This window comes from Triturus cristatus, chromosome 4_2 (genome assembly GCF_964204655.1).
Source record: "Triturus cristatus chromosome 4_2, aTriCri1.1, whole genome shotgun sequence".
Lineage (NCBI taxonomy): Eukaryota > Metazoa > Chordata > Amphibia > Caudata > Salamandridae > Triturus > Triturus cristatus.
The window spans coordinates 431,031,383-431,103,471 of NC_140586.1; positions in this window are offsets into that span (position 1 = coordinate 431,031,383).

Genomic DNA, 72,089 nt, shown 5'->3' on the forward strand with positions numbered 1-72,089 from the left:
TGGAACCTACGGGAGGATGAGCCCCCGACACATCCGGTGCTGCACACCCTGTTGCGCATGGGGTCTGACAGTCACCTAATCACGTGGCACTACAAGGCGATCCGAGAACTGACAGATGTTTCCTTGGACGGGCTCCGGGGCGCGTGGGAGGAGGATGCGGGCCGAGAGTTCCACGACTCAGAGTGGCGCAAAGCGCTGGAATTTCCAAAAAAGGTGTCCAGAAACGCTTGGTTAAAAAATATACAGTTCAACATCCTACACCGCACGTACCTGACGCCAGACAAGCTCCACCGATTCTACCCCGATACGCAATTTCGCTGCCCCCGCTGCCAATTGTTGGACGCAGACTTAAAGCACATATTTTGGGCCGGCCTATCCATACAACGATACTGGGGCACAGTGCACCACATGCTCCAAGCGACGACTGATCTCCCGGTCGCCTCCACGTGGGAGGCATGTGCTCTAGGGTTCTCCCCGAAAAAGAAAACAGCAAAAGTGCAATGGAAATTTGCTTCTCTGGCTCTCCTCCTAGCGAAAAGGAACATAGCTATGCACTGGAGGGCCCCAGCGGGACCCTCGGAAGCGGCATGGAAGGGAGCGTTACAAAAATGGGGCACGGCGGAGGAGGAGTCAATCAGAGAGGAAGAGGCGAGGGGCATCCGCAAGCACCCCATATCGATGGAGTGGGCCCAACTCCTCATACAGTTCAAACAACAATGCACAGAAGGAGAAGCACAGAACGCGACACAGCCTAACCCCTGCACTCCTCCCACTCCTCCTGCCATTCGAGACCCAGGGATGATGGCGGAGGTACACTGGACAAGTAGAGGGCTTTGTTAGGAGAGCCGAGCGGAGGCCCCGTCCCCTCTCGCGCGCCCATGCGGTGACCCCCTTTCTTCCCCACTGGCTCACCCTAGAATGAGTCCGACACACCTACTTTTACTTAGCGCACAGGCTACCGCGACAGCCCGTCCCAACCCGCCCTACCCCCTCCCAACCCGCCCTACCCCCTCCCACCCCCCTTCTGATCCTTTCACTAGTTTCCCCTCTACCCTACCCTTATACGTTTCCTCTTCTTTTCTCTCAGCTTCTTCCCCCCCTCCCCACTGTTAACAGTTGAACCCATCGGCAGTTCAAATACCGATGCCCTAGTTACTGACACAATTAAATACACTCGTTATCAGGGAGGAGCTACACAGATAGTCGGAGGGAAAACCATATAGACGGCGGAGAATCAGGGACACGTTCACGCCCCCGGGATGACATAAGTGACGATCTACTGGGATGTACTGGTGGGAGGCGTGTGGACTTAGTACTAACAGCAAGTCCCAGAGACGCAACAACCAATGTAACTACCCTGGGAAAACGAAGCAATGTTAAGTCACACTGATGCAAAAAAATGGATTCACATGTAATATGGTTGACATGCATTGTGTTAATTTGTACGCAAAACCCTAATAAAAAAATTTAAACAAAAAAAAGTAAAGTATTATTCTACGCATGTTTGTTGAGATGAGGACGAAGGCTTTCTTTTACTTTCTCATGCTCACTGAGTAAAATGAGGGAGTGGCAAAGGGTCACATTGGACACCCCAAAGTTGTGTCTTCCTCTTAGCTGGTCCTAGTATTATTAGCAGCAGTTGGCCGTGCACCATGGCTGGAACTGGAAGGAAGTATGAGGAGAACAGGCATATTACATTTGCCAATCAAGATCATATGTCCATTCAAGTTGTCCACTCTTTCATTTCTTTTCAAAAACTCAGATTCCTCTGTAGCTCTAGCCACTCCTTTACAGTTTTTCCTGAGGCTTTTCAAAAATTGCCATCAATAAAATGCCCAACCTGATATTTTTGTTAGAAGATACTGTCTGTATCCAAATTGTAGTAATGTGTAGTGTATTTTGCTATAAAAGCAATAAATAGGGGAAGGCATATCTGGCATCTACAAAATGTGTAATGTTTTTTCTAGCATAAACAAAATGGAGGAACGAGGACTATTAAGAAACAGGTCCAGCATACATGCCCAGTAACATGTAGAACATAGTGGTATGCAGTTCATAAGGAGGGGAGAAAGGGTTGGGGAAAAAGGGGGGGAGGAAGAAAGGGGATAGGAAAACAGGTAGGAGAAGGACTAAAGGGGGGAGAGCTTCAATAAGGAGCAAGGACCCTCACACACCTCGAGAGATGTCATGTTCATCATAGGGCAGCTCCTTGTTGGGCCGGCGCTGCAATGCCCACTGAGCTCCGCAATGGGGGCTCTTTGCTGGAGGTCTTTAGAGTTGGAAGCCAGGAGCCCCTATGTGTGGAGGTGGAGAGGCAAAGGGTGATGAGTAGAATGGGTGCACAAAGTGTGTTTAAAAATAGCTCTGAGTGCTCCAGGGAATCTTTATTAGCTGGACACTTACGCTATGGTTAAAAAATGAGACTGCAGGAATCTTGGCTAGCAGGGGGAATTCGACCTGCTGCAACTCAGTATGTGTGGTGACGAGTGTTAGTGGTTAAAAGGTCGACATGTTTCGCACCTAAAAACTTCTAGTGGATGTGCAGCATTTCTTCAGGACCAGGGAAGAAAAATCCATATCTACTCTTGGAAAAAAGTCATGTCAAATGTGGTGACGGAGGGTGAGGCCAGGGATAAAAACGGCACTAAGAGGCAGTGCCTTTGATTTTGTGGATGGGATAGTAGATGAACGAGCCAAATAGAATTTATTGTTCCTTAATCCTTTCCCTGTACTGTAGTGCATTGCTTTTCTCATGGGCAGATAAGAGGATGTCTGTCTTTATCATTGTTTTTTTTATAGTACCTCACATGACGCATATCATTCATAGTAAGTTACTATTCTTCATCTGCCTTATAGTAAGGGTGAACTTGAGGCATTTAAAAGAGCATGGTCATGTTAGGAATAAGATAATTGTCTACTACAGCTACCCCACCTGCAGACAGTTGAAAATTAATGCAACACAAGTATGTCTGTCTAGGGTGCCAGCTGAGCTAGCATGCCTACATTATTTTCACTGAACAAGAGAGAGAAGAATACTTGTAAAGTCAGTAGTGCATAATGCCTGACATTCTAATCACATCAAAATCGAATGGACAGAGGATACCAGCAAATGTACTGCTACTGTGCCACTATATAATGTGTTTTGCTAAGAGCATTGTTTGCAATTTGTCTTGTTTCTTTCTTAATATAACTACTCCTGCTGATCCGACAACCAGCAGGAAGGAGATAGCAGCCCGGATCCGGCAGAAGAAGCTGGAGGCCATCAGTACCAGCAGCTGGTGGCCAAGGAGGAGGTGGAAGAGGAGGCGGTAGTAGCTGCAAATGCCCTGGGCCCCAGCCAGGCTCCAGTGCCTCCAGTACACCATTGCCATAGTCCAAAGGCAGCCACATGCTGCCTTTCCACCACTTCTGCCCCTTCCTAATATTTTAGCCTTTCAGCACCGCATCATGCAGAGGCTGGCAGGAGGAATGTCTGGACACATTGGAGAGGCACGTTAGGAAGCTCCTAGCCCGCCATTAGGCCTACTCTTTGGCACCTTTTTATTTTTGTGGGTGGGTGGGACTTTTTAGGGAGAGAGTGGGAATGTGGGAGTTAAGGCATTTTGTAGATTTCTTTTATGGACAATTTTGTTTTTGGACTGGTAGTTGGACACAACTTGGGACATTGGTTGGTGTTAGAAAGAGGGGTTGGCCAGTTGTAGGTTTACAAGTTTATTTATATGTGTTAGGAAAATCATTTTTTATAGTTGTACACTATGATTAAGGCTCCCTGTTTTCCGTTTTTACAGATAAATACAGACAGAAAATATTCATTTTCTTGTCTGTATTTATTTTTAAATGTGGATAAAAACAGAAATTGGATTGCTTTTTGAGTAATTCTAAATACTTTCTGCCATGACTGCCAGGCCGATAGATGTGTGGATTGATAGATAAGGGGTTATAAAAGAAAGTAATTTTAGTAATGATGCTTTAGCATTTGTAGATATGCACAAGGTTGATACTGAAATTTAATATTTTCATATAAGTGCACTGATTTATCTTCTGCTGGTGTTCACAGCACTGAAACCTGGCAGACATTCAAGCATGAGTGCATATTTATTGGTTAAATAAATGTGGAAATATACAAATTTTAGCTCAATATTTCCCCAAAAAACAAAATAAGTATGGATAAATAACAGATTAAATTAGCAGAAAATAAATATGGATAAATACAGACGGAAATGGCAAAAAAATAAATACCATAAAACCGGGAGCCCTAACTATGATTTACATCTTTTTTGGGGGGTTGCTATTTTACTTTGCAATGCTGGCTTTGCCACAGCCAGTTTTTACAATCTGCTGATAGTGTATCAACAAATAGTTATGTGGTACCCCCACTTGTCCTACTACTCTCTCCTCCTAGTCTCTGCATTCTGCAACTATATTAACCCCTTAGGACTCTGAGGGAATGGGTGTGTGAATTTCCATTGTATATAGAATGATTGCAGTTCAACAATGAATCAACCACAGTTCTCTTAAGTCATTAGATGAAGCGAGGGCTGCATGGTTTCCTAAGCTGCCATGTTGGAGGTAGTAGTAGCAGCATGCTAGCGCACTAGTCTAACAGTGAAGGCACCAGAAGTGAGGTCCCACTTCTTCCTAGCTGAACTCAAACTGTATGATAAAGACTATTTATCGCAGGGAACTAAACAAATTGAAATAGAAACAGAGTTAATGCCATTATTATATGTTAGCTTTTAAAAAAATGAGACAGTCACCAGACACTAGACTACTATTACACAAGAAGAGAGACAGTTGAGAAAATATAATAAGCAATGCTAAATTGAATTAAAAATCAGAATGGTGAGCTATTAAAAGTTACAAAATGAAGTTGACTCGAGCTACAGAGGGGAACAAGTGTAACCTTTCACGCAAAACAGTTCCTGAAGGATGATGCTGGCAATGATGTTCCTCTAAGAAATAAATTTGAACACTGTGCGTGGGTGGCTAATATAAATATAATATTGCCAGTGTGGGATATAAATAGAGTAAAAGATGCTCGCCCTGCACCGAGTTGGTGCTGTTTTCAATTATTGGTGTAAATTATTAAGTCACACCTCAATTAATCACACAGCCCAGGGCAAGAGGGTTAGGGGTTCGATAAATGGATGGGAAGGGAGATTTGGGGAAAGGTTTGACAAAGACAAACACTACACAAGGACAACATTCATCTTGGCAAGGGAAAGGAAACGAAGGAATGATGATGAGTACTACAGGTCAACCAAACTAAATTGTCTGTCAGAGAGACCTAAGTTACATTATATATCTAAATGTTCTGTGGTACCGAGCTTTGAAATATAGCAAATATATTACAAATTAAATTATCTATAGGAGTAAAGTAAACAACACACACAGTTCTAATGATTACTAAAAGAAAAAATAATACTGTTTTACCAAATTGGGAGTTGCATCTGCATTCCTCTTGGACTGTTCATCAATCTTGGGTGCATGGCGGATGCCATTCGGTAAAGTAAACATCAGTATGTTATGTTGTTTTTCCAGTATGGTGCAGGGTAAGACGGCCTGTAGATTGATAAACGAAAATTATATTGAAGAATCATGGAGAAAGAAGTTAAACTGCTTAAGGAATGCACAGAGAGAGGCAGCACAAGACAAGAGAGAAGAGAAGAAGAATAGTCCTTTTTGCACTCATTCATTTTTTGCCTGGTGTGTGAATGATTAGGTAAGGGCAATTTTACAACAACGAAAAATCTGAAAAAAAGTGGCTGCATGTAACTATCGGTCTCAGGCTGATCAAACTCGCAACTGTCATGTTCATCAATTCATCAGGAATCATAACAATAATATGTAGGCTAACAGCAACATCAGCATGTGCATAATGTGAATATTATCATTGTTGACTAAATATCTGTTTGCAGTTACCTTCAACAACAGGCCCCCAACCCAAACACAACTTAGCTTCAAATTTGATCCAGACAGCACTGAGCACACACACCCAGCAACATAACACTTTCCCAATCAAGTAACATCAACGCACCATGTCACTACTTGCCACCACTACACAGAGTTGTGTAGGTCTATTGTTTAATTTTAGGCCACTTCAAAGTCATCACTCAATTGCTTGGATTCAGTGAAGTTGAAGACTTCCTTCTCCTGGTGGCAGTTCTAGAAGTAGTCATGCCAACGCCCTGAGTTATTCCATCATCTCTGATCCTCCAGAGTCTGACTCTGAGTAAGGTGTCCATCTCTGTAAAACTTTGTACCGAGTCCCAACTCAAATGCAATAGATCAACCTGTAGCACAATTTTGTTTTTGCACAACAAGAGAAATATTAAGTAGTTTTTTGTGTAGACTTGATTTGTGTTTGCTTTACCTAAGGGACTGGTCGGGTCTGACTCTTTGATCAGTGAAAAACAGAAAACAATAAAACAAAGCAGTGTGGAGCGGACCCGGATTAAGGAATCTCGCTATCTCTCAAAGGGGAAGGAAAAAAAATCACCTTCAGGGGATGATCAGCTATCGGTGGGCCACCAACATTGTTAATCATCAAAAACACAATTTAAGTATAATAGTTACAGAGAAACAGACACCCAGTGTCACACTGCTTGCCACCACATGAATCATCTCTCAACACACAACAGAAGTTCACAACAAACAGCAATCGCTCAGTGTGCAGTGCATACAATTTACCTGGTCTTCCGGCATGCTCACTGTGCTCGATTTGTGTTACATTGCAGAATGCTGAGCCATTGGTTCATGAAGCAGAGATTGGCCAGTGTAAATTAAATAATGTCAAATGTGGGGCAGTCTGGCTAGGGTAATAAACTAGGAAAGGATAGATAGTCATGGCCCAGGGTTAGAGGCAGGCACACATTTGTTTGTATTCTCCATCCAATGCCTTTGAGGGAAATGGATGTGGGGGAGCCAGGACTTCTTCACTGCACACAGTTGCAACTCCAATCAGGCAATAAAATGTGTCTAAGAGTAGGACGGTGGGGATGAATTACTCAACCAGACACAAACAAATAAGAGTAAATAATAATGTTCCTCTAGTTATATCTTTTTTTGGGGTGTCAAAGATAGAAAGCAGATTAGCCATAGACTAGAGAAAGTTATACGGTTGTTGGCCCAGGTCTAGTAGTCTGGTAAGTAGAGCTCATTCTCAAACTCAGTTGGTTTGCCCAGAAGTACGGCAGCTAACATACTACTTCCATGACCTGAGTTTCACTCATCTTCCTCTTGCCGTACTTCAGGTGTGGATTAATCTGGTGGCATAAAGTGCTGATTCATTTTGATAATGGTTAATCTCTCCACATTTTGGGGTGAGAGACTGGTCCTTCTTACTGTGACAACGGCACCAGCTGCACTGAAAATATGCTCAGCGGAAACACTTGCTACTGGGCAAGTAATATAGTTTATTGTCAGCCTTCTGAGCACTGGCCATTGGCGCCTCTTCCCATACCAATACACCAATGGGTTTGATCAAGGTAGACCTTTGTAGCATCATCCAGATAGGCATGGACCATGGTCATCACTGATGCTCCACCTTGCTCAACATCTTTTGCCTCTGCCTCTGCACTGGGCTTAAACCCGTCCAGTAGAAACCACTCAGTTGCAGAATTTGGGGCTGATGCTCCTGTTCTTGCTGTTGTTGGTGTTCTTATTGTTGATTTTGGCTGCTGTGAGCCAACAGCACTGCCCTCAGGCTCCATACTTGAAGGCTGCCCCGCATGACTTGTGTGATGGATGAGTGGACCTCTAATTCCCTGCTGTTCTTTTGCTAGCTCACTGCCTTGCTCAGTTATCCTTGTTTTGTATTTTCCAACATCCCAATCTGAAAAAGGAATGAAAGTGGGCATTAATGGTTTTTACTGTGGATCAAGAATTGTGGTACAGATGTTATGTTTGGATGATACAATGTCTCTTTGCACCCTTGTATTAGCAGACAAGTGAAGGATTAATCTCCCCACCAAGTCATATGCATCTTTTTGATCTCCACACCTGTGTACATTGCAGACACATCCTTTAGCAGATCCTGTAGCATGTGTAACAATGGTATAACTTGGCCCATGGTACTGTCCTCCCTGCTGACTTCCCATGTGAACATCTCAAAAGGAAGCAGCATCTCTGTCATGCATTTGACTAGTCACCATTGGTTCATCTCAATGATAATGCCTTTCACATTTGCATCCCTTCTTTGTATGACATATTCATTGATAGGTCTGTACTGCTCAAACAGGTGTTCAAGCATGTGATAAATAGAGTACCAATGGGTTGCCATCTCCTGTATGAGTGCTTTAACCGGTATTCTATATCACGCTGAATGACCCTCAGCTGTTTCTAAGCTTTAAATGAATGGCTGAAATGAGTCTTCTGCAGGTGGACAGTAAGTTGCTTACTTGGTCTTCGCTTTTAGAAAGTCATGTAGAATTATGTTATTGCAGTGTGCCAAACACAGGACCCTGAAATAGCCACCATTGGCCATGGCCTTAACTATATTACTCCCATTGCCCGTGGCAACAAATCTAATATTAAGCCCTTTTAGGCACAGCCAATCAAAGACCTTTTTTTTTAAAGTCTTCCAAAATGTTTGCAGCTGATGGGATTTCTCCATGGCAAACATAGCTACTGTTGCATGCTTTTGAACAGCATTACAAATCTCAGCAGTGTAAACACCTGCAGATATATTTTCTCTAGCCCCCACAAATCAGATCCAGTGTGCAGTGATACACATGTTATCAGTCACTTGGCAACTAGTTCACATGTCTGTTTTCAGGTTGATACTGTGAACAACACTCTGCAGCAAAGCTTGTCCGAGTAATTCCTGCACATCGGGATGTAGCGCTGGAATGGCAACTCTGGCAAAATAGAACCGTCTGGGAATCTTCCATTTTGGGCAGATGGCTGCCACAAATTCAAGAAAACCCACTCCTTTCCCAAAAGGAAAAGGACGGAGGTCCAGCACTAACATTTTTAGCCAGCTTCGTGTTGAATAAACGTGTCGTTGAGTGGTTGATTTCATACTGCCCCTCAGGCCTAAACATGGCAGGAATAGTAGCCTGGATTTTTTTCTTTCCTGATGCCACTAATCCAGATGGCTTCTTGAGTGCTGGTAGTGTTAGGCCCAATGTGCTTTTCAGCTGGGCAGTCACTTTCCTCTGTTGCCTTGGTGTCTCGACCAGAGTCTTGTGCCATAGCGATGTTGCTGATGTGGGCGACACTATTGCACAGCTGAGGAGAGGGCTGCTTTGCATAATGAAGATGTCTTCCTCTTCTTCACCTTCCACCATGAACGGATCAGATTCCCTGCTGAACAGGCTTTCACCCCCTTAACCAACAACACTTGCAGTTTTCTGGCCGCTAATGTGCGACTCTCAACGTATTATATGGTGCTTCCTCAAATGGTTGTTTGGCCCCCAGTACCATAGTTTGTACCAAGCTTACCCTGACTAACACTTTCTCTGCAAAGTGAGCATATGGCAATGTTCACCTCCTTCTTGCTAACCGTAAAAAAGTCCTAAATTTGGGAGCTCAACTTTCTGACACTGGTACCACTGCTAATGTCGGATGAACTGGCAGTAGGTGGGCATTTTGACATTTGACTCTCTGCAGTACCTACTTCTACTGAGGTGGTTGTGGATGTAGGTCGCTGCTGGGACTTTGCAAATATGGCAGTGGTCGTGGTGGTTGTATCTGTGGTGTAATATCCCTCTCTCCAAGTTGGGATGGGGTAACATCGGTCTCCCCTGAGTCTGGGCTAACTTCCATGATGACCGGCTCGTCGTCATCCTCCTCTTCTACATCTGCCTCTATATCTCTAAGGCTTTCACGAGCCTTCCTTTTCCCTAGCTTTGTCTCATGGCTTGCTCACTCCCATACTGAGGTGGTATCCAATTGGTGTCTAGAACAACAGAAGGGGGTCTTGGAGAAGAAGATGATGCACTGACCCTCCTTTTTCTAGCTCATGATCTGGAAGACAATAGATCTTCTAAACGAGCGGCTTTCTCTGCCTCCTCAGCATGAAGCTTAATCTCCTGAAAAGCCCTTTCTTCGGGGGGAACTACCATTGGTGGTTGCAGCTGTTGTTGTTGTCCACTTTTCTGAGTTGTCTGCAACAATTGGATACTACTTTGCAATAGTGATAAGTCAATATCAAAATCACTGCTTGTTGGTGTAGCCGTGATTAGACTGGCTGCCTCTGTGACAGACTTGGGTTTGGGCCTAGATTGAGGTGGGCCCACTGATGCAGGTGTGCTGCTCCCAGCTTGCTCCTCAGTTTCTTTTTTCCAAAAAAAATCTGGGTCGACATACCAGTGGTCGTGGTCTCACTGGCCACTTTCTTTGTAGCACCTTTCTTTGGGCCATCTTGAAGCTGTCAGCAGTGGCACTTAGCTTAACACGTTTAAGAGATGTCTGTGATGTGTGGGCTACGTATCATGTCATGGACAGGCCTTCTTTCTGGCAGTACTGTGGGTGATGTTGTCTCTTGTGCACCTAAAAGAAAAGAAGCAAGAAGAAGGACAACAGTAAAACGTGGCAATATTGTAGCTCAATTAGTAGTACACACAAACACAATATCATTTAGTGTGGTCACTGGTTACTCTAATTTAAAATACTTAACAATACAGTGCATCTATTCTTAAAACGGAAAACCACATCAATATAAACTTTCATGCTGATAACTTAGTTGAAGGATAAGAGAGAGCAAAAACAAAAAAAGCATATAGATGTAACTGTTTGCTTTATGTGCGTCACGTGACGTCACTCACGTAAGATGTGGCGCTCACGGAGGTGCAGTTGACAAATGACAATGGAGAGAGTAATCCTTAGACAATTAATGCTGTTGTGCTCCTATAGCAGACATGGGGTTGATTGATGCCAGATGTAGCGACAATGGTATGAACGAACAATACTGAAAAAATATATGTATAATTTACCAATGAATTAAAAAAACTTTTGAAAAAGAATTAAAATTAAAACAATTATAAATAAGTGAAGTTATCCTCAAAGATATTATAATAAGTGATTAATTAAACTGCTATCTCATTTCTCAACCATCCATGCAAGCGAATGGCAAAGCATCACACTGGCTGGACGCACAACATGGCTGCCAGCCAGTGCCACATGGTCATCAACAACAACACTGAGCTGGTAGGCATTGGGGACAAAGAGAAGACATGCAGGCCTATAGAGAATACACACTGGCTGCCTGCACAAAATAGCCACCAACCACATGGTCACAAGAGAAAACATGCAGGCCTATGGGGAAGCAAACTGGCTGGCTAGTGGTAACACATAATGGCCGCCAGCCACATGGTTACAACAATAAGAGGCAGGAGGGCGAGGCCTGGAAAACAAAGAACACATGCAGGTCCATGGACACTGACTGGATACAAAATGGCCCCTGGACACATGGCATGTGGAACAAAGGCAAATGGTAGCCTATGCCAAATAGACACACATACTGGCCAGTGGCCAGACAAAGGAGGCATGGTAAAACAGAGAATACAGCATAAATTCAGCAGTGCCAAAAATGAAAATGAACAAGGCAAAAATGTTTACACACATTCTCCAAAAAGGCATTACCCCACCTATACACTGTTTGCAGGAGACAAACGTTAGATACCCTAGGAAAAGCACAATTTCAATTTTAATCCAATACCACCCATGCCCTAAAAAAGCTGTATCATGCAACAGACAACACAGAAACAGCTGTTTGATGCACCGTTGACTACTACTGGGCCTAATAGCTGGAAGGCCCATTGGCAGACTAGGCCACTTAGTAAAGTAAACAAAAAAATATATTGCACATGTATTAGAAAACATGTAAAAAATATACTAACTACATTTTTCCTCTACAAAATAAGAAAAATTACATGCATAACAACAACAGAAAACTAGCAAGGAGGCATGACCACAAACAAAGAACACATGCAGGTCTATGGCAAAAGCACACTGGCTCACTACACAAAATGGCTGCCATCCACCTCTTCACAACAAGAGGCAGAAGGCCCGGAAAACAAAGAACACATACAGGCTTATGGACACTGACTACAGAAAATGGCCCCAGGTCACATGGCTTATGGAACAAAGACAAATGATGGGCTATGGCAAACACACACACACACACACATGTCAGACAAAGGAAGCATGACAAAACAGAGAACACAGCATTAATTCATCAATGCCAAAAACAAGAATTAACAGGGCTAAAAAAAATCAATGTTTACAGCAACACACATCCTTCAAAGGCATTACCCTACCTATACACTGTTTGCAGAAAACAAACCATGAAAAACCACAAAAACCACATTTTGTATTTCAATTCAAATCCATCCATGACCTTAATGATGTTTCAGATTCAAGAGACACCACAGAAACAGTTGTTTCATGCACCCATGACTAGCACTTGGCCTACTGGCTTGAAGGACAATTGGCAGACTAAGCCACATAGTGAATTAAAGCAATATTGCAAATGTATTACAAAAATATGGAGAAAATGTAGTAAACGGTGCAACATTTTTCCTTTACAAAAGAAGAAAAATTAAATGCAAAGAAATAATTAGACCCCTACTGAAACAACAGGCCAGTAAAAATAACTTTTAAAAATTGATTTAAAGTACAAATAAATCCCAGTACATAGCCCCAATCAAACAAACAATACCAGTTGTACAACTTCTTTGTGAAATCTCAAATACAAAGTCTTTAAATCCAAGGGATATGCAGTGAAGTACTGGGTATTTTAGACCCAGCGGTGCAGGGGCACACACCCTATGACTTCTGGGTTCACCCTGTTCCAGACCTACAGAAACACAGAGTCTTCTGGGTGAAGTCAAAGATTCGTTTATTGGCTGCAGACCAATTACAGGTATCCTAGAAGTACAACAGCGTGTATGTTCTCAGGAGACTGCTGAAAATCATTGGAACGGGCTTCTCCTTAAATACAAAATATCATGCTTCAGGCACACATTCCTTGGTTTACGATATGGCCATTATAAGTATACATTACAAACGAAAAAGCAGAGTCATGATGACCATCCCACATTCCAGTTCGGCCAGCCCACAATGATTTACACAGTAAGGTTCAGATCCCACATTTGATGTCAATAGACCCCCCAATAAACATGAGCATCTCCTGTTTTGGGAAACAAGTCATAAAGCAGGAACAAGCAGGTGTGGAAGAGATTAGCCGGGGGATTGTATAGAATGAAAGGGTTTTATGACGGGTCAAGCCCTGATGCTAATCACAGGTGGACGGAGGAAGGGGGGCTCGTGAGACCGGTTTGACCTGGGGCAGCAGAGCCAGCTGCCCAGGTCACAGAGAAGTCAGAGGAGAAGCCCATGTACTGTGAGGCCCGTATTTACTCCATTATAGCCTATGTGAGGGCAATGACAAGATGGCCACTGCTTCCAAAATGGAACCCGCGTAGTGAAGCAGAATAACGTGTACACAGTGCATTCATAGCTAGAACGATATATAAAGCACTCGTACATGCCGCATTTACCATTTGCGGTTTGCTAATACCAAGATAGACAGGGGTAGGGCCCTGTCCCCTACGCGGTCCCGAATATTAAAGTACGACAGACCCTCCTTTTGCCCTTACATAGGCAATCACTATACTCATCTTAATCCGAATCTAGGTCAATGTTCACAAAGTCATGGAGATGTTGCTGTAGCATCATCCTATTACTTAGTTCATCCCTCGATACAGGTTTCCTTACACATAAGGTAGCACAGAGGCCACATATCGCAGGAGCACACTGTATGCACAGACAGAACAGGAAAAGAATGGCTAAGATCATTCCAATGACCATCAGAACTTTCCAACCCCAGGCAGATATCAATTCCCAGAACCACCCCACCAGTGACCAATCTCCCTTATCCACGTGTATGGATTCAGATATTTTATGGAGTTTGGAGATGGCTTGATACACTGTTGGAGCATTATCTGGTATGAAAATGCAGCAACTGGATTGGATGACCTTGCATACCCCACCGCGGTCTGCAAGAATAACGTCTAGAACCATGCGGTTCTGCAGAGTCATAAGGCGATCCGCTTGGAGCTCAGCCGTCAGATTACTAAGGGCACCAGCTGTTACATTGACAGTGGATTCAACCACACGAGTCAGTTGTCTCAGGTTCCTACTATTGACCATAGGTCCCCAAAACGGCAGGAAACCCAAGAAGAAGTCTCCCGCTTCCTGACCGGCAGTATCCTCCTTACTAATCACACCTCTCAAAACTCTGGTCTTGTGATAGTCAGAGGCAGCAGTAAATGTCGGCGGTAGCAAGTTCGTAATATAACATGTGCCCGAGAAATCGGGGGGCAGCCATGTATATGCTCGGTCATTACAGATGAAATATGTGCCCTTGGCAGCCAAAAACGCAGGGGAAAACTGTGACGGGAAGGTGTACGTTTCAGTACAGTCACTTCTTCCCAGTTGAGCTCTAGGATTCTGACCATTACCCTGTAAGCAGAACCGACCCATGTGGGGTACGACCCAGATTGGAGATGAGATTTTTCGCTGTCTTTCACCCAGACTAATACTATACCCCGTCGCGTTCCATCCTACATAAGGTCTCAACTCTTCTTTGGGAATGGATGAGTATGCATCGATATCCCTACTCATATCGGCAACTCCTTTTATCAAAGCCTTATTATTGGTGATAGGTCTGATGGAACGCGGTTGGCGAGGGGAATATGTATCTAGAGCATAGAGAAACATGGTCTGGAATGCCCATGACGATCCATTGTAACTATACGGCAGCACCAGGTAGGGAATACCCTTGTTAATGGTATGTGGCATTAACCCACACACCCAGCAATTGGTCGTATTCATTACCAGTTGGTGCTGGTGCAAGAGTTGGATAAACGAGTTATTTACGAACTCTGATCGTCTGGTCTGTTCGTGCTCAGGCAAAGGGTGAAAAGAGTGAGAGGAGGCAGTAGAAAGAGGTATAGGCTGTTCAGTGGGTTCAATGGGCTTTTGAGCGGAGAAAAACACAAATCCTACAATAAACATTATTATGCTACACAGTGTAAAAAGGCACAAAAAGACAAAACATTTACTTTTTACAATTCTACACATCCTTGCGTTAAAGTTCATTTCCTCAATCGGTCTCTCCATCTTAAAAAACTCCATCCTCTACTCGGGCCGCTCGCGGCGGATGAGTTTCTTCTGCTAAGGAGTACGCCTGTCAGTCCAGGGAAACGCCCTAGACCAACCAGAACCGTTGACCTAGCGTCTTCGGCCTGTACCCCAAAGTCTTGGCACCGCGACCCTGCGGCAGAACCCGGATGGTGGTTCGAAAAACAAAAATCAAGAAAGTCCTTCAGATGGGAGAGCAAAAAATGTTAAAAAGGAAATAGTGAGGAAATCTTTATTTGTCCATGGGCCTAGGTCTCAAATTATAGCGGAGACGGCCAGGTGCTGTTTGGTCTTGAAACAAAAGTTCAGGCTCAGTGGTGTCCAGTCGATTTGATGGTGGCACAGCTTTCTGCAGAATATTGTCACTCTCTTGGTCTGAAACTGTGTCTTTTATGCGTGCGTCACTGAATGGTACAAAACGAGGTACAGTGTCTGTCTCAGAGTCGGCGATACCCTCCTTGACCCACTGGTCATATGGCAGAGGCAAGGGGACTACTTTGCAGTGGGTACCATGGATCCAGTGTTTCTTCCCTTTTACTCGCACTGCTGATCTTGTCGACAGTAGAACAAGATGAGGGCCGATCCAGCGAGGCTCGTCGTTGCTCTTGCGCTGGAAATTTCGGACTAGCACCCACGTACCAGGGTTGATAGGGTGTCCAGGAGTTTCAGAGGCTTGAGGGAGAGTATCATGTACCTGTTGGTGCAAAACACGCAGTTTAACAGTCAAATCATACAGGTAATCAAGCAGTACTGGATGCTCTATCTCACTGAACTTCGTAGGCCTCGGTACACCCCATACGTTGGCCGGACGGCCAAAAACAACCTCGTAAGGGCTAAGTCCCACTCGTGAGTGTATGGTCATTCTGGTGGACAAGAGTGCTAAAGGCAGAGCGTCAGGCCATTTAAGACCGGTGCTCGCCTGGATTTTGGCCAGCTTGAGCTTTAAGGCTCCATTGTAGCGTTCTACTAATCCAGCTGATTGGTGGTGATTTGCAGCATGGAACTTCTGCTTTATCCCTAGCCCTTCACATACATTCTTCATCACTTTACCCACAAACTCACTTCCATTATCACACCACACCATTCTTGGCATCCCAAACCTAGGGAAAAATTCCTTCACAAGGGCTTTGGCTGTGGATAGGGCAGTGTTATCTTTCAGAGAATAAGCCTCTATCCATTTTGAGAAAGCACAAACAACCACCAGTACATATTTCAGGTTGTTGCATCTTTTCATGTGAATAAAGTCCAGCTGCAAAACTTCAAATGGACATGATGGGGGTGCAAAGTGACCAGCTGGAGTTGGGGTTCCCCTACCAGGGTTGTACTTCAAACATACTATGCAATTCTTGACCACATTCTCTGCACACTTGGGAATCCCGGCATTCTGCCATACTGGAGCCAACAACTTGCATATACCTTTCGTACTGATATGTGCCATTCCATGTGCCATAGTAACCACTGGAAGCACATATGCATCAGGCAACAACCATCGCCTATGTTCTGTCAGATCAATCCAACAACCATTCTCATCCAACTTACCCATACTTTCTCTCCACTTGCTTAACTCTTCCTCTGTGGCTTCAGCTTGAAGCGACTTCACACTCTCTATTGTGTTCTCACACATTCCCACATCATTAACCCATCTTGCGGGGCCTGCAACATACATTCTAGTCTTCACATTCTGTGCTGTTTCTTTCGCGGTCTCATCAGCAAACGCATTCCCACGTCCAACATCATCTGTGACTTTCCTGTGCGCACTGCATTTCATGATCGCAACTTGCAACGGTAGGGTCAGTGACTCAAGGAGATCATTCACCAACTTGCCATTCCGAATTTTAGCTCCATGCGACGTCAGGAACCCACGCTCCTTCCACAGTCGCCCAAAATTATGAGCCACGCCAAAGGCGTACTGGCTATCTGTGTATATATTTACTCTCATTCCTTCAGACAACACGCATGCTCTCGTGAGGGCGATTAATTCTGCTGCTTGGGCCGAATTATGTGGCACTCGTGCAGTTTCCACGACCGTGTGCAAAGTCGTGATAGCATATGCAGCAGTCGTGTCACCATTAGGGAGCTTGAAACATGAACCATCTACCCATAAAGTGCCATCACACTCAGTCAGGGGAGTATCTTTTAGATCTACTCTCCCTTTCGTCTCTTCTTCTGTTCTGAACAGACAGTCATGTTGCTCAATCTCATCTGAGTCTGCTGGAATTGGCAACAATGTAGCTGGATTCAGCGTATTGCATCTCTTTATGTGTATGTGATTTGCTAACAGTGTAAGCTCATAACCTGATAATCGCGCACTAGTCAAGTGTTGTGTCTTGGTCCTATTTAATAATGTGTCTACAGCGTGTGGAACCATAACAATCAATGTATTGTCCATTACCAAACCAGCAGATTGTCGGATAGACATCGCTGCAGCAGCTGTCGCTCTCAGACAGCTTGGCAATGCCCTTGCTACAGGGTCCAAGGTTGATGAAAAATATGCGCATGGGCGCGGTCTGTCGCCAAAAGGCTGTGTTAACACTGATAACGCACAACCATCTTTCTCGTGAACATACAATGTAAAAGGCTTACTGTAGTCGGGGGTACCCAACACAGGTGCTGAACATAATGCATTACGCAATTCCACAAAACTTTTCTGGCACTCTTCAGACCATGGGATAGGATTCGGTGTGTCTTTGCATGTTAAGGCTACTAAAGGTTTTGCCAATAAAGAAAAACTAGGGATCCAATGCCTACAGTATGAAGTGATGCCCAAGAAAGCACGCACTTCTCTCTGTGTTCTTGGCACACTCAACTGTGCAATGGCTTGAATTCTTTCTGGGGTCAGTTTCCTTCCCTCCTTCGATAAGAGATGACCTAAGTAGGTCACTTCTTGTCGACAATATTGCAGCTTAGAGAGAGACACTTTGTGATGGAAAGCAGATAAATGACGCAACAGTGACAATGTGGCTTCTTTACAAATCTTTTCAGTATCCGCAGCGATCAGTAAATCGTCCACGTACTGAATCAGGATAGCGCCACTAGGTAAAACAAGTGCATCAAGCTGCGCTTTCAAAGCTTGACTATATATTGATGGACTTTCACAGTAGCCCTGGGGAGCGCGTTTGAAGCGGAAGCTTCGGCCTCCCAGACTGAAACCAAAAATATCTCTGCTCTCTTCTGCAATTGGGATGCTAAAGAAAGCATTCTTTAAATCAATCACTGAAAACCATGCAGCAGAGGCTGGAATCATCGTTAACAAGGCGGTTATATCGGGGACAACCGGAAACTGTGGCACAACAATCTTATTAACCTCTCTGAGATCGATCACAAATCTGTAAACAGCTGGCTGTGAAGGATCCGTTCGTTTTAAGACAGGTAAAATCGGACTATTGCAAACGTTGCCTCTTGTCTCTTCAATCACACCCTTATTAATCAAGTCGCTGACAATGTCTAACAATGCTTTCTGCCCTTCATTAGAGATCTTGTACTGGGGAATACGTGGCAGTCTGACATTAGCCTTTAAAGTCACCACATATGGCGGTATCTCCAAGAGGCCCACATCATTGGGACCAGTAGCCCAAAGGGCATCCGAAAGAGATGACAATTCAGGCGGCATTGTGTTTTTAGACAAGTACATTGGGGAAATCACTTTCTTGCCTAATGTAAGTTGTACTCCTGAAGGAGAACAATACAGTGTAGCGTGCAATCTTTTCAACAAATCTAATCCCAGCAAATTCTCACCACAACCTGTTGTCAGAATCAGGGGTGCTTTCAGCTCGCAAGGTCCAACAGAAAGTGACATGGGACTAGAAATCGGGTTCCTAACTGGGGCGCCAGAAAAACCTACCGAAACATTGATATCGCCAGACAAAGGTGCGCCAGGGAGTTTTGAATGCATGATTGAACTCTTTGCAGCACCAGTGTCTAGCAGAAAAGGCTCCGTTACATTTGCTGTAGTCACCTCAACATACGGTCCACTCTGATCCACTGGCACTGAAACAACTCCCTCTCTCTGTCTATGGCTGTCCTAGTAATCATTATTTTCTGCATCACCGTCCTCTGCATAATAATCATTATTATAATACTGGGCCGTATTACTAATCGCGTTAGCTTGCTGATCAAAGCTATTGATGGTACTTTGAGGCGGCAGAGGACGCGCGTTCTGGGGAACACTTCCACGCCCTCTGCCTCTAGGAGCTTGCTGACCACCCCTTCCTCTGGCGCCATACATATTGCCGTTACGCTGCATCAATTTAGGGCAACTGTATTTAAAATGACCTTCCTCTTTGCAGTATGAACATTGGTTGGGACCTACAGGGACACGTGGTTGGTAATACCCATTCATTTGCTGATTGTTCTGAAACTGTTGGGGTTGGTGATAGACACCTTGGGGTTGCCTATAATTATTCTGACCTCCACGTGGCGGATAGGCCTGCTGTAAAAGGACCTTTGTCTTTAGTTCCTTCGTTTTCTTTTCTGTTCTATCTTTCTCGTCTTTATCTCTATTTTCATAATACTGTGCAGTAGCCAGTATTTGCGCAGAAGAAGAAACAGCCCAAGAACTTTCTGAATCTTTTAACTATTTACACAGGTCAGGAAGTAAATTCTGCACAAACTTATCCACAAACAGCCGTTGGCCACCCTCAGTACTCATATCCTGCCCACTGTGATCAATAAACGTTTCTTCAAACCTAGTAAAGAAGTCTGACACTGTCTCATCTTTCTTCTGCTTGCATGCAGATAACTTGTCCCAATTTACGCGCATCGCAGGCATTATTGTCTTCATATACGTGATGATTCTACCAGGCAGTTCAGCTACTAAAGGTTCTGGTTTCGCACCACCAGTTTGTCTAGCATCAGCAGCAACAATGTTAGCCCATGTATCCCCTAGTTCTGCATTGTGATCTACATTACGAATTGATCCCCATAGAGGCTGTGGAACAACATTACCAAACAACATGTCTATGTCGGCCAGATTCATAATGCATGACCCTGCCGTCTGTGACAACTCTTTATAATAACCTGCTGGGTTTTTACGGGGATCAGGCAAGGACTGCTTAAGCGCTAACACCTCGGAGCGCTTCCATGGAACATGCACCCAAACACGCTGGAAATGCGCTGCCACAGCGGGGTTACCACCGGCAGCTGCAACCGCTTCCTTCCATACCGGGGGAACTTCTCTCATAGGGTATTGTCGCGCTTTTACCTTTTTCCCCACAAGGACATCTTGTTCAAACAATGATTGTTGGCAATCATCATTCCTAAAGGACAATACAACCGCAACTGCTTTATCTACTCCGCGGTCCACAATTATACCAGTTCCAAAATCGAACCTCACTCTACACAATTCCTGCGGGTTCGGATTTTTACCACTATCCTCCAATTTTTCACAGAGAATTTCGCACATTTTCTCAAACACATATCTCTGTTTTGGGGCATCCCATTGATGGAAAACGTTGACAACTGATTCCACATCATACAGTGAAGGAAAAACAATCCATCTACGCGCCATGTTATCTATTACCTTTTTCTCATCGGGGTTAGGCAATTGTCTACGCAATTGCTTACGCTGTAAACCAGGAGTCGCACCAGATGACTCAAAGAGAGGAGACATTAATGTAGTAACCACATTAGCTAAGCGCTGTCGCGCTGAAGGAGAAACTGAGGCGAGAACAGGGGGAAAAACAGAGGGAAGAAAAGAGGATGTAGAGACAGGTACTGGAGTGGTGGAAGGAAGAGTGTCAGGGGAGGCAGCTGCTGTATTAGGCAAAGTCGCAGGAAGTGCGGGGGCAGTTGGAAGCACAACTGGCGGTCCTTGAGAGGGCTGCGCTACATGGATAAGAGCCGGCTGCAAAGCAACTGGCGGTTGTGGCAAGGCTTGCAGTATATTCACTGGAGGTGGCATATTTACAAGCTGGGGAGGCGCCGTGGCATTTTGAGCATACGGGGGTGGCGAACTCAACAAATGTGACATCAGGGGATCTTTCTCCTTTTCTTCTAACTCATTCTGCTTAGAATGTGGTAAAGCTGGGTAACATTTGTCAATCCCTAACTTGCGCTGCCTATGCAATTGCTCACTCATCTGCTCCTCCTCATTGTCTTTAAATCGTACAGCTGCTTGCATTACTGTCATACCTTTCTCTCTCTTATTCTTTTTCGCTAACTTAATTTCCTTTTGTTTGGCTTCCTTTCGCCATAAGCGGAAAGAGTCAAACATCGCCGGCCGGGCTTTCTTCTTAAACAATTTAATTTCCAAATTATCTAAAATATCGGTATCAAAACTACCATTTTGGGGCCATTTTAAAACACCATCTTTCCTGGTGTAGTGGATCCATACTTCGTTATATGCAATGGGGCCTACGCCATGTTTTACATAGAGCTCATAAGTTGGAGTTCCAACCGGAGGAACCGGACATGATTCCTCTAGCTGGAAATCTTTTCCACAACCCAAACAGAATAATCTACCAAATAGTCCAGAACCAGGCATCTTTGCTCACTAGTCTAGATCCAAACGTCAAAGGATTATCGATTACGATAGTCTCGTGAATACACGAGTCCTCTGGCTTTGGCGTTTGCAAACTCCAAATCACTAATTCAAATGATCCCGAAGGATACCAAAACAAATTGGAGACGCTCCACTTATACTTAACTGAATATTGTTGATCGATGGCGTCACCAGAAGACTCTCTCGATTGTTTCGCTCTCTCAGATTCGTCAAGGGTCCAAAACAGGTCGATTAATCAGGGCAGCAGTCCTTCGTAGCCGTCGGGACGCGGAGAACCTCGCAGAAAAGACTTTCGGACCACGTCGACATGCAGGGGTCGATGAAGTGGCGGCCTTCCTCCGGAATTTCCACACGAAGCTCCTCACGAACCTCTGGCTTGGACTGGTACCGCTGAAATCGCCCCACGTTGGGCGCCAAACTGAAGTACTGGGTATTTTAGACCCAGCGGTGCAGGGGCACACACCCTATGACTTCTGGGTTCACCCTGTTCCAGACCTACAGAAACACAGAGTCTTCTGGGTGAAGTCAAAGATTCGTTTATTGGCTGCAGACCAATTACAGGTATCCTAGAAGTACAACAGCGTGTATGTTCTCAGGAGACTGCTGAAAATCATAGGAACGGGCTTCTCCTTAAATACAAAATATCATGCTTCAGGCACACATTCCTTGGTTTACGATATGGCCATTATAAGTATACATTACAAACGAAAAAGCAGAGTCATGATGACCATCCCACATTCCAGTTCGGCCAGCCCACAATGATTTACACAGTAAGGTTCAGATCCCACATTTGATGTCAATAGACCCCCCAATAAACATGAGCATCTCCTGTTTTGGGAAACAAGTCATAAAGCAGGAACAAGCAGGTGTGGAAGAGATTAGCCGGGGGATTGTATAGAATGAAAGGGTTTTATGACGGGTCAAGCCCTGATGCTAATCACAGGTGGACGGAGGAAGGGGAGCTCGTGAGACCGGTTTGAACTGGGGCAGCAGAGCCAGCTGCCCAGGTCACAGAGAAGTCAGAGGAGAAGCCCATGTACTGTGAGGCCCGTATTTACTCCATTATAGCCTATGTGAGGGCAATGACAAGATGGCCACTGCTTCCAAAATGGAACCTGCGTAGTGAAGCAGAATAACATGTACACAGTGCATTCATAGCTAGAACGATATATAAAGCACTCGTACATGCCGCATTTACCATTTGCGGTTTGCTAATACCAAGATAGACAGGGGTAGGGCCCTGTCCCCTACGAGGTCCCGAATATTAAAGTACGACAGCAGCAGACACAAAGAGTGATCCTTCCAGATCCAAATCTAAATGAAAAGTGACCAGGAGAAGGACAGAGCACTGGGAGGAGCCTAGTGGACAGGGAAAGGAAGATGGAGACTCTGGGACACTTCCTTCCAATTGGAAAAAAAGTTTTTTTTAAAACACTCCTTGCAGCAAAAAAGCAACACCAAATGTCCATTCGATACGTTTTATTACCTCCAAATTAACATTTCCGGAAGATTTTGACACTTCTCGACGAGAGAATCTTCCCCAGATTTCACCCATGGTAAATTCTCTGCATTTGGGATCCCGTATGGCTGAAAACATCCCCTGGAAGTCACCGGCACACCCGAAGTACATGTTGGTGACCACTAAATCTCGCGGGAGCATTCGGCTGGCTAGCAAATCTTGTGGTGCTCGTGAACAGCTCTGAAAATTTCATGGGCGATCGCCAGCACCCAGCAAGTTGATCCAGCGCACGCAAAAGGACACTTCGAGTGGGCTACAATAAAAAAAAAATCCACTCCATTGCGGAGTTTATTGCTAAATCCACATTCTCCATGGAACGCGGAGTTGCCGAATTCCGCAAACTTTGCGAGTGGAACTGTCAGGGGAACTTTACGAATCACACAGGAGCAGAATGACGCTAACTCCCAATGCCCTTCTCAGGACCCCCCCCGCTAGGTTTGTTTTAATCCATCGCAGGTAAGTTCTGAGGGGGGAAAGGGGATTGGACAGAGAAGACACAGCTCCAAAACACTGCTGGTCCTGCTTAATCTTCTTCTTCAGGTTGTTAGGCTAGAAACATTAAATAGTCAGATATATTGGTTACCTTGACAGACTGCTTTCCTTAATATAGATACATATACATTTAATAACTAATCTCACCAGTAAGTAGTTTTAGGCTTGCCACTCTTCTTACTTCTCTTGAGCGTTGTGTGTGTTTACCCAGAGAAGCCTTCTCTCTAATCACTTGTTCTTTTCCTTGCATGCCGTTCTATTCTAAGGCTCTCTGTCTTGATAAAGGAAAAATCAAGGTAAGTTATCTTTCTGTTCTGTAAGTATATAATGTAGTTCGATGTTCCCTTCCTACCTATGTACTTACTGGACAAGTGATTGAGATGTTTACAATTTGTTGCCTGAAGTATGAGAACTTCAATTAAATAGAGATATGAGGACAATTGCACCTGTCTAAGATTTTTTCTAAATGGAAGATTTGCTGATTTATGCTTCCCAGCCAATTAGAGAAGGTGCTTATAATCAGTTTGGTATGACTATTTATCACAGCTCTTATGGCGGCTGCCAAGACGTGTGCAATTTAATATTTTCCTTCTCAGGGAAAAAATGTAATGAAGCGCGAACGGAAATCTCTCAGTGTTCGCTCTTGTTCGTTTTTTGAATTACGCAGCTCAAAAGAGAGGCGCGTTTAAATATTGCAGAGGAATTTCTGTAACCTTGCCGGTAGTGCGCATGAACTGAAACGTGCGCACGAGTTTATTTCCTGCAGCCTTTAGGTACCACGAGGCACAAAAGGAACAGTGCCCGCGAGTAAACTTCAAATCCAGAATGAGAAATTCGATCTAGAATAACGCAGCTCAGAGAAACAATGCTCGCGTTTTTCCCTTGTGCGAATTTACAGGACGTTAAGAGTTAACTGAACTTGTCAACATTATCTTCCTTGTCATTCTCTCAGGAAATACAATACTAAATATATTTAATTGGTTAAAGTTGAATTAATCTTCTTCACAGATTTATTTCAATCGTTAGCGCAAGCAAGGCTTCAGTCAGAATTATGTTTCAACAGCTTATTGCCTGAAAACTTGGATGGGAACAGAAATAATACTTTGAAGTTGACACTAACCTTTAATCTTGAATATTGATAGTAACCGACAAAGCTAACCCCGCATATTCCGCCACTACCCTGACTAACTTTCGCGACGCATGAACAACAGGTGCTGCTCCAGAAGATTCTTCAGTGAAGTGCACAGTAGAATGTTGGAGCACACCTCACCAACTGTCATTTGCAGAAAGACTAGACTGCTAAACAGCGTTATGCTGTTGCAATGTCAGGATGTTGGCAGCCATGTTGGAGTTTCTATGGTGCCAACTAGCGCTCCAACTAAAAGGATTAGCTACTCTTTGAGTTTGTGAAGAGAGAATAGTAGCTACGGAGGAAATAGGAGGAGGAAACCTCCTGTGATTCCTGACAGGAGCAGAGTTTTATGCCTAGGCTAAGTCTGGAGTTGGAAGCCTAGCTTCAGATGGCTTTCCCCAGTACTAAACATGCCTCCACCCATATATTGTTCCCCTTTCCCTATTTGAAATTTTTTTTGCTCTTTGTGCTGCATTTTGCCTGCAGGTTCATTCTGGTATACTGAGGCTTGACTTCAGAGATTGTTCCCCTATCTCCTGAAATTGACAAACAGGTTTTCCTTGCCTCCTTCCTCTGTAATCTCATCTATACCTGAATCTTGAAGGTCGTTGCAAGGACTTTGTACTTCTAAGCAAAATTTTACTCTATGCTTGTAGAATCGCTGGGGATACTTGTGATAGCCAGGCATGTTGAAACTTACTGCAGATTTGGTTGACAAGCCATGGGCTCCAGCATCCAGATATGCCTATAAATCTGCCTGGTCTGCTTGGCTTTGCCTGTGTATGGGGTAGGTTTTAACATCCCTATTCAATTCTCCGTCTGTCATGAACTTCCTTTTAAATCTTTTTGCTCAATGTTTGTCTTACTAGAAGATCAACATCTACGGCTGTAGTCTCTTCACATCTGCTTCGTTAGAATTCTTTTTCGATTGATAGCGATTCTTTGCAATGTCTTTTCATAAAAGGTATTCAACTCAGAAAGCTTCCACTTCCCACATACTCTTTCACCAGGGAGTTGTCGCTGATCCTTTGCTTTCAATCCAGGGTTCTCCTAATTTTTCTCTTTGTTTTGAGGATCTGTCTCCTAAGTTCCTTTACCTCCTGTGTCTCTTGAGAAATATTCTCAGATGTCAGGGCAGTTTTTTGTCCTGCATTTTTTCTCTGGATGGAGCGATTTATTACATCTTGGACTGGACCAAGATACCCTCCCAATTTGAATCCGTACCTCTATTTTCCTTCTTCTCCTTCCTTGTGAGCTGTCACTTTTCTGTAGAACTACCTGTGTAGGACCAATATTGTTAGGATTCATTCCTCTAATCAGCTGCTGAAGGCTTCGTATTTCATAGGATGCTTAGGGAAGCATGCCCTAAAGGAAGCAATATCAATACCAGCAGATGTTATCACCTCCCAACCACAGTGAGATAGGCTTGGACAAGAGACTGTCCTGCATGGCAGCTTCTGCAGTGGTTCGAGATTGGAGGATATTCTCTGGGCTGCTGATTGGACCCACACAGCCGGCTTCAGGATCTTACACCTGAAGCCAGGGAATCACATGATTGCGAGAATGCTGGAACAACTTTAACTTTGCACATTCTCCATTTAGGCAAGTATGATATTTCTCCCAGCTTTCCAGGCTGGAAACTAAATAACATTTCTGCAATGGCTAATAACTGTTTTATCACATATGCCTGTTTGACTTCATGTTCTTTATCGCAATATGTTATCCTCTGCACATCTACCATTTTTTCCCTTACAGGTTCCTCTTACCTTCTGGCAAGTTCCATCAGTCCTGGTTGCTCCTGCTTTTATTGCTTCTTCAAACTGTATGCGGCTTCCTTACTTGCGGCTGTTAGATGTTTTTCCTTTGCAGATGCTATCAATAATGAAGCAGCCACTGGGGAGCTGATGGTTTATATGAAAGTGGCCAGTGATATCATAATGTTTTTGGTTTTCTCACTTTATTGCTGTTGGAGTATGACAATAAAAGAGGAATTGACTTAAATCTTAATTTTACCTTGTGCCAGTAGCTGCTGCTACTGGATTTGGGGGAGGGAGAGTGGGGGGATAAAAAAAAAGAAAAAAAAGGACTTACCAAGAATGGCCTGTCGCTGCCTCTCTCCGCCTCTCTCCTTTTCCACCTTCCTTCTTACTGTCTCCAGGCCCGCCCACAGCAGGAAGCATCCGGGCCTACTGGCTCCCCTGAGCCAATCACAATGCTACAATGCAGCGATGTGATTGGTCTGAGCGCCATGGTTCGGTGCTCAGAATGGGAAAGGGAGCCTGTGCATGTTCCTTACCAGGCTGTATAATGCAGCCTGGTGGGGAACATGCAAAGTTTGCATGACTGTTTGGCTGGCTTAAGAGGGCTGGCCAAAACGTCATGTGCACTTAGGGAGTGCAAACCATTCCTCCCCCTGCTCTGGCCAGTTCCGCCCTGCCACTGACTGCAATGGGAAAAATAAAATGATAATAACAATACCTTATTATCATTTTATTTTTCCTTTTGAGTATTGGGGTCACGCTCCTCCACCTTAGTGGAGGAAGCGCCACTGCTTTTTTGCTAACGCTTGGAAACCCCCCATTATTCTCTATATTTTGACTATTTATGTATTAGGAACACTGTGAGGAGTGCTGACGTATGTCTGGATGAAATTCTACTTTGTAAGACTAATGCACTGGATAAGATCTTGATGTTTCTGAGGAACAGAGGACACCGTATGTACCTACTTGGAAAAGAGAGTTAGAAAAGAAGCAAAGTGCATCTTAACACAATGTAAGTTCGCGAAGAAAACGCAGTAACGTGCTAGTTATTTCCAAAGAAACCACGGAACAGCGGATTTAAAAAACATGAGAAGCGTTCATAAACACAGGACTAAAACAGAAATGTGTCTCCCTTCCAAGGAGGGAGGAAATCCCTTTGGCTAAATGCATACATTTCTAGTTTCTCCAATTAATTTTGATGATAAGATTGCAAAGTCTGGCACTATTCCTAGAAACCGTCACCATGCGATGAATTGGCAAAGAGCAACTGGTGTCGTGGATCTATTAATATTATCAGAGCATGCGTTTTGAAATACATGAAAGAAAAAAACGGAATTCAGACAAGACAGCACAGTTAATGCCTTTGTTTTGCCTTTGCAGCACTAAAATGCTGCATTGTTCCTTACATTGTAGATATAAGAGGCATGGAAAATCACGATGAGCCAAGAGATTGGGAAGAGAAGGGCATCTCACATCCCACTTTCAAGTGTTAAAGGCGTTTCCACTTCTTTCTAGTTCTAATGGTGAGAACACCATAAATCAAAGCGACTTTTCATTAGTTTGATGGAACTGTTGAAACCTGTCGTCTGTGTACAATGTAAACAGACCTCCATCATGCCCTAAAGGGTATAAAGAAGTTTTAAGATTGTTTAATAACTAATCTTAGTACATCGTGGTATCCGTAGCTATTCTCCCTCCTTTCTGACGCCTACATTTCATATCCACGCACCTCAATAATCTTTCCCCTCTGCTGGACAGTTGTTGCTTTACATTCCAAAGTCAGGATAGTTTTTTTTTGAGGGGGGGGAACTGGGCTTTCTCTCTAGATCTGACAAGTGGATGGAATAACCTCGCTGTTGAACTATACTTCCTGCCCTCGTGATCTTTCCAAAAACTTTGGGCCTTATTTACGAAGGCCTGCGTCACTTTTGCGCCGCCGTTGCATCACTTTTAGTGACGCAGCGGCGGCGTAAATAATGCACCATCTTGCACCATATTTATGAAGTGGCGCATCTAGGCAGATGCGTCACTTCATAAACCCCTGCGCTACATTATATCTGTGTCAGGTATAATGTATGCAGTTTGGGCGTGCCACCACAAGAAAGTGCCGTAGGATTGGCGCAGTGAACTCTATGAGATTTTTCTGCGCCACATCTAGGACGCCAATACGTCAAAACCTTACGTCTGCCTCATGGCAGGTATAAGGGTGACGCAGAACCCTTCACATGAGGCATGGCCCATGTGAAAGGAACATTGATGGAGTAATACTGACGTGTTAGATTTGGGGGTCTCTAGTTGGCATAGGTAGGTACCTGTGACAAATAGGGACTCTTGCGTCTAGTCAGGGTAAAGGGGTACACTTCTAAAATAACCCCTGCTCACCCCCTTGGTAGCTTGGTACGAGTAGACAGGCTTATCTCAGAGGCAGTGTGTAATGCAATTGTGAACACATACAGTAATCAAGTGACAACATTACAGATGGACACCACACAAGTTTTATAGCAAAAATTAGTATTCTTTATATAGACTTATCACAAGACCACAAACGACACAAATCCACAATACTGTTATTTTAAAATGGTAGAATTTAGCTTAGTTCTCTTAAGATGGTAAATACAACACTCAGAGTTCAATGTACCTTAAGATGTGACACGCAGGGCAATGAATGTGTTGCAAGGACGGTGCTGCGAAACAAAGATGGCGCTTTCTTCTTGATGTGACACGCTTCCCGGTGATGCGGCGGCGCCTTATGCGACGTCTATCCTCTTCTCCGGCGATGCGAGCTGTTTCCACAACGATGCGAGCCACGACAGGCCCTGTGACAGGCTTCCCAGTGATGCGGCAGCGTCTGATGCAACGTCGATCCTCTCCCCTGGCGATGGGAGTTGCTTCCACAACGATGCAAGCCGCGACAGGCCCTGCAACACTCTTCCCAGTGATGCGGCGGTGTCTGCTGCGACGTCGATCCTCGTCTCCTACAATGAGCTGCGACAGGCCCTGCAACACGCTTCCCAGTGATGCGGCGGCGTCTGCTGCGATGTCGATCCTCTTGTCCTGGCGATGCGAGGTGCTTCGGTGGACCTGCAATGACTCAACGATTCTTCTGCGACACGCTACCCGGTGATGCGGCGGCATCTGCTGTGACGTCGACCCTCTTCTCCGGCGATGCAAGGCGCTTTGTGTTGTGAAGCGGCAGCGGCAGTCCGGCAACACGCTTCCTGTTTTTGAGTCGCGCTTCCAGCTCCTTGTGACACGCAAGTCCTCAAAAAGTCCAGCACAACTGCAGGCACTTCAAAAGAACTCTTGGGGAGCTGGTGGGTGAAGTCTGTTGGCTCTGAGACTTCAGCAGGAGGCAAGCTCTTTTCCAAGCCCTTGGAGATCCTTCACAAGTTGAATAAAAGTGCACATGAAGTCCTTTCTCCTTTCTTTGGCAGTCAGGCAACCACTGCAGGCCAATCCCCCAAGCAGCATTTCAGCTTAGGGATAGTCTCTCCTCAGTTTCTTCTGGTTCCACTCCTCAGCAAAGGTTTCTTCTTGTTTCCCAAAGTGATCTAAAGTTCTTGAGTTTGGGTCCCAATATTTATACCCAGTTTCTCTTTGTTCTCTGAAGGCAGAGAGGCCTTTGCCTAGTCCAAACCAGTTCTGGTCAGTCCTGGAGCACTTTGTTGACAAGACTCCTTCTTTCCTTTCAGAGTGTAGGGCAGAGACATCAAACGCACCACAGGAGGTGGAGCCAGCATTGTGGAGGGAAGGCACAGCCCTATTCAGGTCCCAGGTGCAACTCCTCCCACCCATCTAAATGCAGATCTCTATTCAGCCCTGTGCTGACTCACACTGTCTCCTGGAATCCCCCAGCCGCTGTCACTCAAACTCCAGACAAGGAATACACAGCCTAGCAGAGGCAGGTTTGGATGGTTAGATAAGAATACCTACTTTCTAAAAGTGGTATTTTCAAACACAGAATGTTAAAACCAACTTCACTAAAAGATGTCCTTTTCATTCTGAGTTCAGGCATACTAAATTCGAATTTCTACCATGTTCCCTGAGTCAGTACGGATTATAAGATGTAATAATCAAACTGCCTATTCTGGCCTATGGAGAACAGGTAGCCTTGCAATAGTGAAAAACGAAAATGGCTGTAATTCACTATTAGAACATGCCACACACACCAGGGCATGTCCTACCTTATACTTACAATGCACCCTGCCCTTGGGCCTACCATAGAGGTGTCTGATATGAAGAAAAGGGAAGGTTTAGGGACTGGCAAGTAGGTGCACTTGCCCAGTCAGCATGACAGTACCAGACAGCACACAGGCTCTGCAATGGCAGGCCTTAGACACACTTTTAGAGGCTGCTTCTGTGGGTGGCACAACCAGTGCTGCAAGCCCACCAGCAGCATTTGGATTTACAAGCCCTGGGCACTCCTGGTGCACTGTACTAGGGTCTGACAAGTAAACCAAATCATCCAATCATGGAATCACTAATCCATACATCAATTTACAATAGGAAACACTTGCACTGTGCCCAAAGCATTTAACACCAGCAGAAACACGTGACCAACAGCAAAAAAATGGAAGGGAGACCCAAGCCAAGGTGCCAGGTCTAACATGATGTATCTGTCATTCCTTGCGACATGATGCGTCATACTGTAAATATGACGCATCATTGATGTCACAAGGAGGGTGCACTAAGAAGTGGCGCATCGTTGCTTTCACGCAGTGATGCACCACTTCTCATAAATGAGGCCCTTTGTTTTACAAATGGGTTACATTCATTTAATCCACCTAGATATTTTGCATTTGATCACCCGGTTTTAGACCTCTACTCTACTGGCTCCGGTCTCCTGAGGCGAAAAGCCGGGAGTTGACACCGCTGTTGTGATTATCTGTATTTTAACTTGTGTATTTTAAAAAACAAACTTTCGCACTCAGGCACTTTAGGGCGACGTGCAGCGGACCTAGCGCTGTCACGTGACACCCTCTACCTGCCTTCATCGCCGCTAGCCACGCCCACTCTGTGGCCACGCCCCCTCCCCGCCCTAAAGGCTCACTACTTAAATGTGCATTCTCAGAACGCGCAGCGGGCGAGCGCAGCGGGCGCGACGAATGCGTGCCGAAGTTGCGCCTAAGTTAAGCCCGTCTGCGCCCGTCCGCGACTGGCCGGGACTAGGGGCGCCTCACCCTGCCCCACTCATTACCTACACCCCGGACCTACTTCGTAGCTACCAGGGCCCCTGGCCCATCTCGGCCACAACAATTCTCCGCATCTCTGCTCTTGGCAGAACTCCCCCCACCCCCCTGTCTCGCCCTCGTCCCACAGTCGATACTTCTCCCACGATTTGTGAGTCAGTTCCTTTGCCAACCCCTAAAAACCTCACTGCCTTTTATCTTAATACTCGGTCTGCTATTGCCCACGCGCACGAACTGTCGGTCCTGTTGGACCTTCATGCTCCTGATCTCCTTTTCTTAACCGAGACCTGGTTCTGCGAGGACTCCCTCCCTGCCCTCCTATCCACCTTACCGGCCTCCTATTATGCCCTTAGGGCGGATCGTTCTTCAGGCAGAGCCGGGGGTGGCGTGGCGGTCATCGCACGTACCGATCTCCCTTTTCAAGTTCTATCCTTACCCATTATTGCCAGCACCGAATTTCTGGTGATTCGCAGTTTCCACCTCTCCCCCTCTAACCTGCTTCCTCACCTACCGTCCCCCCCAGTCCCCCCTACAGTTTCTCCCTGACTTTTTGGAGGTCTTGGCCACCATTACAGTCAATAATTCCTCCATCTTGCTCCTTGGCGATTTTAATTTCTGGCCCTTTGATCCCGCCGAATGTCCGTCATCAAAGGAATTTTCGGAAACTCTTCACTCCCTCATCTTTATATCTCATGTTCACTCCCCCACCCACATTAAAGGTCATCGGCTTGACCAGATCTGGTCCCTAAACTGCCCTGTGGAATCACTTTCTATTTCCCCCTGTTCTTGGTCTGACCACCACCTGATCTCCTTTCTCCTTCCTATTCTCCCTCCAGCTAACCCCCCCGGCCCAAAAACATCTGGGTCCGATCATGGGGCCGTGTCAATCTTGAGAATCTCTCTTCTCTCCTTACCCGCTCTCTCCCCTCTCTTCAGGGCCTTACCACTGCCTCCCAGGTTGATGCCATAGATCAGTGGCTCTCCCATAGCCGCGACTCCGTTGCCCCGCTCAAGCGCATCTCTTCCAAACGCGACAAAGACGCTAATCGGTGGTTTAATAAAGAGCTTAAAACCACCAAACTAACAGTCCGCCGCGCGGAGCGGGCTTGGAGGAGAAACTATTGCCCCACTCTGAAACTGGAATACACCAACATCCTGAGCCAGTACAAAAAAGGTATCTTGGAGGCTAAAACATCTTATTTCTCCTCCAAGATTTTAGCAGCAGAGAACCAGTCCAAGGAGATATTTACCATCGTTCATAACCTGACGTTCTCGGACAGAACTACTTTAAAACCAGTCCCGTCTGAAGATCTCTGCCTCTCTCTCAATGATTATTTCATTCAGAAAATTGCAACCATCAAGTCCAACATCCCTCCTCCTTCCCCATCTTTTGATGATCCTCGATGTCCTCCCCCCAAAGGCGCACTGACCACCTTTCCTCCTATCACTCAGGAAAGTCTGACCTCTTTGGTGCCTTTGATCAAATCTGGCTCCCCGCACGATCCCTGTCCTGCCCACATCCTCCGTCACATCTTTGTTTCTTGCCCAGACCCTCCCCTTCACCTCCTAAACAGCTCCCTTTCTCAAGGCATAGTCCCTAGCTCCCTGAAATCCGCGGTAATTGTGCCTATTTTGAAAAAACCGGGGGCAGATCCTTCTGTCCCAGCCAATTTCCGCCCCATCTCCCTTTTGCCATTTCTGGCTAAAGTGCTCGAGCGCCACGTCACCTGCGCCCTGAGTTCCTTTGTGGAGAAGCACGGAGCCCTTGCCCCCCGCCAAGCTGGCTTCCGCCCCGCACACTCTACGGAGTCCGTTGTTATGTCGGTTCTAGACACCCTCCGGGAGGGTATGGATACTAATCAGCACCAGGCCCTTGTGCTCCTCGATCTCTCAGCCGCCTTTGATACAGTGGATTATAACATCTTACTCTCCCGTATCGGGGCGGCGGGGATCGGGGGGACTGCCCTGGTCTGGTTATCCTCCTTCCTGAGCAACCGCACCCAGGCTGTCCGCCTGGGTGATTTCACAGCGGACATCCGGAAAGTTCAGTGCGGGGTCCCCCAAGGTTCCTCTCTCTCTCCCCTTTTGTTTAATTTGTATATTGCCCCTTTGATTTTTTCTCTTCAACAGATGGAGGTCACCGTATTCAATTATGCGGATGACCTCCAGCTGGTCTTTAATCTTTCTTCTCCCTCTGCTGTTCTTAATTTCCAAACTGTCATGCTCCATATCAGGGACTGGATGAACCACAACCACCTTAAACTCAACCCTGATAAAACCGAGTTGGTGTTGACGGGCGGTTCATCCAGCCCCTGGTCCCCTCTTTTCTGGCCCCCCTCCCTTGGTCCTTCTCCTGCTCCTTCTTCCTCAGTTAAAACTTTAGGCATAAAACTTAACTCTCAACTCACCCTTCACTCCCAGGTTAGCTCTGTGGTATCTTCCTCCTTTCTCTCACTGCGCACTATACGCAGGGTGTCCCGCTTCTTCACTTTCTCTGCCCTCAAACTCATTATCTTGGCCATGGTGGTGTCCCGCCTGGACTATGGGAACGCCCTGTATGCCGGCATCCCTGCATACAGTTTGCGTCGCCTACAACAGATACAAAACCAGGCGGCTCGCCTGGTTTTCAATCTCCCTAAATTTAATCATTCCACCCCACTTCTGAATTCACTACATTGGCTCCCCGTGCGAGCAAGAATTCAATTCAAGCTCGCATCCATCACTTTTCTGGCCCGATCGGGTTTGGCGCCAGCCTTCATCTCCTCTGAGATTGTCTCATATATCCCCACCAGGGCTCTACGTTCCTCCTCCCAGTCCCTCCTCACCATCCCACGCTTCCGGAGAAAGAAGTGGGGAGGATCCAAATTTGCTATTCTTGCACCCACTCTCTGGAACTCCCTTCCCCTTGAACTTCGCTCCATCACCCTCTATTCACAGTTCCGGAAATGCCTTAAAACCCACTTATTTACAAAGTCCTTTGAATAAACGCTCCCCCTTCCCTCCCTGCCTCTAACCTCAGTCCCCGTCAGCCATAGCGCCAAGAAGCCGCTGGTATACGTGCGCTCTAAAAATACTTTCAAACTCAAACTCAAACTCTACTGTGGCTGTGGATGAGCCATGCTACCTAAGTCTCACTCACAGTAATTTCATGCTAATAGGACTGAGTATGTTTAATGCCAGTGTCCACCTTTAAAGATAAGACCCTGTGTCACAGCTAGGGGCACTGGTCTGAATGCACAAAAACACCTATGCATACGCATGTGCACATGTGTGCGGGCTGCATGTGAAAGACTGCCATTTTGTTCAGCCCTGTACCTGCTCACAGGTAATATGCTGTTTGGCAGTTTTAAACTGCAAATTCGATCTGTCAAAAATAACGATCAACATCCTGAAATTCTGGTCAAATCACTTAACCATCCCATGCCTGAAAAAATGAATGTGTCCGTCTGTAATGCAACAGGTGCTCATGTAAAGCACTCTGATACCTTCAGGTCTAGTTTGCGCTATATAAAACTAAAAAAAGAAAACACTTTTGGCAGGCTTAAACCTTCCTTTTAAATATGTATAAGTCACCCCTAAGTAGGCCTTATTTTCCATAAAGACAGGGCACTTGGAATTTAATGGTGGAACATATAAAACATAATGTTGAACATATCCTTGCATTGAAATATTCCCAAAAGCTATTTTCACTGTAGCAAGGCTGTCTTCTTCCACAGGAAAATACTGGGCTACATGGCTACATTTGATAAATGCTAAATTCGAATGGTAAGAGCTAGAGTAATAAGCCAAAGACTCCTTTTACTAGTTATTCAAAATCCAATTTAAGAGCAAAGCCAAATGTTGTCTACCTATTAAATAACAGATACTTTTATACAGTTACCTTTTTTCTGTATAAAGCTTATAAAAAATCAACTGTCTCCTGGTAACTGCATGGTTTCCCTGTGGTCAGAAAGTGATTGCTACCAGAAAAAAGACAAATGGTGACAGAGGACAAAGGGCAAGGGAGCGGGGAGGTGCTGGCCTTCCCTTGACAGCATGGTCTAGAGGTTGTGCCCAAGGGGTGGTAGCACTTCAAAAGAGTCTAGCCTGTCACGTGCAGATTAACCTGACACCAGGCTTGTCCTCTTCCTTTGTCTATTTAGCCAAATTGACTATAAAACCAGTGAGAGGGGGAGCTCCCCAGAACTGATTTGGAGTGAACACACGGGATGGTTTGTCCATCATCATAACCACATTTTTGGGTGGGCACAGGGTCTCTGAGCAAGTGAAGAAAGGTTATGTCCTATTCGATTGTCCTACAATGCTGTGCAGGAGGGTTGGGTGGGGTGGAGAGATGATGTGGCATCCTTGGATTGGCCTGTCTGACATCTAGAACTTTCCACCCACACTTATAAAACCCTGCTGGAGATGGGGACAGAGAGCAAGACCTTGTACCTGGATGGCAACTTCACTAAAAAGCATGGAAAGCTGGAAGAAAAAAAACACCTGATGTCCCTCATAGGCTAAGGACTTTGCCTACAGCTAACCCCCAGGACTGAATAGGTCTCTATAGAGCTAGTGACACTGGCCATCTTATGAAAAGACAGGTAAGAGCAGTTCCTCTAATTGGCCAATTTGGAAGTATAGTAGTAGTTACTATGATCTGAGAAGGGAAATTTCAAATTCAGATCTTGTTGCCCTCACACACCTGTTAGGGTGTCATGCTTCATCATTGGGCGTGCTCCTCGTCGGACCGGCGGTGCAATGTCCGACGGGCCTGGTGGCTTCTTTTTCGGAGGTCTTTTGATCTGAGTACGCCGTTTTGTATGAAGACCATGTGAATGATTATGGAGGGTAATAGCTCCTAAGAATGTGGGGATTCAAGAGAAATTAAAATAGGCCCTGGCCCCTCAATAGTTTTAATAAGGTTAAATAGGGCTGGGACTAAATAAAACCAGGGAGGCTACTTATGTGATGCAAGGTATCAGGGTAGCCTATAGTTGACAAGGGTCAACATGTTTCGTGTCACGGTGCTCAAGATTGAGCGACACTTCTTCAGGACCGTGGGACCAGTAAAGAATTCGTATACCTCAGTTTTCTTATAACGGGGTATTACAGGTCAACCACATACCAACTGGACCTAAGTATGGTTCAGAATAAAAGGCTCCGCCTAAACAGAAGGAGACAAAAATATATGTAGAGGACAAACATAAGCCACACATTCGTAGCTACATCAAAAAATGACGGGTCCATAAGTCAAAATGAGGTGTCTTTTAACTTCTTCAAGGGACCATCAATTCCACCCAACACTAACGAACTTGTTAGAGAGAGGACAATAAAAGAAGTTGTGACTAGTACATAAAAAATACAACCAAGTATACTCAAGCAGTGATATGAAACTCTATTCTCCTTACAATTATCAATATAATCGAGCAGCCAATAAACGCAATATATATCTTACCTCAGAGTGAGGGGTTCAAAGCTTCATAGGTAAGGGAGTAGTAACCGGACCACTGGAACGGTCCCTCTAAGGTAAAGAGATAAGCATCGCAAAATATATAACATATACGTGGAATACTCTATCTCTATCAAGAGCGTGAGGTGTGTAGGCTCCAGGTAGTTGGTACGTTACTTAGTATCAGTATGCTCTCTCCTCATAAATAGCTATCTTTAAAAGTGCTATAGGTTGGTACAACTAGTACACTGTGATAGCAGTCAATCCAAGCCACTCGTGTAGTCCTTACGTAATGCACAATATTAGCGGGAGGTGTATTTAGCGGTGTGTTAAATCCCCCTCTAATAGTGCATGATATTGACAGACTACGTCTATTTGTGTGTGATAATAAATAACATGGTGAATAGGTGCCGTAGTGAATAGATGTCCCTTAAGGGTGGCGTGTGGCTGACAAAACAACCCCAAAGGTGGGTTCGTCGTGCTCATATCACCCGCTGTCAGTGTTTCTCGTAACGATTCAAACTGACCTTAACGGCGAGTGCATAGTGCTCGTATCACTCTCCGTACACGTTCCGGTGATGAATCAGTGCCGCCGAAGTTGCGGGCAGAAAACGTAAACAGTAACTTACCCGAACGTTGACGGGGGCAGGCCACAACAGGACGTGTCTACTCCTCACCTGGATATTACCGGTGTTGGATTCACTTCCTGTATATATCCTCGATTCAGTGGCGTAGTCTCGCGAGATTGCGGGAGGCGCCATTTTGTCACACGAGGATTGCCTGACCTTGGGAATCGAACGCTAGACTGAGCTGATCGATATGGGGCATGGAGAATACATATGATGAAGGATATATTTCTAGACTAATTAGAGTGTAAATCCATATTATCCGCTGGTATATAATACCTACGAAAAGAAATAGGTACTTAGATGTGTTCAATGACTAATTAGTCAGCAGTGAGCCCAGATGGTGCTCGTAACTGGTATAATAAACCTAATAGGGAAGTGGGTCTTAAGTCTACCACAGTATTCAATGGCGTAGTCTCGCGAGATTGTGAGAGGCGCCATATTGTCACACGAGGATTGCCTGACCTTGGAAATCGAACGCTAGACTGAGCTGATCGATATGGGGCATGGAGAATACATAAGATGAAGAATATATTGCTAGACTAATTAGAGTGTAGATCCATATTTTCCGCTGGTATATAATACCTCCGAAAAGAATTAGGTACCTAGACGTGTTCAATAACTAATTAGTCAGCAGTGAGCCCAGATGGTGCTCGTAACTGGTATAATAAACCTAATAGGGAAGTGGGTCTTAAGTCTTCCACAGTGTTAAGCCCAGATGATACTAGAGACTGTTATGTAGGACCTTATAGGGAAATGGGTTTTTTGGAACCTGTATCATCAACAGTCGCCCTGCATGGAACGTATCTAATCAGAATGTGTTACAAAAACAATCCGGAGTGGGAAATGTAGATGAAATAGGATATATGTGTAAATAACACACAAAGTGGTGTTGTGATGATAGTCAGGGTGCATGAACATAATGATGTATATGTTGGTTCATTAAACATCTAAGAACATGGGTGGTGTTCTACCAAAGAAGTCCATGCATCATAGTCTTGGTAATGGAGATGTCGTGTTTGCAGACCCCTGTAGGTGGGACTATTAGTACATAAGTTCTGTCCATGGGATTTCGTCGTTAAGACCCCTTTCCTGTGTTGATAAGCGAAAAATCCACCTCTGTTCAGTTTCAAAGAGTTTTTCTTGTGACCATGAGGGATTGCTTTCAATCACGGTCCAGTGTAGGTCATTGTGTCCGTGCGGATGAGTGAGATAGTGTGTGCTCAATTTAGTCGTGGATCTCCCACACCGTATATTGCTGCGGTGTTCCATAATTCTTGTCTTCACTGGGCGTGTTGTCATGCCGACGTATCTTAGTTTACAAGGGCAAGTAATTAGATAGACGCAGTTATGGGAGTTGCAGTTTGTATGGTTTTTCTGAATCCAGACTTTTCCTGTTTCAAGAGTGAGTTCTTTAGTTGTCTTTGTAAGATCACACACTCCACATTGTCCGCAAGGGAAGTGTCCACGTACGGGATTCATATCCCACAGGGTCCTTTGTTTTGTTAGTCTTCCTGTCTTGGGACGTGTATGTACTATGATGTCACGTAGATTACTAGTGCGTTTGTTGGCAAATCTTGGAGGGGTTATGGCCACTTTACCCGTATTTAAGATCTTCCAGTTCTTTTTTATAATTTTCTGGATCGTGTTAGATTCTGGTGTGAATGTTGTCACGCATATTAGTGACTCTTCGGTTGATTTGATTTTAGCTTCCAACAAAGATTCTCGGTTGTTGTTTAGTGCGCGCTTGTAAGATCTTTTTACAATAGATGTAGGGTAATCTCGAGCCTTGAGTTGGTCACTGAGAGCAGCTGCTTCCTTTTTGTACTCACTGGTTTTTTCGCAATTTCTGCGGAGGCGGAGAAACTGTCCAAAGGGAAGGTTATCTCTTAAGGCCTTAGGATGGTAGCTTCCATATAGTAGTAAGCTATTACGATCTGTTGGTTTTTTAAAAGTCTTAGTTGACAACTCTCCATCTTGTAGGGTTATGGTCAGGTCTAGGAAATGGATCTCTGTGGGTGAGACAGACCGAGTGAATTTTAAATATGGGTCCAGAGAATTAACCCATGTGAAGAATCTGTCACACGTCTCACTTTCGCCTTTCCAAAAAATTAGAATGTCATCTATGTAGCGTTTCCACAGCACTATGTTGTCACTGAAGATGTTATCTGTCATGTGTAGGTGTTCGAAATTAGCTACATAGAGACAGGCCAGACTTGGAGCAAAGGTGCTGCCCATACAAGTACCTTGGGTTTGATGGAAGAACTGGTCTTTAAATTGGAAGTAGTTTTCACACATAGCTATTGTTGCGCACTCCATAATGAACGACACTGGTGTAGTAGAGGTCCAGTCTTCATTAAGAAGCAGATCTTCAATCACTCTAAGGGTTTCGGTTTGAGGGATATTAGTATAGAGTGCCTCTACGTCCAATGTCATTAGAAGATCCACTTGACTGTTAGTGTTGAACTCGGATATTAGATTCAGAACATCCCTGGTGTCCTGTAGGTACGATGGTATACGCTTCACCAGCGGACGAAGAAAATGGTCACAAAATTTGCTGAGAGGCTCTAATACTGAACCGATCCCTGATACTATAGGTCGTCCAGGGGGTGGGTTCTGGCCTTTGTGAATCTTGGGAAGCGTATAAAACGCTGGTACGCGTTGTTGTGAGTTCACAAGGAATGCTGCCTCGTTTTTAGAAATCCAGCCCTGGGTCTCTGCAGATTCCACAATAGATTTAATCCTCGTCATCAGTTTCCCTGTTGGGTCAGATGTTATTCTCTTGTAGTATTTCTCTTGTGAGAGTTGGCGTAGACACTCGTTGTCGTAATCTATGGTGTTCATTAAGACAATCGCACCGCCTTTGTCTGCTGGTTTGATTGTAATGGTGAGGTCTTCATTGAGGGTCTTTATGGCCTCTCTCTCGGCTTTAGGGAAGTTGTCATAGTGTGACCTTGTGGGAATGTTATTCATCTCCTTCAACACTGTTTGTTCAAAAGTTAACACCTCAGGTGGAACCATCCCATCGTGTGGTGTAAATGTTGATGGTGGACGCAGGCCTGAATCCATGGATTCCTGGGGGTTCCTGTCTTGAAAGTAGGCCCTTAGGCGTATCTTCCTAAAGAAGTTGTGGAGTTCTTTGTGTTGGAGAAAGTGGTCCACACGTGGAGTGGGTACAAACCCTAGTCCCCTGTTGAGAACTTTCACTTCAGTAGGTGTTAGGTTTTTTTCTGATAGATTGACCACTAGGTTTTGTTGTTCTTCCTGCTCCTCAGTTCCATTCGTTCTTGTTGTTGGGGAACGGGTTGGTCCTGCCATTGGACTTGTTTCGATTGACCGTCTCGTCTTCTGCCTCTTCCCCTGCCCCGGCCTCTCCCTAAAAAAGGCTGTTGATTTTGATTAAAGTGATACATGGGTGCAGGCATGTGGTACATAGGATTCCATGGTGGTTGTTGACCATAGAAGGGATTCATTGGGTATCCATACATCGGTGGTGGTGGTTGTCCCCAGTTCTTCTTCAGGCTAGAACGGCTTTCATTGCTTGATGTACTGCTATTGGAGTTATAGCGTGGTCTGCTCTCTACTGAACTGCCGTCCGAGGAGTCTTCGCCAGTGGGCGCTTGGTAATCTTCCTTTGTATAGGGATATACTTTCTCCTTGTCAAATTTCTTAATATCTTTCTGCAGTTTCGTGATTTTCTGTCTCATCAGGTGATTCTTGTGATCATCTATTTCAGCATTGATTTCTGACAATCTACTCTTGTAAGCGGTGATGTTAATGGAAGCTTTTAAGTTGTTTTCCGCGATGGTAATTTCAATAAGTAGTTTGTCCGCTAGACGTTTGGCAGTGTTAATAATCAGGATCAACCAGTCCCTGGTGCACTTCCAAGCCACCAGGGACCATTCTTTTCTGAATCCAATATCTTCCAGAAAGATCCTAGGTGCGTTGGTGACCAGTAGGCCATTGGGGGCGATGTTTGCCCTTAGGTATTCTGTCATCATTGCACCGTGAAGTGCAATCTTGGTTTGTAATTTCTTCTGATTTGTGATTGAGTTCCAATCTTCGGTAGTGCTGCAGGAAGGCGTGCTACTGTCAGTCTGTAGTAGCGAGGGAGGAAGACAGGAAGACTAACAAAACAAAGGACCCTGTGGGATATGAATCCCGTACGTGGACACTTCCCTTGCGGACAATGTGGAGTGTGTGATCTTACAAAGACAACTAAAGAACTCACTCTTGAAACAGGAAAAGTCTGGATTCAGAAAAACCATACAAACTGCAACTCCCATAACTGCGTCTATCTAATTACTTGCCCTTGTAAACTAAGATACGTCGGCATGACAACACGCCCAGTGAAGACAAGAATTATGGAACACCGCAGCAATATACGGTGTGGGAGATCCACGACTAAATTGAGCACACACTATCTCACTCATCCGCACGGACACAATGACCTACACTGGACCGTGATTGAAAGCAATCCCTCATGGTCACAAGAAAAACTCTTTGAAACTGAACAGAGGTGGATTTTTCGCTTATCAACACAGGAAAGGGGTCTTAACGACGAAATCCCATGGACAGAACTTATGTACTAATAGTCCCACCTACAGGGGTCTGCAAACACGACATCTCCATTACCAAGACTATGATGCATGGACTTCTTTGGTAGAACACCACCCATGTTCTTAGATGTTTAATGAACCAACATATACATCATTATGTTCATGCACCCTGACTATCATCACAACACCACTTTGTGTGTTATTTACACATATATCCTATTTCATCTACATTTCCCACTCCGGATTGTTTTTGTAACACATTCTGATTAGATACGTTCCATGCAGGGCGACTGTTGATGATACAGGTTCCAAAAAACCCATTTCCCTATAAGGTCCTACATAACAGTCTCTAGTATCATCTGGGCTTAACACTGTGGAAGACTTAAGACCCACTTCCCTATTAGGTTTATTATACCAGTTACGAGCACCATCTGGGCTCACTGCTGACTAATTAGTTATTGAACACGTCTAGGTACCTAATTCTTTTCGGAGGTATTATATACCAGCGGAAAATATGGATCTACACTCTAATTAGTCTAGCAATATATTCTTCATCTTATGTATTCTCCATGCCCCATATCGATCAGCTCAGTCTAGCGTTCGATTTCCAAGGTCAGGCAATCCTCGTGTGACAATATGGCGCCTCTCACAATCTCGCGAGACTACGCCATTGAATACTGTGGTAGACTTAAGACCCACTTCCCTATTAGGTTTATTATACCAGTTACGAGCACCATCTGGGCTCACTGCTGACTAATTAGTCATTGAACACATCTAAGTACCTATTTCTTTTCGTAGGTATTATATACCAGCGGATAATATGGATTTACACTCTAATTAGTCTAGAAATATATCCTTCATCATATGTATTCTCCATGCCCCATATCGATCAGCTCAGTCTAGCGTTCGATTCCCAAGGTCAGGCAATCCTCGGGTGACAAAATGGCGCCTCCCGCAATCTCGCGAGACTACGCCACTGAATCGAGGATATATACAGGAAGTGAATCCAACACCGGTAATATCCAGGTGAGGAGTAGACACGTCCTGTTGTGGCCTGCCCCCGTCAACGTTCGGGTAAGTTACTGTTTACGTTTTCTGCCCGCAACTTCGGCGGCACTGATTCGTCACCGGAACGTGTACGGAGAGTGATACGAGCACTATGCACTCGCCGTTAAGGTCAGTTTGAATCGTTACGAGAAACACTGACAGCGGGTGATATGAGCACGACGAACCCACCTTTGGGGTTGTTTTGTCAGCCACACGCCACCCTTAAGGGACATCTATTCACTACGGCACCTATTCACCATGTTATTTATTATCACACACAAATAGACGTAGTCTGTCAATATCATGCACTATTAGAGGGGGATTTAACACACCGCTAAATACACCTCCCGCTAATATTGTGCATTACGTAAGGACTACACGAGTGGCTTGGATTGACTGCTATCACAGTGTACTAGTTGTACCAACCTATAGCACTTTTAAAGATAGCTATTTATGAGGAGAGAGCATACTGATACTAAGTAACGTACCAACTACCTGGAGCCTACACACCTCACGCTCTTGATAGAGATAGAGTATTCCACGTATATGTTATATATTTTGCGATGCTTATCTCTTTACCTTAGAGGGACCGTTCCAGTGGTCCGGTTACTACTCCCTTACCTATGAAGCTTTGAACCCCTCACTCTGAGGTAAGATATATATTGCGTTTATTGGCTGCTCGATTATATTGATAATTGTAAGGAGAATAGAGTTTCATATCACTGCTTGAGTATACTTGGTTGTATTTTTTATGTACTAGTCACAACTTCTTTTATTGTCCTCTCTCTAACAAGTTCGTTAGTGTTGGGTGGAATTGATGGTCCCTTGAAGAAGTTAAAAGACACCTCATTTTGACTTATGGACCCGTCATTTTTTGATGTAGCTACGAATGTGTGGCTTATGTTTGTCCTCTACATATATTTTTGTCTCCTTCTGTTTAGGCGGAGCCTTTTATTCTGAACCATACTTAGGTCCAGTTGGTATGTGGTTGACCTGTAATACCCCGTTATAAGAAAACTGAGGTATACGAATTCTTTACTGGTCCCACGGTCCTGAAGAAGTGTCGCTCAATCTTGAGCACCGTGACACGAAACATGTTGACCCTTGTCAACTATAGGCTACCCTGATACCTTGCATCACATAAGTAGCCTCCCTGGTTTTATTTAGTCCCAGCCCTATTTAACCTTATTAAAACTATTGAGGGGCCAGGGCCTATTTTAATTTCTCTTGAATCCCCACATTCTTAGGAGCTATTACCCTCCATAATCATTCACATGGTCTTCATACAAAACGGCGTACTCAGATCAAAAGACCTCCGAAAAAGAAGCCACCAGGCCCGTCGGACATTGCACCGCCGGTCCGACGAGGAGCACGCCCAATGATGAAGCATGACACCCTAACAGGTGTGTGAGGGCAACAAGATCTGAATTTGAAATTTCCCTTCTCAGATCATAGTAACTACTACTATACTTCCAAATTGGCCAATTAGAGGAACTGCTCTTACCTGTCTTTTCCTACGTAGACCACTGGGAGCATTAGAACAGGACCTCTCTAAATATCCAGCTCTCGTGTCCCCCCTCCTTGATTACACACTGGCCATCTTATGCCTCCTGATGATCAGTTGGGGGAATACTTGGACTCCACAATGCCCCCAGGTGCCCTCAAGACAGTCAGGTGGCCAGGCAGCTTGTGAAGGACAAAGCAGAGGAGAAGAGTGTCTCAGGGAGCCAGTAAATCCAGCTCCTTGCAAAATCGAAATCTTTGGCATAGACCCTTTGGAGGCCAGGAGGCATGCTAAAAATACTCCTGAGGGCTTGATCTTGCCACAAAGAGTAAAACAAACCTGATATCACTGACATTAGCCCTACGGTGTCAAAGATATGCCATCACAAATGTCTGACCTTTAATCCCCTGCAACAAAGGAGAAATGTAGCAAGTGGGGCTCCGCTATGATGTCTCAAAAATACCCACAAGCTGGGTCAGGGCCTCATGTTTATGAATTAAATTTTCTGAAGGAACGTGTGGGCACCATCCTCAGACTCTTTCTCAGTCCCAGGGACCCTATCTCACTGGGACTGGTGCAACATGGATTGGAGCAAGGGGCCCCCATCCCCGGGTCTTGATGTAAAGAGGAGGGAGGGGGTTGCTGAAGAACCCCCTCAGTGTCCGAGTGCCACCCCTGTTGCCCGTGCCTGTGCCCTGGCAAGTGGTGTGGCCACCACAACACCTACACCTGCAGAGAGGGGGTAGAGTGAAAGAAAATCCAGTTCCTGTGTTATCAACCAGCAGTGCTTTCTGAGCTGGGTGCCGGCTAGAGCAACTGGGAGTGGCTTACTAGAGCTGTTCCCGAATGTTACTCTGGCATCTGGATTCCCCGGGAGGGACCAGGACACCCATCTTAATGAAGGAATGAACACACAGCACAAGCCATGCAGCGGGAGAGCCTGCTAATAAAATATGCATTTTCCTCTTGAGGAATGCCCCATAATGCACTGCAACAATGTCTGGTTGCATAATTTTCTTCCTTCTGGTGGCTTCAATCTGGGCAAGAGCACCACCAATGTTTACCCAGCCCATTTTGAGGGGTTACAGGAGGTGAAGCAGTTACCCAGTAATGTTCATTAAAAATAACTTTACCTCTCCAAGGGAACTACATCCCTGACCACACAAGAGATTTACCGTTAATAAGAACAAAGAGCTGAGCTTCCGCTTTGGTGCCCTGGAGCGCAAGGGTTCCTAGTGTCTGGTCTTATAGCTGGATTTTATGTGGCCTGACTGTGTATAAGAAAAACTCTGACCCATGGTATTTTGATTTGAGGTGCTTTATTGAAAATATATTTTTATTGACAATGATTATTGAGAAAGATTGCAATATTTCTATGATTCTATTGGTGCAATGACAATTTCCAGCATATGATTATATATTTTTGTAATATTATGGCCCCTTGACAAAGCAAGTAGGCTTGTTCATTATATTGATGAGGTAGCCTTTTGGCAAACCTAAAAGGCTTGCCCTATATATTGCTGTGGTGATACTTTGACAAATTCAATAGGCCTGTTATAGTTAAAATGACACCCCCTTATATTATGAAGTAGCATCTACTATAGGTGGGAGGGGCACTGTGATTATGGGGTTTGTGACACACTAAGTATCTAATGTGGTTAGAAAATGTCACTAAGAGTATTTTTCAATCTACCTGGTGTGCATATTTGCAAATTAATGCATGGTATTTAGTATATTGTAAGCAATAAATGTGCATTACCTTTTTAAAATAAATACCCCTGACTAGACAATAATTTATTTAGTGATGTTGTGCTGGAGCAGAGTTTTCTATTGAAAATTTATTGAGATTTAAACTCCAGTTTATGTTTATATGTCATAATTAAAATTACTGATAATTAATTATTAAATACTAATTTTGTTGAAGTTTCTGATTAACCAACTTTACTAATGAAAGAGTTACACGCGGGAATGCATTTATGTTGCTTTATTAATACGTGAACTAAGTTGGTGAGCGAATTAATTAAATATGTGTGGCTAAAGTGCTGTTTGTAATGTGTTTGCGCTTTAAAATAACGTGCTTTTAATGCTTCTTTGTGTTACAGATGGCTAGGTAATTACATACACATAAGGGTGTTAGTGGGAATTAACACTGTTTAATTATTATGATGTAGTAACGTTGTTTTGTGTTTCTTTTAATTAAGATGTTCCGTTTTGGCTTAGACAAAGATGGCCGATATTTACAGCCTGCATTTGAGTAGATGAAATACGACGAGAGGCCTCGCTGAATATGGTTGGAAATCGCCTGACCTCGGCCTCTGACTGTATTAAAAGTTTCCGTGAGGACAGCAGCTCTGGGCTTGCCGCCAGCTGCCCTTGGAGAAGAATAGAGCCACAATGAACTCTGATAAACTTGCGGTGGCTTCACTATGATTCCGAGGAAGAGCATTCATGGATGTAACATTTTTCAGTTTGAGCTTCCTTCTTCCGTGTTTTTATTTTTGAGATTTTCGAGAGCGGAGGTTTTCTAAATGTTGCAAGTCAACATCCTTTCCTGCTAGCTCTGCTCAATGGCTCAACGGACATTTAGAGTTTGTTTGTTACTTTCAATATGTTAGTTTTCCTATAAATATTGTTAGACTAGAGAGGGTCTAAGGCCACTTCTTCTTGAACCTATGCTCGAGAGGATCGACGCGGATTGAGAGGACGGCGACTCGGGAGACTTTACTGAGAGACCTGTCCAGACCCATTTACGACATTTAGCTAGAATAGGTAATTATGAGAATAATGATTTTGCTATTGATTGACTTTCATTTGAACTAATTTAGATAAAAAATAACCTTTGTTTGAATTCCAGTGTCGGGTGGTTATTTCTTTGTCATTTATTGAGTTTCAAATGTATTCCTAATGTTTAAAAATCATGACTCAAGACAGATCTATTAGGTCGCATTGACCTCGGTTTTGATGCAGATTGTTTAGGATTTCTCTCGTATATTCAGTGTGGATAGAGTAATAGAATGAATGTTAGTGTGATGGGCCCTAGCGTATGATGAGTGGATGTGCGTGTGACTGTGGAATTACTCTGTCCGTGGAAGTAGGGAGAATTTATATGCTCCGATCTGCAGCAGTTGCATACCAGAGAATGGAGGTTACTAGCCTGTACCACCTACCCTGAACAGGCCCTGGACTGCTCTGCTTCACTACCCTGAGAGAGACAAGTGTTACAGTAGGGTGCTTGATTCCCAGTAGGTAGACAATTGTGGACCTTATACTTGTGCTGATCTCACATACTGCACAATTAATAGCTCAATTTCTTACATTGATTTTATTAAAACTACGTATATAATCATCTTAAATTTAAAAGTTTATTCTGAGTCTTCGTTGCTGACCTGTTGTATCTTTTATTGTTGTGCTATCTCCCACAGCACCACGAAAAAGACACACGCACTTTAAAAATAAACCTATCACACAATATTACATCGTAAATGTTACCTGGGATCAAAATAAATCCATATTTGATTAATCATATTTACTACCCCTTTAACCTCCATTCCAATAATTTTGCCGGGGCAATCTCATCAAGATTAAGAATAATATTCTAATAACAGGATATATATTTGTTCTGTTGCATATTTCTATGCCTAACATACCATCTGCCCATACTAAGGGTCGGATTAGTCACCACTTAGCACTGGGTGTTGTCTGCTGGAATGTTGTCTAAATTTAACTACTTTGCTTATCTGCATCACCTGGCCATCCATAGCTTTTGATGCAAAGCCTTATTGACTAATATTTGTAGGCAGAATTCTGTGTCAAATAATGATGCCTCCCTTAAGTAGGCACAATGAAGGAGGACATATTTATTTTCTCCAAACATTTATAACTTTGAATTCTGTACAACACATATAAAGTGGGAAAATGTTAAATTATGCCCAGCCATTGTATTCTGTACTGGAAGGGAACCTTTCCAGTATAGAATCCATGCTAGACTCACTCAGACAAATTTGCAACTTGGTGCAAAGATGTGTGCAGCACACTGAATGACAGCAGCACATTTTTAAAGATATGGGGCCTCATGTAGGTAAATAAATTTTACCGTTTCTTAAATACCGAGCCGTACCGAATCGGTAAATTAGAGTCGGAAAGTTATATGTAGGTAAAAATTCGGTAACAGTTACCGATTCGGTAACATTCGGTAATCACGAATCGGAATTCACCGAATCGGTAAATACCGAGGTGGTATTTACCGAATCGGAAAATACCGAGGTGGTATTTACCGAATCGGAAAATACCGAGGTGGTATTTACCGAATCGGAAAATACCGAATCGGTATGTACGGATTCGGTAAATAAAATCACATGACTCGACGAAACAGCTAAACCTGTGCAACGACAGCCCACCCAACCAGGAAGTGCCCACACCCAGGCAGGTGTACATAATTAGCCGAAGTGGCCACACCCAGGCAGGTGTACATAATTAGCCGACCCTGGAGAGGCTTGGAGTGCAGAGGAGAGGCAGGGAGCCGTTGCATGTGCGAGCGGGTAAACGAACAGCATGTCCAGCCAGAGAACACAGAGAGACGGAGGGGAAAGGAGGAGGAAGCTGAAATTTAGCCCCAAGGAACTCCAGGTGCTGGTGGAGGAGGTGGTGAAGCAGCACCAGAAGCTGTTTGGAAGGCAATCCCTGCAAGTGCCTGAGGCTGAAAAGCGCAACATATGGCTGGCCATCCAGGCGCAGGTCAATGCTGTGGGAGTGACCCACAGGGACATTGAGGTCCTCAAAAAGCGCTGGTATGACCTGAGGATTGTAACCAAGAGGAAGATGGGCGACATCCAGAAGGAGGCCAGCCAGACCGGAGGTGGAACCAACAGGGCACCTGCCCTCACCGAACTGGAGGAGCTGGTGGCGGCCACAATCGAGCAGGAGAGCGTCGTGGGTCTTGGGGACGCCGACAGCTCTGCCAGAGCCGCAACACACCAAGGTAAGACGAAAGCACAGCAATGTAGCCCCCCCTACCCCTATCCCACATCCCCCATTGTGAAACGAGAATCACACTGCAGTCCACACGTGTCAGTGCAGACAGGCAATGCATTCCGGGAGATGTAGTCAGGGCAACACTAACCATGACGTAAATGTCACAGGGCAACAAGGCATGTCACGCACTCGAGGCACAAGGAGACAGAGGACATATTGGAATGTGAAATGATTTATTGTGACGCTTGCAATGCAGCCCTTCGGGGACACTGAGCCAATGTTGTATTTCTGTCCACAGATGTGACATCATGCATGACAGGGCATGCTGCAGGAGAGACGGCACACCGGCCACAAATATCACCTCTAGCCAGCACAAGTTCAGACCAGGGAGCAGGCCCACTGGCAGCCGCACCACCAACACAGCCAGCCTCGCCGCACCCAGAGCCAGCATCACCTCACCGAGAGCCAGCATCACCACAACCAGAGCCAGCATCGCCACTCATGTTCGAATCACCGGCCACATCTCCGCTTGCAGGTTTGAGAATGAGGAGGCGTCCAGCAGCCAGGCTACGAGCCTTAGACACCTCGTCAGACGACAGCATGGGCCCAGAAGACCGCACCGGGCCCCAGGAAGGGAGCCATGCCACTGTGCCCCACACCTCACAGGCAGCACAGACGGGAGCAAGAGGGCGCCGCAGGTCGCGTGTCCAGAGTCCACCAGCACCCACTGACGGCCATGGTGTCTTCTTGGGGCTCGAGGGCCAAATGTTGAAGCAACAGCGCCTGCAATCAAAGGCAGTTATGTCAGTCCAGAGGCACATGCGGGTGATGAAGACAACATTAGTCAACATGGACAATAACATTAGCGGCATGGCTGCGGGCATTCGGGACATGTCCCAGTCAATCCAGCAGTTGTGCAGCAAATTAGATGCTGACATCGAAGCACGGCGCCGGGAACGCCAGAGAAGGGACACTACCAGCAGGGCACTCAACCGTCTGGCAACTGCGACTTCTCTACTGTGCCGGCGCTCTGTGACGATGCAGGAGGGCCTAACACAGTGCTGCAGCGACCTGTCTCGGGGGATGGTGCAGGTGACAAGTGCACTAGGGGTGCTATTGACTAGTCAGGCGTCGACAACTGCTGCAGGGGATGCTGCGGAGAGCATCGACACCAGCAGCAGCATCACACCCCCCGTCCCAGAAGCACGCAGGAGCAGCAGGCGGCTTGGGGTTGGCTCTAGTGAGGATGCACAGGCCGTGCAATCCACCACTGCAGCGCGTATGCGCAAACATTGATGTAGCCCTGCTTAGCCACTTCCCATTGGGTGACGTAACCCTGGACATACTCCTTGTATAGATGGTATATTGCCAGATTGGCCTGTTCATGTGTTCATGGCGTGGTGCCACATTAAAACTACGTCATGACTTCTCACAACTCGCTGTGTCCCCTCACTTACTCAGAAATAGTTGCATGTGATCTCTGCCCGTCTCTCTCTCCCATCGATTGCAGTTGGCACTCTAGCTGCGTTGCCCTCTGGCTGGCCTGACTCATCCTCGTTGTCCTCAAAATATGTCAGTTCCACATCTGTCCCTTTTTTCGTGGCAAGGTTGTGCAGCATTGCACAAGTGGCAATAATCTTGCAGCAGGTGATGGGTTTGTACTGGCGTGCGCCTCCGCTCTTGTGGAGGCAGCGGAACCTGCTCTTCAGTAGTCCAAACGTGCGCTCCACCACATTGCGTGTTGTTTTGTGTGCCACGTTGTATCGTCTCTCACTCTGGGTTGCTGGGTGTAGGTAGGGAGTGAGGATGAATGAACGGCATGCATATGCACTGTCGCCTGGATGAGTAAAAGGGAACCATCAGTAACATGCCTCTATACACTATGATTTGCAGGTTTCAAGGGGCGTCACTGTTACTTACCTAGCAGGTATCCCTCTCCGAATTCTCCGGCACTCAGTCGTGTGTAGATCCCACTATTCTGGAAGATGTAAGAGTCGTGGGTGCTCCCAGGAAACTTTGCAACAATATCTGTGATGATGTTCCCTGCATCACAGATCACCTGCACATTGATGGAGTGGGTGGACTTCCTGTTCCTGTAGATGTGCTCTGTGTCAGCTGGTGGACAGATTGGGATGTGTGTACCATCAATACAGCCGATGACATGGGGGAACTGTGCCATGTGATAAAAGTCTGTTTTTGTTTTCTGCAGTGCAGCCTGTGTGTTTGGGAAGCTTATGTAGTGGTGCATTCTCTGCATCATGGCATCCAGGAACTTCCTGAAGAAACGTGACAGGCAACTCTGGGATACCCCACCCACCGCAGCTATCACCACCTGATAACTGCCGGATGCCAACAGATGTAGGCTGCAGAGCACCTGCACATGTGGGGGTATGGCGTGCGCCCTTCTTATTGGATGGTCCAGGAGTGGGTGTAGGTCCCTGATTAAGTCCATGATGGTTTCGGGGTGTAGCCTGTACCTCTCATGTATCTCTGCATCAGTCAGCTGGAATAGTGTGATGCGCTGTCTGTGGATTTGTTCCTCCCGTCGCCACACCCTCAGTCCTGCTGCCTGTAGACGTAGGCGCCTTGCAATGACGTACATAGCGGCCATGTTGTCCACGCTGTTGCATTTTGGGATTGCTTATGTGCACTGTTGATGGTTACCACCTGCTTTCAATCCGTGTTAATTACCGACTCTTATTTACCGATTTTCCTGGATTTCTTAATTACCGAGTGCTCCTACATGTCATTTTAATTTTTACCACTTCATATTTACCACTTCATATTTACCGATTCGTTAAGTATGTATTCGGTAAATCTGATTCGGTATTTTAGAATTCGGTAAATATGAATCGGTATTTACCGCCTCATATTTACCGAAAAGTGGTTTTTGGACTCCTACATCTCACTTGTCTGAATACCGGTCGGTAACGGCATATTTACCGAAAATCGGCCGTTACCGACCGGTATTTGGCTACCTACATGAGGCCCATGGTGCTGTCCTGCTCTCTCCCTCTCACACAGTACAGCATAACAACGTATTACTAATAATTGTAAATATTCAATTGTGCAGTCCAGCTTATCTAGCTTGAGCTGCTGATTTACAGAGTCAACCCTCCTATTCTGGATTTAAAATGTTTTATAGTTTAATAATACCCTGAGAAAGACCCTCAAAGTGTCAATTATACATTAGGCCCAGCAAACTATTTATGGAATTGCCTGGGCAAAAGTACATGATAATCCAAGTTCTAGGAACAATGCCTGAAGGCAGTCCTGCCTTCTCCTACCTTGCTACTAAAATCTGGGATGACCTGCCACTGCACAATAGAGTCCCCTCCTCAGTCCTTTAATATCACAAGAAAATTAAGACCAGACTCGTCACCTAGTCCGACCCTGGCTTGGCTCATATAGTTCCTGCTTTAGTGACAAGATACCCTTCAAGATGAGTTGTGCACTATACAAATACACATACCATAACATCATCTGCTTACATCAGCAGGTATAGAGTATGTGAGCCTAATCTTCTGGAGGGGAGAATTCCTGACTAATGAAAATTGTGATGGTAAAACAGCCAGGAAAAGGGAAAACAGAAGGGGTGCTACTAAGCCACCTTGTTTCATACTATTTCCTATTTATATCATAGATGGTATGCTCTTATTCCCTTCTATTAGTATTCTACACCGAATTGGTGTATGCAATGCAATTATCAGTGTTAGTAGACATGATGGAATATCTAAATCTGAAAGTTTTTCCTATAGTATTGTGCTATCCACTTGATCAAATGAAAAAAGAACAATTGATGGACAGAATGCTGAACAATGTCATGCATTGACCCCAGTACAGAGATGCGGGCCTAAATTCATCATTTGTTTTGCTCCCCAGGCCATTCCAGTTTGGATCCAGCCAAATGCAAATCAGTCTTGACCCTGTTCCCAATGGGAACAGTTCAGCCCGAACCACCAGACCATGTCCTCCCTGAACTGGAAACAGGCATCCTAGGGCCAGTTTCAGGGTATTACCCCTCATCAGCCACGATAACTTGAATCCAGTGGTATGGCGAATAAGGGACCCATCTCTGGGCATACCTTCCCACTTGGGGTTACAAATGCAAAAAGAGCAATTGATGCACTGAATGAAAAACAATGTCAAACACCCTAAGTGGGACGGGGATGCCCAGCCACGGGTCCTGTGCTCAACATGCCACTGGATTGAAGCTATCCTGGCCGATGAGAGCTGGCCTCAACTGGATTTAGGATGCTTGATTCTGGCCCAGAATATATCCTTGCAGACAAGTACTGGAATATAATGGGTAAATGTTATCAAGCTGCCTGTCTTGGTGGAGAGCTGGGCAGCATCTCTTGTATGAGGTGAACAAGAATCAGCTGGGCTGAATTCCTGCATGGGTCGACCTCTCAGTGCTAGTGAAATGCTCCTCTGTCTTACCACAGAATTGATGTTGTTAATATGATAAACAGCATCCATGTTTCCATGCCAAGTCCCAGTCAGGCTGCTATTGTTTTTACTATTGTGATATCTCTGTTGCCGAATGGCCAAAACAAATAACATCAGTTTGCGTGATGAACTTAGTGAGCAAAAGAACAATGGTTTTAACCCGAATCTTTTGACTGGAGTGAATGTTTGATTCATTCAGCATTCCGTCCACCATTTGTTGCCACAGCATCTACTCAGTCAGGCTGTGGAAAAATCCATAAAAGCAGTATAAATTATTATTTTGTAGAATAGCAATATTATTGTTTACTGACTATTTTGGTCTAAAACCTGATTGTTCCTGAGGTATAATATTTGTCTCAAATGCCCAATCCTGCAGATATTCCAGTATACGTCTTTCAAAGATCTTTCCAGTTACATCGAAAAAAGCAATTTGTCTGCAATTGCTTGGATTTTTGTGACTCCATTTGTTGTATAATGGTATCACAATATTCCCTTATCTTGTATCCTGATCTATAGCAATACAAGAAAGGAGCAAGAAAATTACCCCATAGCTCTGGATCTTTTTTTAAAACAAATACCGGACTTGGATCTGGGCCCATGGCACTGGAATATCCAGCTCTTTTTATAAAGTTTGCTATTTGTTTAAACGCTAGAGTAGACAACGTCTTAGAGTACTGACTTGGGAATAATAAAGTATGAGCTTTATTTCTTCAAAAGAATCAATTACGTTTTCTGCACATAGCTTTGTGATGTAGTATATCCATGTCTGGGACAGGATGGGCACTACCGAGAATGTTTTTTTTGTCCCACTGTTTTGTGCAACAAATCTACAGATGTGTCTTGAATTTTTAGCCAATGTGGGCTAACACAGTCGCCTCCTCCTGCTTCCACACACATTGCATCCCCAGCCGACTCTTCAGATGGATCCAAACCAACACCAGAAAGACTGTCAATCAGGTCCTCATCACCAGCCGCCTCAGCTATGGTAATGCCTTCTATACCAACATCTCCACCCACCTTCTCAGAAGACTCCCGACCATACAGAACACCACAGCAGACTCCTCCGGGACATCTCCAAACGAACCCAGATTGCCCCCTACCTGAGACTCCTCGACTGGGTCCCCATCAAGAAGAGATGCTGGTCCAAGATCTTTACAAACACCTACAAAGTCCTCCATGACCTAGGAACAGCCTACATTCACCATCGATTGAACTTCCACTAACCCTCTAGTCACTTGCACTCTTCCTCACTTGCCCTCGCATACACCCCTGCATCCGTCGCAGCCACAGCAGTGGCCGCTCCTTCTCCTACATGGATGACAAGACCTGCAATGTCCTTCCCCTCGAGTTCCATACAGACCCTACCTGACAGACTTCAGAAAGAGACTCAAGACCTGGCTCTTCGACAGAGACAAAGCGCCCATATATTCCTGGGGGACAGTTTTGTGCTGTACAAATGCTGATTGATTGATGTAATTTGTGTATATTTAGGTCATGTTCCTTTTTCTTTATTTTCCATTTCTTTCTGAGTTCCTTAATTTCTTTTTTCTGGATAAAATAGTACTTCAAAACTTGTTTCTTTGTTGTTAGTTTATTTCATCAAATAATGTTGCATCTGTGTCATCATTTGTATTACTTTTAGGGCTTTTTCAGACTTTCAGTGTGCTCCCTGTTCCCCAAACATTTTGCCTGCTTGCCTCCACGTTTTGCTGCATTCCTTTTGTTGTCCTTAGGATTCTGATCACTTTAACACTGCTCAGTGCTAAAGTGAATGTGCTTCTCCCCTAAACATGTTTTCATTCACTCATCCACCATTGTTATATTTAATTTATATGAAGTACCTAGTAGAGTGCACTACCTGTGCCCAGAGCCTGTAAATGAAAGTGGGCCTGCAGCACTGATTGTGTCACACACACACATAAGTAGCCCTTTAAAATATGTCTCAGGCCTACCACTGCAGATCCAATGTGTGCAAATATAACTGCCCTGTCGACTTGGCATGTAAAACCCCTTGCCAAGCCTTAATCATTTCTTTTATCACATATATGTCACCCCTAGGGTAGGCCCTTGGTAGCCCATAGGGCAGGGTGCTAGGTACTTAAAAGATAGGACATATAATTTTAAGTTTTGTATATCTTGGTAGTCAAAAACACCTAAATTCGTTTTTCACTACTGTGAGGCCTACCTCTGTCATAGGTTAACATGGGGAATTCTATATTTCACGTTTAAGCTTTAATTCCTGATTTAGAAGGAGTAGCTCTGTCATACTTTATATCATTGGAATGGTAATGATAAATCCTCTTAGCTGGCATAGTTGCATTTAACATTACTTTTTTTAATTGAATTGAATTGAAATAAGCTTTATTTCGATAAAACATATCTTAAAAGCACATACATATATAACATAAACAAAATGTGTAAGATCATGAGACAAGCTATAAAAATGTAATATCGTCATATTTCCAGAACAAACAAAAAATAAAAAGTACATGAAGACAAGATAAATAGGACAATTTAAAAGTAAAATGCGAACAGACGATAAAACAATCAGGCTACTTAATAGAGGGCTACAAGGGCTTTAGATCTTATAAGCCAAGACCACCTCAGAAATTTCGATAAGGCGCAAACATACAGAGATCGTAAGTCTGATTTAAGAATGCGCAGAGCTATGAGATGGTCTCGCGTGCCCAAGTCTCTACACAAGGGTTTGAGCCAATAAGACCTTGGAATTTTGTATTCAGGACATGCAAATAAAACGTGTGCGATTGACTCAACTTTAGTCTTGCAAAAGGGACAAAATGGTGGTGTCTGAGAAGGTGGTTTCCAACGTGCAGTCAACTCGCGCACCAGAAGAGTGCCAACCCTAAACTTAAAGTAAAGGGCTCGATCGTAAGGCTTCTGGATAATGTCAAGGTAAGGCTCATAGCGCACCTCATCTTTAAGCTTTAGAAACTCAGTGGTGCTTCTGCCACCGTATGGGCTGGAGTTCCTTTTTGCAGTGACCCAACTCCAGTATAATTTCTTCAGCTCAGCTTTCGGGGGCGAGGTTCTATTCACCCAGGCGTCTTTAAGGCCAAGGTCGTACAGTAAAGACTTTACGTCTTTCAGCCATTTAATTTTGTGCCAACAAGGCATAGACAATATTTCGGATAGTCCCTCCGCATACTTGGCTAGCTCGGGAGTTCGCCAGAGCCGAGCCCATAGGAGCAGAGGGCGTAGTTTTGCCAAGTCTTTCATCGCGTGGCACCCCAGATCCATTAGTAGGGGCACTGCAGGAGTGCTCTGAGGTAATGCCATCAATTCTTTGTAAAAACTAGAGTCGGACTTAGCAAGCTCGTAAATGTTATTCAAGCCCCATAGCTCAGCGCCATAAAGTGCCGAGCTCACGCCTTTTGCTTTATATATCTCCATGGCTGGGGCTATTGGCCTAGACGTAGAAGAGCGGTGTTCCCTGAGGAGGGCGCCAGTGACCCTCTTATGGGTTAGGAGCATCTTTGTAAGTGGGGTGACCAACGCACAGTATCTGAAATGCGAATACCCAGGTAGTCAAATTCTTTTACCCTTTCAAGGGTAGCCGCATTCAGAACTGGGGGCCGCCCTAATTTTTTAGGAGGATTCAATATTAGGTATTTTGTTTTGGCGGCGTTTATGATAAGGCCTCTACCATTACAAAAGGCTTGGAAACTATCAAGGAGAGTTTGTAGACCCATAGGTGATTTAGACAACAAAAGAGTGTCATCAGCGAACAGAAGAGTTGGAATACGTTCGCCCGCCAGGGATGGCGCATCAGAGGGAACTTTCATCAGATGGTCCACTACACCGTTCACATAGAGTGAAAAAAGGGTAGGAGCAAGAACACATCCCTGGCGGACACCCCTGTTCACTGGGATTCTCTCTGTTTTCTGTCCCTGTGAGCCTCACCGTACCTGGGCATAATTCCCCTCATGGAGTTTTATTAGTAGAGCCAGCAAGTAGGGCGGAATATTCATGTTGGCCAAGACACCCCACAGAGTATCTCGGGGGACGAGGTCAAATGCTGTTTTAAGGTCTATAAAAGCGAGGTAAAGGCTACCTTTTCCAAGAAGGACGACCTTCCAGTAAATAAGGAACAGTCTGAAGACCTGTTCTATGGTGCCTGTCCCAACCCTGAAGCCTGCCTGATAGTCTGAGAGGATGTTATTTTCATTCGCCCAGGATAGAATCCTCTCCAGAATCACTTTCCCAACCACCTTCTGGGACGAATCGATCAGGCTAATTGGGCGGTAGTTAGCTGGATCGTCTCTACCACCCTTTTTGAAGATCGGGACAACCTCGGCCCCCTTCCAGGATTCGGGGACCGAAGCACCATTAGCAATGGCATTGATTAAAACGGAAAGGAGCTTCCCCCATCCAGATGGATCTATTCCGAGGACGTCGCCAGGAATGCCATCCGGACCAGCTGCCTTCTGGGGGACAATAGATTTGATAGCGTTGAGCACTTCCCCTTCAGTAAAAGGGTTAGTGCTCGGTGTGTCCGTGGGGGAAGAGACCTTTTCAAGAGGGAGGTTCCCCTCGTCCTCAGGCCGGGAATAGTAAAGTTTGGAAAAATGTTCAAACCGGACCACACTAGTAATATTGCATGTCAAAAGCTCGTGGGCTGGTCTGTTTTTAGTTCTAATTATGTCCCAGAAAGAGCCTGAGTCACGTTTTAAGGAAGCCTCCCATAATGCCTGCCAGTACTGTTCCTCCCAGGCTTTTTGGCATTAGTTACACAAATCCTATACTCCTTCCTGGCCGTCTGGATCTTTGATATGATCCTGCCTTTGAGGGCCATGATTAGGGCGGATTTCTTCCTCCTACAGCTTTGCGTGTACCAACCATCCAAAGGGGAATGCTTGGCCCCCCCTCTCGGTGGCCCACCTTTACCATGTACACGAAATATGCTACCCAGCTCTTTAATTGTACCTTGAAAAACAGATAGAACCTTACCGCAAGCAGCCTCATGGTTGCTTAGCGAGATCAGCTCAACTTGTGCTGCGTGCAGTATTGCCCCAATCGACAGGACTTTCTCTTCATCGAGCATCACTTTGCGCCATTTAAGGCGCCTCTCGCAATTTGCGGGACGTACCTCGAGGGTTTGCATAGAACTAGCTGCTGGTGGAAACAGGAACCCATATGCTTCCTCCCATGGTGGTTTAATGCTTAAGGATAACTGGTTGTGGTCACTGTCATATGAGGGAATTATTTCCATATCGACCACATACATCCAAAGCTTAAGATCAAGAAGTATGTAGTCTATCCTCGAGGTGTGGTTTGTCCTGTTGTAAGTATGAGTGCCTTGGGGATCTGAGGCTGTTCTGCCATTTGCCGCCCTTAATCCAAACTCTAGGGTCATAGTATTCATGAATATAACTGATTTTGTCCATCTCCTGATAGGGGGCAATGATAATATCGGAATACCCCTTTTGGCATCGTCCTCCAGCAGATCCGGAAGATCTAATGATGCGAGGGGCTCGAAGGAGCAATTAAAATCTCCTGCTATCAAAACATGGGATGCATGATGGCACTTTCGCAATTCACCCTCGAGAAGTAGGAGTGCAGGTGACAAATCTCCTCCACTCAAACCCCTGGCATAGACATTAAATATGGCTAAGGACTCCCTTCCCTGGGCTCTCTTGAGGGTGAGCCTTAAAATATCAGGGGAGATGTTAGAGGCCTGCCTGATGGTGCACCCAAGAGAGATGCTAACCCAAATCAGGAGGCCGCCCGAAGGACGGCCTCCATGACCTAGGAACAGCCTACATTCACCATCGATTGAACTTCCACTAACCCTCTAGTCACTTGCACTCTTCCTCACTTGCCCTCGCATACACCCCTGCATCCGTCGCAGCCACAGCAGTGGCCGCTCCTTCTCCTACATGGATGACAAGACCTGCAATGTCCTTCACCTCGAGTTCCATACAGACCCTACCTGACAGACTTCAGAAAGAGACTCAAGACCTGGCTCTTCGACAGAGACAAAGCGCCCATATATTCCTGGGGGACAGTTTTGTGCTTTACAAATGCTGATTGATTGATGTAATTTGTGTATATTTAGGTCATGTTCCTTTTTCTGTATTTTCCATTTCTTTCTGAGTTCCTTAATTTCTTTTTTCTGGATAAAATAGTACTTCAAAACTTGTTTCTTTGTAGTTAGTTTATTTCATCAAATAATGTTGCATCTGTGTCATCTTTTGTATTACTTTTAGGGCTTTTTCAGACTTTCAGTGTGCTCCCTGTTCCCCAAACATTTTGCCTGCTTGCCTCCACGTTTTGCTGCATTCCTTTTGTTGTCCTTAGGATTCTGATCACTTTAACACTGCTCAGTGCTAAAGTGAATGTGCTTCTCCCCTAAACATGTTTTCATTCACTCATCCACCATTGGTATATTTAATTTATATGAAGTACCTAGTAGAGTGCACTACCTGTGCCCAGAGCCTGTAAATGAAAGTGGGCCTGCAGCACTGATTGTGTCACACACACACATAAGTAGCCCTTTAAAATATGTCTCAGGCCTACCACTGCAGATCCAATGTATGCAAATATAACTGCCCTGTCGACTTGGCATTTAAAACCCCTTGCCAAGCCTTAATCATTTCTTTTATTACATATATGTCACCCCTAGGGTAGGCCCTTGGTAGCCCATAGGGCAGGATGCTAGGTACTTAAAAGATAGGACATATAATTTTAAGTTTTGTATATCTTGGTAGCCAAAAACACCTAAAATTCGTGTTTCACTACTGTGAGGCCTACCTCTGTCATAGGTTAACATGGGGAAATCTTTATTTCACGTTTAAGCTTTAATTCCTGATTTAGAAGGAGTAGCTCTGTCATACTTTATATCATTGGAATGGTAATGATAAATCCTCTTAGCTGGCATAGTTGCATTTAACATTACTTTTTTTATAAATGCCACTTTTAGAAAGCTGGCATTTCTCTGCTCTTAAAGCTCTGTGTACTTGCAGCCTGTTTTCAGTACCCTTCTGGGATGGATGACCGCTAGACTTTGTTCCTTCCCTCTAGACAGTCAATCGCAAAGGAAGGGTAGGTGTGACTGAGTGCCCTCCTGCATCCTGATGGCTCATCCTGGGCAAGATGGGAGGGAATAGGTGAAATTTACATATGAATGAGCAGTGTCCTGTCCCCACACAAAGGGTTGATTATCCCCTGTAGTGAGTTTGGAGGACCCCCTAGGCAGGGGGGCCTCTGTGAACTAACTTCAAAGTCTCTCTTTGGAGTCACCCCCACTTCAAAGGCACAACTGGGTATGTTAGAAATGTAGTTGGCAAAGATAGGTACCTTTGTCCAAATAAGGACCTTTGCTTCTAGTCAGGGTAAGGGGGATACACACTCTAGATAACCCCTGCTCACCCCCTTGGTAGCTTGGCACGAGCAGACAGGCTTATCCCAAAGGCAATGTGTAAAGTATTTGTACCAACACTCACAGTAACACAGTGATAACACCACAAATGAACACCACACCAGTTTAGAAAAATAAAGTATCTTTATCTAAACTTAACAAGACCAAAACAACAAAAATCCAACATACAGTATTAAGGAAAATGACTTTTAAAAGGTTTTAGCAACTGAGCCCATAGAAAACTATGAATGCGGGATTTCTTGCAAAGTACCTGTTGTGACGACAAAATCCAAAAAGCCAAACAGCCACAGCAATGGGAAGCATTGAAAAACAAAGAGACGCGTCGCTTCCTGAGACCCTCGTGGATACGATGTGACAGTTCCACTGTACACAGGGGAGCGATGTGCTAGGTCCGGTCTGTAGGGGGAAGTGATGCATCGATTTTTGGATGATTCCGATCCTTGAGTGATGCGTAGGGAAAAACATAGAAATCCGGGATGAGTCGGTGAACGATGCGGTGGCGTCGAGCGGCACTGCTTCGATTTCTTCAGGCGTGATCCCTCGATGTGTTGATTCTTGCAGCAGCGACAGGTGCTGTGTCGGTTTCAGCAGCAGTGCAGCGCTGCAGGGAGATTCTTCTCACACCACGGCGTTGTGTTTGAAAAACTGTCGCAAGAAGAGCGATGCATCAGTTTTATTGTTGTTGCGTTACTTTCCAGCCCCCAGCAGCAGAAACAACCTCCAGAGGCCATACACAGCCACAGGCACTCCTGGCAGGTCAGAGCTCCCACAAGGAAGTTCAGGGGAGCGGGGGGTGAAGTGTTTGTGTTCCTGAGACTTCAAAACAGGAGTCAAGCTCTACTGAAGCCCCTGGAGACTTTCCTCAAGCAGCTGACACAGCACACAGCAAAGTCCTTCTCCTTTCCTTGGCAGAAACAGCAACAGCAGGCCAACCCCAGATCCACAGCAATGGCAGTACTTCTCCTCAGTTTCTCCAACTCTTCTCCTTGGCAAGGTTTCCTCTTGATTCCAGAAGTAGTCTAAAGTTCACTGCCCTATTCAGTTGCAGGTGCTACTCCTCCCACCACTCCAAAAGTAGATACGGCCTATTCAGCCTAGTGCCTACTCATCCAGACTCTCTGGAGCCACTGCACTTCACCAGCCCCTGTCACTCCAAAGCCAGATAGTCAATACATGTCCTAGCAGAAGCACACAGGATGGCTAAGCAAGAAAATACCTGGTTTCTAAAAGTAGTATTTTCAAACACAGAATGTAAAATCACCTTTCCTAAAAGATGCACCTTTAGATTCTGCGTTCAGGCATACTAAACTTTATTTCCCTATCTGTTCCCAATGGTAAGTTCTATTTATAAGACTTTATAAATTAACTCTCATGCTTTCCGATAGGGACAGATAGCCTACAATAGTGAAAAACGAAATTGGCAGTATTTCACTATAAGGACACGCCACTGACATCAGGTCATGTCCTACCTTTCAAATACACCACACCCGGCCCTCAGGGGTACCATGGGCCTACCTTAGGGGTGACTGACATGTAAGAAAAGGGAAGGTTAGGGACTGGCAAGTGGGTGCACTTGCCAAGTCGACATGGCAGTTAACAGCTGCACACAGACACTGCGTGGCAGGTCTGAGTTACCGTTTCAGGACTACTCATGTGGGTGGCACAATCAGTGTTGCAGGCCCACTAGTAGTATTTGATTTACCACACTCAGTGCACTCTACTAGGGACTGATCAGTAAATCAGATATGCCAATCAGGGAGAACCAATCACGATAACAATTTACACAGAGAGCATATGCACTTTAGCACTGATTAGCAGTGCCCAGAGCCCTAAAACCAACAACAACAGGTCAGGAAAGAATAGGAGGAAGAAGCAAAAAGTTTGGGGATAACCCTGCAAAAAGGGCCAAGTCCAACACAACCCCCTTTTAGCCTAAAGCCAGGGTAGAACAATCCCTACCTCGTGGGGCTTTCCTTCTTGGGGCGATAGAACATGGAACCTGGCCCGCAACTGGTGTCTATTCCTGTTCTACGCCTTCCTGAACCTAGTTAGATGAGATCCCTCGATCAATACTCTGAGGGCCCACTAAGCTAACCCATGGGAAACCCTTCTTCTCACCTGTGGACCCCATCTGTGCAGCACCTAAACTTACTTTGCTCACAGATGTGTCCCAACAGGCAGACAGTACCCACATGGTTCACCCCGGGATGTGACTCCTGTTCCCTCCCAGGGGCAACTCTGTCCACCAGGACAGCAAGCCACAGTGGCCACTAGGGTGACCAACTGGCATGAGTGCAAATTCAGGATGATAAGTGTAAAAATTCAGCACAAAGGGTCAAATTTCAGGACAATAATTCAGGACAGAAGGTCAATATTCAGGACAAAACTTCAGGACAAAAGGTGCGTTTTACAGACACATCAGAGGAGGTCGCGGAATAGTATATAAGTAAACCCATCCATATCCAAACATATTCAACCATTTGCAAACCTATCCATCATGTATCCTTCCATATATCATTTCACTCATCCATCCCTCCATCCACCCTTTCACTCATCCATCCATCCACCCTTTCACCCTATCCATTCATACACTCATCCAGTCACTCTTCCACCCATCCATCCATTTACCCTTTCACCCATCCAGCCAACCTTTCACTTACTCATCCATCCACCCAGTCACTAATCCTTCCACCCATTCACCCTTTCATTCATCCATCCATCCTCCCTTTCTCTCTCCATCGACCCTTTCACTTAGCCATACTTCCTTTCATCCTTCCACCCACCCACCCATCCATCTTCTCATCCACTCATTAATCCATCCATAGACCCTATCACTCATCCATTATTTCCCTCATCAATCCATCCTTTCACTCATCCATCCATCCTTTTGTCCATCTACCCTCTCTTTCAGTCACTCATCCATCCTTACATCTACACTTTCACTCATCCATCCACCCATTTATTCACTCATCATTCACCCTTTCACTCATCCATCCCTTTTCACTTATCCATCTACCCTTTTACCCACCCACCTACCCTTCCACCCATACATCCATCTATTTACCTTTTCTCTCATCCATCCTTCCACTCATTCATCCATCCATATATCCTTTCTCTCATTATCCATCCATTCACCCTTTCATTCATCCATCCAACCCTTCACCAATGCATCCAGCCATGCATCCATCCCTTCGCTTACTCACTCGCCCACCTTTTCATATTAATTATGAGCTGAGCCTTTGCCTGCAGAGTTGCAGACAGAAGAGGCCCATCAAGAATTTCACCCTTGCTGTAGTTCCTAAAGCAAGGGGTGGGGTGGGGTATGGTTCACTATGCCCCTGCACATAGGCAATCTGAAAAAGTGGAAGTCCTGAGTCATGCATGATGCACAGTGCCAGGCCATGTTGTGACTGTGACATGATGTTGTTTCCAGGGCTTTAATGGAATGAAAAAACTGGGTGGTCTCTCGAAAGAGGGTGTTCGATGAAATTAGGGCGTGGCTTAAAACACCTAAGCTAAAAATCTGTGCTTAGTCTAGTGTGCCTTCCGACTGGTATTTTGCCTCTTCTGTCATTGTATCCATATATATCACAACAAGTAAACGTACTCCTACAACAAGCGAGAACTATTGGCTTTGTCAATGGTTGTTAATTGCATAAAATAAAAAGCAGCAACCATGGCCTCATTAAATATCATATTGAAAATGTGTCAGTTCTACAATGATGAGACTGTGAAAGAACTCTAGCCCCTTCTTTTTAACTTGTTTTACCATCCTCCATCTGACATTCTGCCCTGCCCTATACCGAGGCTGGGGGAGGCCCATACATGCTTTTCAGCGCAGACCGGCCCATTGTCATTCCGTATGTGGCAGCTGCATACAGAATGACAAAGGGCGAGGTGGGGCTGCTCTTGTGCTCCGAGGAGGAGTGCAAAGCGGCCCCATCAGGGAGTTGACGCTTCAAGCAGGGGAACAGTGCTGTTCCCTGCAATGCTTAAAATTACAGACAAAAGGCATCCGTAAAAGGGATCATCATGGACAATGGACGTGAGATCCAAATTACGGATGGTCCGTGAAATTTATGGACGGTTGGTTACCCTAGTGGCCACTGACAACTGTCAGTGATGAGAGCCAGGCCTCTCTAACCTCTGTGGCATCAGAAAGTGGAGGGTGGTAGCCCAAGGCACCTGATATCCTTTCTCCACTCTCTCTCCTGCCAAGTCAGGTTTGGCTTTCTGACACCGGCCCACCAGCCCAGTGTCTGTACTCTGGGGCTGGACAAGAGACTGTGGTGGGCTCTCCCACACCCTGCCTTCCTACCTGAGGCACTGCATCCTCCCACCTGGCGTGGTACCCCCAGAAGACAACTTGGCAGGGGCACTGTTAGCAGTCACCCCTTCCTCCAGGTCAGGGGGACACCCTGAACCTGGTCCTCCAACCCGGGGTCTGTACCCTTAGGCTGGACCTGTGCCTGGCAACCCAGGACTTCCAGGGGAGTACACCAACCCCCCTCAAGGGAAACACACTCCTCATGAGTTGTACGAGAGTCTGCCTGGTGCAAATCTCCAGCCTCCTGTCCACTTGACAGAGAATGAAGACCCCCCCAGGCCAGAAGTGGCTTCACCAAGATCAGTACTGGGGTGCTCTGACCTTAGAGCTGGCAACCACTGACCCACAAGTCCTTCCTCTGGGGACACCGTCCCCCTCACCCTTTTCTCTGGACTCATGCACCCTCCCCACTGGAGCGGTGCAGCCAGACAGCAGAACTGGTGGGATACTTGCTACAGCAGTCCCCCCAGTTCACCTGACACCTTTGGATCCCCCTCAGGGGATGGCCTCTCTGTACAGAGTAGGCCCCCCTCCTGGTGTTCACTCATTGTTAGAAATGGGGGTCTCTAGTTGGCAATGGCTGGCCACTGTCCAAGTAGGGACCCTTCTTCCTAAGTCAGAGTAAGCAGCCTACACCCTTTGATAACCCCTGCTCAACCCTGTGGTAATGTAGCACGAGCAGCTAGGCTTATCTCAGAGGCAGTATGTGAAGCATTTATGACCATACACAGTAATACAATGAGGAACACTACAAATGGAAACCACTCAAGTAGTTTTAAAAAATAGGTATATTTATATAGACTTAATCACAAGACCAATAACACTAAAAATCCACAATACTAGAAAAATAGGGTTACTTTAAAAATGCTGCAAAAATAGTTCAAGGTGCACAAAATGATGTTCAGTTCAATGTAGTGGTCTCTGCGACCCTTTTACTCACAAGGTATCTGGATTCTGTATCAAAGCAACAAAAATGTTGCTAAGGAGTTGTAGCGATAAATTTCCTCACGCTAACCAGCGATGCGTTGAATCCTCACCGCAAGGGAGGATGATGCGCTGGGTTGCGGGCAGGACAAAGCGACAACTTCTTTACACTAAGCCGGTGATGCGATAAAATCCTTGCCGCTAAGGGAGGATGATGCACCGAGCCTGTTGCGTGTGCGATCTTGCTGCGATGGAAGAAAATGGCGCTCCGCGAGGGAGCGACGGTCCTGATGCAATGCGGGGCAAATGGCGAACACTCGGCGTCCGCGCTGCGTTGAGCTTGATGCAATGATTTGGGGTAAGCGAGCACTTCGGGGCACACTAACAAGCACTGCGACAATCCTTGGCTTAGCGGGCGTTTTCAGACCCGCTGACAGGCTCTGCGACGATCTTCAGGATAGCGGGCGTTTTCAGGCCCGCAGACAGGTGATGCGACGATCTTCGTGATAGCGGGTGATGCGATAATCTTCAAGGTTAGCGAGCAATCGGCGGCAACAGAGTGACGATTTTTCTCACGCTCACCAGCTGCAGCGGCTCGCTAACGGGGGTTAGCGATGATTTTCAGCACTCTTTTCTCAGCAGTAGAACTAGAGGCTCTGGAAATCACAGGAGCCTCACCTGCAGATAGCAATCCTCGCTGGGAGGAAACAGGAGGCTGGTGGTGGAGTCTGATGTGCCTGAGACTCCTGCAGGAGGCTAGCTCTCTTCTAGCCCTTGGGTGATTGCTGTAGCCAAAAATAAAAGTTCCTTCAAAGTCCTTTTCCTCTTCTTCCAAGTCCAGTAGTAACCACTGCAGGCCAGTCCAAGAAACAGCACACAAGCACAAGGACAGTCCTTCTCCTGCAGATTCCTGTAGTCACACGGACAGAGGTTCTTCTTGTTGTCCAGGAGCAATACAAATTGTAGGGGTTTGGGCACAAATATTTATACCCCCAAAGTCTTTGTTCTTAGGAGTCACAAGTCTCTGAACCCAGCCAGAACCAGTTCTGCCCAGCCCTGGAGCACTTTGTTTACCAGGCTGCATCCTTCCTTTCAGAAAGAGGGGGTCTGCCTTCAGACGCACAGTGGGAGGTGGAGCCAGCATTCAACTTGCCAGGCACAGCTCTATTCAAGTGCAGGAGCTACCCCTCCCCTCAGGCAGATCTCTCTATTAAACCCAGGTCTGACTCAGCCTGCCCTGTCCCTCCAAACCCAGACAGCCAATTCACATAATAGCAGAGCACACTGGAAGGCTTAGGCAAGAAAGTACCTATACTCTAAAAGTGGTAGTTTCAAACACAGAATATAAAAATAACCTTCACTAAAAGATGTATTTTAATATTCTGAGCTCAGGCAGGCTAAATTCGTTTTTCTACCATGTTCTGTGGGTCAGTTAGGACTATAGGAATTAATAGCCCAGACCTCCCATTCTGGCCTATGGAGAACAGGTAGCCTTACAGTAGTGAAAAACGAAATTGGGTGTAATTCACTACTAGGACATGCTACACACATCAGACCATGTCCTACCTTACACATACAATGCACCCTATCATAAGGGTGGCTTACAGGATGCCAAGGGAAGTTTCAGGGGCTGAGAAGTGGGTGCACTTCACAGCCAAGATGGCAGTTCTGGACTGCACGCAGACACTGCAGTGGCAGGTCTGAGACACACTTTACAGGCTGCTTCTGTGGGTGGCACAAACCAGTGCTGCAGGCCCACCAGCAGCATTCGGTTTACCAGCCCTGGGCACAAACAGGCCACGCTACTAGGGAATAACAGGTAAACCAAATAAGCCAATCATGGATGTACCAATTCACATGTCATCTTTTCAAAGGGAGCATTCACGCTGTGTCACTGAATGGCAGTGGCACAGCGCCCAGAGCATCTATAACCAGCAAAAACAGAGGAGACACAGCGAAAAATGGAAGGGAGACTCACGCCAATGGTGCCAGGTCTAACACTCATGGAACCAACCAGGCCCGGGGACCGGGTCTCAGGTACCTTGGGACACAGCCCACTCCTTCGTCTCTGAGACAGGATGTGGGACCCTACGCCCCTCCCACTACTCCTGGACCTATCTGGGCTACTACAAACCTCCCCTACCTCACTTGGTTTGGGCAATTCGAGCCACCCCCTTCAGGACCACTCCCAAAAGCTTCTTCAGGCCATTTTGAATCCACCAAAAAGTCTACCTCCAGTGCAAGCTCCCTGGGGTCAGAGAACTCACACTCCACCGACTGTTGGCATTGCTCTGGAAAACAGGGACTAAAAATATGCTCTGCAACAAATGAATCACACAGCCCCACACATGTGTTAACCAAGCTACCCTTTGCTTCACCATCCAGTGCCTCACACAAGTACCCCGCACCACTCTCCTGAGATTGGCAAGACAGTGTCTGACTGTTTCTGTCACCCAACCCACACTCTTCAGGGTAGTCTCCACATTCACACACCAAAGCTTCTACCATGGGGGAACCCCTCTCCCTGCACCTCTTGTCTAGAGTCAGTAGAGTGTCCCTCCCACCACTAGGAATATGAACCCCTGTGCCAGTTCCCCAATACACCTCAGGAACACTGAACACCACTGGAGCTACCTCATAACCCTGAACCCCTTGGCGTATGTCAATCCCCTCCTTCAAGTCAGGTGCCACATCTCTGGGTGTGTGTACTTCTCCCTCAGCACTAGACACTACATGTTTGCTGCCACCATCTGAGCTGGACTTCACGTCAAACCCAGCCAAGCTCACTTCATGAGCTACACACATATCCTTTTTCTTAGCTAAGACGCTCGTGGTCTCAAGCCTTCTCTGTTCCTCATCAAGCTCTCTCATTCTGAGTTCATGTGTCAAGATCAATTTCTTCTCTTCCAAGGCATAAGCATTCCTGCACTCCTCTGCCTTTATTCTCATGCTCTCTAACTCATGATCTCTGGCCCTTTGCCTCTCCTCCAAATCCATTGGAGAAAAATTCCTGGAAGGCTGATTGCTGCCAGCCCTAGAGGCTGCTCTCCCAACAGGCAAATCCGGGGATATGAAATGACCTTCTGGCACACCCCCATTCACATCTGCATCATCTGTCTCCCAAGTTTCTTTGTCCTCCCAACAGACCCTTAAGGCCTTCTATAGCTCCTCTTTTCTTAAAGTGGCTCTTCATAGGACAACTACATTTTTTGCAGAATAACCTGAGTTGCTCTACTTTGTAACTGCCTAACAATTCATAGTCAAACTCCAATCCTGCAACCTTACTTGCTGTTTTACCATTCTGAGACATGATGCATGGATAACTAAAGGGTAAGATCAAAAATAGAACCAAACATAAAACACAGTATGTGGTTGCGTAATGGTCTGCACTAAACTAATGATGTACACCAATCACTGTGGGTCAAGTACAAATACCCGTTCAAATCCTACTCCATGTCCTGAAGGCAACGCAGAGGGCACTGCCGCAGCGCTGCACCGCAACCCTGGTCTTACCGATGATGCCTGTTGACACCACCACCGAGCCACTGCTTGCACCGCCATGCTTCACGCCGAAGCTTTGGCACCACAGAGGGCACTGCCGCAATTCCGCACTGGGAGCCTGGTCTCACGATGACGCCTGTTGATGCTGCCACCGAGCGACCTGTGGGCACCGCACTCTGCACCGCCTTGCTTCACGAGGATGCCCTGGCTGACCTGATGCCGCCTCTTCCTGCCTAAATCGACGCCGCTGCTTGCACCATGGTTCGAGGGCCCCGATCGTAAGTCACACAATGCACCGCCCTCATCCGCACCGCAGCCTCGGTCTACCGACGCCGGCGATATCAACTCCAGTTTGTCAGCCGACGACAGTGCTCCAGCAAAGACGAGGCCGCTGCATGCACCATGACCTGCTAGCACCGTGACGAGCACCGCCTTCATCTCGCACCGCGACCCTGGTCTCACTGACGATGTCATCTGGCGCTGCCACCTAGCCGCCGCTTGCACTGCGACCTGGGGGCACCACACACCGCATCGCTGCACCTTGCACCGCAGCACCCAACGCCTGCTGGCGCCAGCACTCCTGATTCCACTAGAGAGGAGCTTGACTCGCAACGTGAGTGACTTCAAGGGCCTCGACGCCCTGCATTTCTAACAGGTACTGTTTTGCGGGTCTTCCCAAAACCGTAGCTGGCCCGCGACCCCACGACCAGCCAGAACTGTTGGATTTTTTTGTTCACAACGCCATGGTAGCCCGGACGGAGCTATCCCCATAAGGAGCCCATTTTAATCAGCGTATTTTTGGAACTGTGAACTTTTAAGTACAGTAGTGTGGATTTTTATCGTTTTTGGTCTTGTCTTAATTCTATAAACATATTGGATATTTTTCTAAACTGGTGTGATGTCCATTTGTAGTGTGTACACTGTATTACTATTGGTTATGTGCAAATGCTTTACACACTGCCTCTAAGATAAGCCTGGCTGCTCGTGCCAAGCTACCAATGGGGTGAGCAGGGGTTATTTTAGAAGTGTAATTCCCTTATCTTGACTAGACTGGTGGTTTTTGCTTGGCTTTGGCCCACGCCCTAGCCTACCAAAAATCCAATTTCCAACACTCTTCTCACGGGAAACCCGCGCAGGCGCCCTCACTCTGGCTCCACATCCTCCCAGCCTTCGGCAACAGGGGCCCCGCCCCCAGTCAGGCAAGGCCGCCTGGCTTCCGGTTCGCGTCGAATCGGGTCCCGGTGGTGATTTCCTCTGTTGCACCATAGTGCAGGGTGGGCACCGCCAGTCAATATCATAAGCGGGGTGGGCACCCACCAACACAGCCCCAGTGGGGTGGGCACCCGCCGATAATTTAAAAGCTTAAAATGGGGTGGGCACCCGCTCAAAGGGCACCATAATGCGGGACTGGCACCCGTTACTTTAAATATTCATAAAGCGGGGTAGGCTCCCGCTCGGCACCACAATGCGAGGTGGGCTCCAGCGAGAAAATGGCAAATTCGGCAGAATCCCCACATCGGGATTCCCTCTTACAGGGCTGCAGCTCCACGCTGCGAAGCCCATGCTCTTCTCCTTCTGGGCAAGTAAAATACAGCGCTCATGAT